Source organism: Staurois parvus, unplaced genomic scaffold (assembly GCF_062004578.1).
Source record: "Staurois parvus isolate SC_StPar_1 unplaced genomic scaffold, SC_StPar_1.0 ptg000053l, whole genome shotgun sequence".
Taxonomy (NCBI): domain Eukaryota; kingdom Metazoa; phylum Chordata; class Amphibia; order Anura; family Ranidae; genus Staurois; species Staurois parvus.
The window spans coordinates 6,555,294-6,627,382 of record NW_028317849.1 but is presented as its reverse complement, the minus strand read 5'-3'; the positions used below and the strand labels follow the sequence as shown (position 1 = coordinate 6,627,382).

Below are 72,089 nucleotides of genomic sequence, written 5' to 3'. Positions count from 1 at the left end.
CCAGTGTCGCAATTGAAGGTATCGAAGGAATTCCGCCGGGGGGATATTCCGGGATTCCCGAAGAGAGATCCAGGTGGGAAAGGACCAAAAAATCAAAAAGTGTCGCACCTGCGAAAAACCATTAGTCACCCACCAAGAAAACGCCCTTGGGTGATCTAAACCCGGTGGGAAAAGAGGGTTGTTAATAATTGGGAGCAAAGGCAGAAAAGGTGACATCAAGCCACCACAGTAACGTACCGAGTCCCAGACTTGTAAGCCATGAAGTAACATCGGACTCAGTGCCTGTCAGGGATCCCCTCGATCCCCGCCGCGTTGGTCCCGGCGCAGGCGCAGTATGCCGCCCGGCGCAGGGACTCGAGCACTGGGTCCGGGCCGGCCGCGGCGTTCGAGTTCGCGCATGCGCAGTAGAAGCCGCGGCCGCCCGCTGGGCACCAATGGCAGCGCAGGGCGGGATATTTAAACGACCCTGAGCTGTCATTCAGTGCCTTCTGGTCTTTCCTGCATCCTGTGAACCTGTGAACCTGTACCCTGTAAGTTATTGACCCGGATTATACCTGACCTTGCTGTTTTCTCCTATTCTGACCCTTGCTTTGCCTGACCTCTCTCCTGAATGCCCCCTATTGGATTTGACCTGCTGTTGCTGACCTGGCGTGTGACCCGACCATTCTATGCCCGCTGCCTTGTACCTTGCCGCCCTCTCTGTTACCGACCCGGCCCGTCTGACCTTGCTCATCCATCCATCCATCCCGTGCAGTGGGGTCTTCTGACCTCCTCACATCAGACTCTTCCCCGTGGGAGCCCCTTGCGCATACTACTACCACTGACGGGCGCACCCAGTAGCCACGACCTGGTCTCAGGGAGCTCCAAGTCCATCCCCACCATCAGGGGCCCTGGTGAACAAGCACCCTGGGACTTAGACTCCGTGCGCTGGGGACGCCTATTCAGTGGAGTGCTAGTAGTACCGCCGGGCGGTCCCTTACAGTGCCATAGGGCGCAGGGCAGGGGGAAGCCATAGAAGCGTCGACGTTGCGATAGGGGCACAATTAGGTAGTTCCAACAGGACCCAGAGGGGAACGTCGGAAGAGGCGTGCAACATAGACAGCGGGGCAATCTGGCTCGCCTGATAATACTTAGTTACATTAGGCACCGCAAGACCACCCTGGAGTCTATGAGCAAAAAGCATATTTCTGGATACTCTGGGGTGCTTATTGGCCCAGATAAAACGCATAAACTTTGCCTGAAGCAACCGAAGAAAATGAGGGGGAACCCGAACTGGGAGTATGCGAAAATAATACAATTTCGGCAAGATGGTAATTTTCACCGAATTAACCTGTCCTATCCAAGACAGGTGCGGAAACTGCCAAGAATGCATAAGAGAAGATAGAGAGCTAAGCAATGGATAATAATTCGCAGCAAACAAGGAGTCATAAGTGAGGGTCAAGCAAATGCCTAAGTATTCAAGAGAAGAGGAAGCCCATTTGTAAGGGAAGTGGGATTGTAGGCACGAAACAAAATCTGAAGCCAAAGTAATATTGAGGGTGACAGTCTTATCCAAGTTGATACGGAGACCTGAAATCAAGAAGTGCTCAAGAACCTGTTGCAAATTAGGAAGCGTCGTCAGGGGCAAAAAGGTCCATCCCCACCATCAGGGGCCCTGGTGAACAAGCACCCTGGGACTTAGACTCCGTGCGCTGGGGACGCCTATTCAGTGGAGTGCTAGTAGTACCGCCGGGCGGTCCCTTACAGTACCAGAAGGCCATGACTGAGTCTAGAGGAGGTCCCTCGCCGCTGGAGGAGATCTGCAGGCACCTGTCCAATTTGACACAGACCGTATCGGCCCTGCAGGATAGATGTCAGCGGATTGAAACTCAATTCCAGGCCTGCACTATATCCGCTCCCGCCCCACAGGCCGCGGTCCCCACATCTCCAGCTGTAGCAGCCCCTGTGCTGGTGTCTGGGGCATCCGCACCACTCCCGGTGGCCGACCCCCGAGTACCCTTACCGGAACGTTTCCACGGGGACCGCACACGTTTTAGATCATTCCGCGAGTCCTGCCTCCTCTATTTTGAGCTACAACCCGAACCTTCGTGACTGAATCCGTGAAAGTGGGGTTCGTCATCTCCCTCCTGCAGGGTGAACCCCAAGACTGGGCCCATCGATTACGGGGAAAAAACGACCCTCACCTCAGTTCGGTTGACAGTTTTTTTGATGCTATGGCCATCCTTTATGATGACCCACAGCGGGCAGCATCTGCTGAAGCTACTCTGTACACGCTCCGGCAAGGCCGCCGAGCGGCGAAGGAGTACGCAGCTGAATTTAGGCGATGGATGGGGGATACTCGCTGGAACGAGTTCGCACTCCTGCATCAGTTCCGTATTGGCCTATCAGATGGCCTGAAAGACGAGCTCGCCCGGGTGGAGGTACCTGAGACTTTAGAGGACTTAATAGCACTGACCATTAAAATTGACCGTAGACTGCGGGAACGCAGGTTTGAGAGGTCCGGCCAGGGTCATGGAAATCCCTGGGGATCATTTCAGGGTCCCAGTCAAACACCTAGGCCAGTCGTCCAAAACCGGCCACCTGGAGATAACCCCGAACCCATGCAGCTCGGCCTGGCACGGCCTAAACTATCCCCAGAGGAACATCTGCGCAGACGATCCCAGAACCTGTGCCTCTATTGTGGCGAAGCTGGTCATATGGCGCGTTCCTGCCCGCAGAAACTGAGTAAGTGCACCTCTTCTTCCTTATCCATTGGCAATGTTGGTCCATCCCAATACTTAGTGGTACCCCTTTCCTTTCAGCTTCCAGAAAGGACCGTGGAAGTATCGGCCATAATTGACTCTGGGGCATGCAGCTGCTTCGTGGATATTAATTTTGCTCACCATCAGGGTATTCCCCTTCAATTGAAACAGAAGGGGTTCAATATTTATTTGGCCGACGGTTCCCGAATAAAATCGGGGGTAGTGAACCAGGAAACCCCCTCCATCACCACTGTCATTGCCGGCCAGCACCAGGAATTCCTCCGCCTGGATGCTATAGCTTCACCCCTCTTCCCAGTCATTCTGGGGCTCCCATGGTTACGGGCCCATAACCCCCAGATTGACTGGGAGACCGGAGTAATCACGTTCCCTTCCCCATACTGTCGGATATACTGCCGCACTTCGGGCCCGGGGGCCCCCCAAATCCTCCTGTGCTCTGAGGGGGAAGCTGAATTAAAACAAGTAATCCCTGCGGTCTACCATGGGTTTTTAGATGTGTTCAGCAAACGGGGAGCTGATACTCTACCCCCCCACCGCCCTTATGACTGCCCCATTGACCTGTTACCCGGCTCAGAAATTCCTTTTGGGCGAATCTTCCCCCTTTCAGAGCCCGAATTGGGGGCCCTAAAGGAATATATCGAGGACAGCCTCCAGAAGGGGTTCATCCGCCACTCCACCTCACCGGCGGGGGCGGGAATCTTCTTTGTTGAAAAGAAGGACAAAACCTTAAGGCCATGTATCGATTACAGGGAATTGAACAGGGTCACGATAAAAAACCGTTACCCACTACCATTAGTACCTGAGCTGTTCCAAAGTTTAAAGTCAGCAGTGGTTTTTACCAAGCTGGATCTGAGGGGGGCGTACAACTTAATTCGCATAAGGGAGGGGGACGAGTGGAAGACGGCCTTCCGCACCCGCTTCGGTCATTTTGAATATCTGGTCATGCCGTTCGGGTTGTGCAATGCTCCGGACACTTTTCAACACTTTGTGAATGATATTTTTAGGGACTTTCTGGATGTCTTCGTGATCGTTTATTTAGACGACATTCTGATTTTCTCCCCGTCTTTGGGGGAACACAGAATACATGTAGCAAAAGTATTGGGGCGGTTGCGGCAGCATGGGTTGTACGCCAAGGCAGAAAAATGTTGTTTTGAACAATCCAGCATTGTCTTCTTGGGCCTGATTATCTCCACCGCGGGGGTCGCGATGGATCCCCAGAAGGTCGCTGCAATACTGGATTGGCCTGAACCCACAGATAGGAAAGGCGTCCAACGATTCATCGGCTTTGCAAATTTTTACCGGAAGTTCATCAAGAACTTCTCGGGTCTGGTCTCCCCCATTACTCAGCTAACCAAGCTGGGAACCCGATTCAGATGGACACCAGAAGCGCAGGGAGCTTTCGAAGTCTTAAAGAAGCTGTTCACTTCGGCACCCATTTTGGGTCACCCAGACGCCGCTCTGCCCTATATCTTGGAGGTAGATGCATCGGAGAATGCGGTAGGCTCCATCCTCTCCCAACGAAAAGGCACCAAGGAACTGCTCCACCCTGTAGCGTTCTTCTCACGGAAGCTGACCCCAGCGGAGAGGAACTATGATATCGGTGATCGAGAGCTACTAGCGATCAAAACGGCGTTAGAGGAATGGAGGTACCTGCTGGAAGGTGCGGTGCACCCCATCTTAATATTTACTGACCACAAGAACCTAGAGTATCTGAGAACCGCCAAGCGTCTACGCCCGCGACAGGCGAGATGGGCACTATTCTTTTCGAGATTCAACTTCCACATTACGTACCGGCCGGGATCAAAGAACACTAAGCCGGATGCGTTATCACGGATGTACGAAGACGCCAAGGAGACCCCAGTACCTGACACCATCCTGTCCTCGGGTAACTTCTTGGCCCTTCAGTCGGATCTTCGTTCCAGGCTAATGGAGGCATCCACAAACTTCTCTACCCCAGGCGGAGGGCCACTCCGGAACAAGGGGGGACTCCTATGGAGGGAAGACCGAATTGTGGTGCCGGAAGAAACCCGAACCTTGGTCTTGGGGCATTGCCACGACCACCCAATGGCGGGCACTTTGGCCCAGAAAAGACCCTGGAACTTCTCCGACGCTCATTCTGGTGGCCAGACATGGCTAAAGATTGTAAGGGCTATGTCAGGTCCTGTGTCACCTGCCAGAAGAACAAGCCAGCAAGAAACAAGGTTTGGGGTCTGCTGCGACCCTTACCTATTCCTGAACGGCCTTGGCAAAAGATCTCACTAGACTTTATAGTCAAGCTTCCGCCATCCCGAGACCACACGGCAATCCTGGTAGTCGTGGACCGCTTGTCCAAGATGGCCCACTTCATCCCGTTGAAGAAAACCCCCTCGGCGGCCGAGACCACGCAAGTCTTCATTCGTGAGGTAGTCAGGTTGCATGGGGTCCCTGAAGACATCGTCTCGGACCGAGGGGTCCAGTTCACGTCCAGATTCTGGAGGGCACTGTGCAAAGCCCTGGACATCAAATTATCTCTCTCCTCTGCGTTCCACCCTCAAACTAACGGTCAAACCGAAAGGACCAATCAGACCTTGGAGCAATACTTAAGATGCTATACCTCGTTTACTCAAGATGACTGGCTGCCACTTCTTCCTTTAGCGGAATTTGCGTATAACAACGCCCGCCACTCAGCAACAGGGCAGTCCCCGTTCTTTGCCAACTATGGCTTTCACCCAGTCTTCCTCCCGGATTTGGTGTCGGAATGCCCAGTACCAGCAACACAAGATGTGGCATCGTTCTTCGCTGCGAACAATAAGAAGCTTCAAGTGGCCATCAGTCGGGCCCAGGAAGACTACAGGAAAGCATTCAACAGGAAACGGAGAGGAGATCTGGTATTGCGGCCTGGGGAGAAGGTTTGGCTGGCGACGTCCAATCTAAAGATGCTTTGCCCGTCAAAGAAATTGGGACCCAAATTTATAGGCCCCTTCTGCATTAAACGGATGGTTAACGAAGTAGCCTACGAACTCGCCCTCCCTGACACGCTCAAGATCCACCCGGTCTTTCATGTGTCCCTGCTGAAGCCAGTGGTCCCAGATGCCTTCCCTGACCGGGAATCTAGACCCCCGGAAGCGGTAACGGTCGAAGGAGAAGAGTTTGAGGTTGAAACAATCCTGAAGTGTCGAAGGAGGGGAGGCCAGACCCAATTCCTTATCAAATGGAAGGGCTATGGTCCTGAGGACAATTCTTGGGAACCAGCCCATAATGTCCATGCACCCAGACTTGTCCGGAGGTTCTTTCGCGATCACCCGTGGTGGAGAGATCGGGTGGGCATCCGGAGGTTGCCCGTAGGGGGGGGGGCAATGTCAGGGATCCCCTCGATCCCCGCCGCGTTGGTCCCGGCGCAGGCGCAGTATGCCGCCCGGCGCAGGGACTCGAGCACTGGGTCCGGGCCGGCCGCGGCGTTCGAGTTCGCGCATGCGCAGTAGAAGCCGCGGCCGCCCGCTGGGCACCAATGGCAGCGCAGGGCGGGATATTTAAACGACCCTGAGCTGTCATTCAGTGCCTTCTGGTCTTTCCTGCATCCTGTGAACCTGTGAACCTGTACCCTGTAAGTTATTGACCCGGATTATACCTGACCTTGCTGTTTTCTCCTATTCTGACCCTTGCTTTGCCTGACCTCTCTCCTGAATGCCCCCTATTGGATTTGACCTGCTGTTGCTGACCTGGCGTGTGACCCGACCATTCTATGCCCGCTGCCTTGTACCTTGCCGCCCTCTCTGTTACCGACCCGGCCCGTCTGACCTTGCTCATCCATCCATCCATCCCGTGCAGTGGGGTCTTCTGACCTCCTCACATCAGACTCTTCCCCGTGGGAGCCCCTTGCGCATACTACTACCACTGACGGGCGCACCCAGTAGCCACGACCTGGTCTCAGGGAGCTCCAAGTCCATCCCCACCATCAGGGGCCCTGGTGAACAAGCACCCTGGGACTTAGACTCCGTGCGCTGGGGACGCCTATTCAGTGGAGTGCTAGTAGTACCGCCGGGCGGTCCCTTACAGTGCCATAGGGCGCAGGGCAGGGGGAAGCCATAGAAGCGTCGACGTTGCGATAGGGGCACAATTAGGTAGTTCCAACAGGACCCAGAGGGGAACGTCGGAAGAGGCGTGCAACATAGACAGCGGGGCAATCTGGCTCGTCTGATAATACTTAGTTACATTAGGCACCGCAAGACCACCCTGGAGTCTATGAGCAAAAAGCATATTTCTGGATACTCTGGGGTGCTTATTGGCCCAGATAAAACGCATAAACTTTGCCTGAAGCAACCGAAGAAAATGAGGGGGAACCCGAACTGGGAGTATGCGAAAATAATACAATTTCGGCAAGATGGTAATTTTCACCGAATTAACCTGTCCTATCCAAGACAGGTGCGGAAACTGCCAAGAATGCATAAGAGAAGATAGAGAGCTAAGCAATGGATAATAATTCGCAGCAAACAAGGAGTCATAAGTGAGGGTCAAGCAAATGCCTAAGTATTCAAGAGAAGAGGAAGCCCATTTGTAAGGGAAGTGGGATTGTAGGCACGAAACAAAATCTGAAGCCAAAGTAATATTGAGGGTGACAGTCTTATCCAAGTTGATACGGAGACCTGAAATCAAGAAGTGCTCAAGAACCTGTTGCAAATTAGGAAGCGTCGTCAGGGGCAAAAAGGTTCAGCTTAAACTCCTGTCCCGCTTAAGGAACCCCCGATACATTGCAATCGGTCCGAAGCCCTAAAGCCAGCGGCTCAAGCGCCAGGACAAAGAGCGCTGGGGACAGGGGGCAACCCTGTCTCGTCCCTCGCCCAATAGGAAAGGGATCTGAAAAATACCCAGCGTATTTACCGGAGGCCGAAGGAGAAGAATACAAGGCCTGAATCCAAGAAAGAATAGAATCCCCAAAACCCCAACGAGAGCACAAACCATAGATATTCCCAGGATAGAGAATCAAAGGCTTTATATATGTCTAAGGACAGTAAGAATCCCGGGATTTTCCGCTATTGCAGAAAATGTATAAGATGGACCACCTTACGAACGTCATCACCCGCCTGCCTCCCAGGGACGAACCCTACCTGGTCCCTGTGGACCAGGCTACGCAAAAATTTATTGATGCGAAAACTAAGGATCTTGCCCAATATCTTCAGGTCTTCATTAAGAAGAGAAATGGGCCGGAAGGCTTGCGGTTCCTGTACATCATCGGTCGTCTTAGGAATCATGGCAATATGCGCTCTAAGCGCATCTGGAGAGGTCAAGGAGCCCTGTCGTAACGCATTAAAATAGTCAGCCAAAAAGGGTGCCAACAGGGCTGAGAATTTCTTATAATAAAGACCGGAAAAGCCGTCGGGACCTGGGGCCACGGTGGACCGTAAAGATTTGATAGCTTGGAGCACTTCCGGTACAGTGACACCGGCATTGAGGGCCACCTGTGCTGCCTTGGATAACCCAGGAAGTCGGAGATCTTGAAAGAATGCCTCTGCTTGAGCCACGTTGAAGGGATCTGGTTTAGCGTAGAGGCGCGAAAGGAAGTCTGAGAAACGGGAAACAATCTGCTGGGGATTAGAAGTACAGCCACCTGTAGGAAGTCGCAGTCGAATCGGTTTATGGGGTTTCCCCACAGAATTGAGTTTCCTGGCCAGCATCGGGCACAGGAATAAAATTTGTGTTTGGTCCAACGCAGGGCCCGTTCCACCTCCGAAGAGGCAAGTAGGTCCAACTCTGCCGCCAGAGCGTCCCGAGCGCGTTTATGGGCCGCGGATGGAGATGACTTCCAACGCGCATCTGCAGAGGACAGGAGAGAATGAAGCTCCAAAAGTCGGCGCTCCCACTCCCGCTTCCGGACTGCCGCCAGCTGTATAACATGACCCCGCACTGTGGCCTTATGCGCCTCCCATAGGGGCACAGCAGAAGAGACCGATCCTGAGGTTTCCGTGAAGTATGTTCGTAAGAAAAATCGTATTTGTTGGCAGGTAGTCTGAGTGGTCAATAAAGAGTCATTGATACGCCAATGAAAAGGGAGTCGTTCTGACCCAGAAAGGGCCAGGAGGAGTACCAAGGGATCATGGTCTGACCAGGGTGAGGAGGGAATAGTTATCCGCCGAACCAAGGGAAGCTGCTGAACATGCATGAATATATGGTCAATTCTACAAAAACTGTCATGAGGATTGGAATAGAATGTAAAGTCGTGCTCGGTTGGGTGAAGTTCCCTCCAGACGTCCGCCAGCCCCGCCGTCCGCAAGAGAGAGCGCATACGTTCCTCCAGCACTAAGTCGTGAGAAGGGGCCACCCCCCCGTGCGTTGCGCCTATCCAATGTAGAATCCAAGGTAACATTTGAATCTCCCAAAACAAGAAGAAGACCCTTGGAGTGTCAGGAAACAATGGTGCAAAGATGCGAAAAGAATTTATGCTGAAAATGATTAGGCGCGTAGTAAGAGACAAAAGTAACCTCCTGGTCCCAGAGGGTGCCTTGCAGAAGCAAATACCTGCCCGTGGGGTCTGCTATATTCCTAGCACAGACAAAAGGGAGATTGTGTTTGAAAGCTATCAGTACACCCCGACGCTTCTCAAAAGCCGTGTAAAAGGTGGGATAGTGAGGTGAAAGATAACGCGGAGTGGAGGACTGAGAAAACCTGGTCTCTTGTAAACATACCACGTCAATTTGTTGCGATTTGAAGTGATGAAAAACTTTAGCCCACTTCTGAGGCAAATTGAAGCCTTGAACATTTTGCGAATGTATTTTCAAAAGGGGCAAGGCCATGGCGGCAGCAGCATAGCATGCTCAACAAAAAAAGCATAAAGCAGCATACAATTTCTACTCCCACTGGCAATCAGACCGCGGCGTCCCGGAACCCTGCATAAAACAAAAACAAAAAAACCAGAGAAGAAAAAAAAAAACAAAGAAAGAAAAGGAGAAAAAGACACAAGAAGTATATACAACAGTGCAATCGTGTCACGCCAATGGTGACGTGCATCCTACACTCGAAGGATACCAATTAGGGGTGGCTCTACCACCGGACACATGGCTGCAAATGGAAACATCAAGAACATAAGCCCGTAGGGGTCAAAAAGACAAAAGGGCAATGAACATAATAGCACGGGGTACTAAATAAGGACACTATGAGTCAGAGGAGCGAGAACCTCCGTGATGACCTCCCCATAGAATCCCGAAGAACCATGGGGGTCAACTGCCTCCCACCCAACCGGGCCTACCAGGTCAACCTCCCACCCCGGAGCCCGAGGGAACCAGCACCCCATGCCACCAACGGAGACCCGAATAACATCACCCAGACCCGAAATATCCTGGAACAGCAGAAAGTCATAATCCTCAAGTCCAGGAGGAGACACCCTCCCCACCAACCAGGGATGGAACCCAAGGGAGCAAGCTGGATTAGTCCCAACCCAGAATGCCAACAAACCGGGAAAGCCCAGGGGCCAAACTCACGGTCCCGTCAGAGAAGTCCATCGATGAAACGACACGAGGGAGGTCCAAGATGCATCTTCAGCCCGAAGAAGAACAGGAAGGACTTGATCGTAGAAGGGTCTGAGGAAGGGCCCGATTCCTGTTGGACGACCGTTTCCAGATGTGGCCCGGAGGAAGCGGCCTCACCGGGGATCCAGATGAATGAGCTGGGCTCTGATCAGCAGCTTCCGGCGAAAGAAGGTGTAAAGATTGCAAGAGAGAATGGGCCTCCTCCGGCGTAGCAACCGAGTGACTGCAGCCCTGGTAGTTGAAGGTGAGGCGGAATGGAAAGCCCCATGCGTATTTAATACTGCGTTTCACCAGGATCGAAGTGAAGGGCTTCAACTGGCGGCGCTTCTGAAGAGTGGTCTGGGAGAGGTCCACGAAGAACTGGTAGCGATGCCCCTGGAAGCTGAGATCAGGGTTGTTTCTGGCCACCAAGAGGATAGTTTCCTTAGTGCAGTAATAAGTAAACTTGATGATATTGTCCCTCGGGGGCCCATCCAGCCGCCTGGGGCCCAATGCATGATGTATGCGGTCAAATTCGAGCCGGTCAATGGGGATAGCGGGCGTCAGCTCCTGAAACAGAGCAGTAGCGGTGGAAGTGAGATCTGCGACCGTTTCCGGAATACCCCTTAGCTGCAAATTGCCACGGCGGGAACGGTTTTCGAAATCCTCAAGCCGCAGCATCGCGTCCGTCAATTCTTTCTTGAGGTCGCACAAATCCTGTTCGTGATTTTCAATGACCGTGGCCGCAGCGTCCATTCTATCCTTGAGATCGTTTGTCCGGGTGCCCAACTCCCGAATTTCTCGCTTAAGACGGTCGGCCAGCTTGGAGGTAGCAGAGGACAATTCCGCCTGCAGAATAGATTTAAAGCGGTGCAGGAGCTCAGCATCCCGCAAGGATGGAATGGGAGACTGCTGGGATGTCCCTGCTGCCAGATCTTCCATACCACTAGGATCCACGGGTAGCGGCAGCGGGGGACCCACAATCAAGGTCGGGGCTTCATTTGCTGCCTCCGGCAGGAGCCGCGGACCTGCGGCCAGGGTCCTGGAAGCCTCCGGCGGCTGGCCCAAAATCGAGGCCGCGGTTTCAGCTGCGACCTCTGGCGGGTAAGCCGGCGCAGCCCGCCGGGCGCTGGAGGGGCACACAGAGGACAAGGGGCCAGCTAGCAAGCAGGGGGACCCCCCCTGAGGGTCAGAAATTGGCCGATGTGTTGAGGAAGAAGATCAAAAGGCAGCCAGCCTGGCTGCTGCTCACGAGCGCCCCCATGGAACTTTCTTTCAGTGGTATTTGATTGCCTCTGCGTTTTTTTTTTTTGTGCTATAAACAGAAAAAGACCGACAATTTTGAGAACGAAAAACTATTTTTGACTTTTTGCTATTAGACATGTCCAGTAAAAAAATTAAAAAACTAAAATTTTGTCATAAATTTAGGTAAAAATGTATTCTGCTACATGTCTTTGCTAAAAAAAATCCCAACACATGTAAATTAATTGGTTTACGTGAAAGTTATAGTGTCTACAAATGGCGGTATATATACACAGGAATTTTTTTTTTTATACTAGTAATGGGGGAGATCAGCGACTTATAGTGGGACTGCGGTGGGAATTCTGACACTGGAGGGGAACTGACTAGCTGCCACTGACATCCCCAGTGACACTAATACAGTGATCAGTGTTAATAAAAAACACTGACACTGTACTAATGACACTGGGCAGGGAGGGGTTAACACCTGGAACAATGGAAGGGTTAACTGTGTGCTGTTTTGCTGTGTGCTGTGCTTTACTGTGTGAGCACACTGCTTTGTATGGCTCTGCTATGCACAGTCATACAAAGCAGTGTGCTGGAGCTGACAGGAGAGCTCTGTATTGTTTACATACAGACCTCTCCCCCGCCAGTGATGTTCGGTGATCGCCGAGTGCTGGGAATCACCGGCCGGGACACAGTGATCGACAGCTGAAGCCGCCAATGATGGCGCAGATAGGGCGCACATACCCCCTGCTCGGGAATGCAAAATCACATATATACGTGTTTTTGCGTAGCCCTGCTATAGGGCGGCAGGCAAGCGGTTAAAAAAAGTATAATGCATTGTAAACGTGAATTTTAGTAATGAAGAGATAGGATTACAAGTCCTTTGCCTTTCAACACTTCAACAAGTTGTTTCAGTTCTCTGAATTCAGATAGGTAAACATACAAATAATATAATTAAACAGCAGCACTAAACCCTCATTCACATATTCATACTTTTTAAAATGCTAAATGTAAAAACAGTGTAATGTGCCAAGCACTTTAAATATGCAAAAAGTGTTGTTGCTAGTAAAGCCTAAATGACAACCAGTAAAGTGCTCATTCAAACAAGTGCAAACAAACCCTATGAAACATTCTGCATTGTAACTAATCAGTAAAACATGAAGTTCTGGTAATGTACAGTTGTGCTCAAAAGTTTTGAAAATTGTGAAATTTTGGCATTGATATTGAAAATATGACTGATCATGCCAAAAAATGCTCTTTTATTGAAGGATGATGATCACATGAAGACATTTATTATCACAGAGTTGTTTGGCTCCTTTATAAATCATAATGATAACAGAAATCACCCAAATGGCCATGATCAGAAGTTTACATACCCTGGAATGTTTGGCCTTGGTACAGACACACAAGATGACACACACAGGTTAAAATGCCAATTAGAGGTTAGTGTCCCACATCTGTGGCTTTTTAAATTGCAATTAGTGTTAGTGTATAAATAGTCATTGAGTTTGTTAGCTCTTACATGGAAGCACTGACTAGGCTAGATACTGAGCCATGGGGATCAGAAAAGAACTGTCGAACGTCCTACGTAACAAGGTAATGGAACTTTATAAAGATGGAAAAGGACATAAAAAGATATCCAAAGCCTTGAATATGCCAATCAGCAGCATAAAATCACCTATTAAGAAGTGGAAAGTTCAGGGATCTCTTGATACCAAGCCAAGTATGGGTAGACCAAGAAAGATTGCAGCCACAACTGCCAGAAGAATTGTTCGGGATACAAAGGGAAACCCATAGGTAACCACAAGAAAAATAAAGGCTGCTGCAATCGCAGCGATACCTCACATGTGTGGGACAATCACTGTTTGCGTGCTTTTGCCTTTGCGCGCAAGCACGAGAGGATGGAGGCAGTTTAATTTTTTTAAACACTTTCTGTGATAGTTTTTAAATAGTTTCTTCGGACAAATCTGGTCCAAGCAAACTATTTTCTTCACTGAGGGCTGCATTGGCTGTAAGCACTGCATGTACTACATGTAGTTTCAGATACATACAGTACACAGTGCTGGGTTCTGGCTGTGAGACAGAGACTTACCATCTCACACCCAGGACAATGCAGAGTCAGTCTGAACGTTGTTCAGCCACTCATAGGCAGCTTTGTATTCTGTGAATGAATACAAAGCTTCCTCTGATTGGCTGACATGAGATGATGATGTAACTGTCTTTATCTTTATTCACAGAATACAAAGCTGGCTATGAATGAAAGATCACTGGTCAGACCGACTCTGCATTATCCCAAGTGTGAGATGGGAAATTTCTGTCTCACAGCCAGAACCAAGAACTGTGTACTGTATGTAGCTGAAGCTATATGCAGTTCATACAGTTAGAGCTAATGCAGCACCTAGTGAAGGAAATAGTTTGTTTGGATCAGCTTGGTCCTAACAAACTATTTAAAGTGTAAGTTCACCTGCACAAAAAACTGTAAGCTGACCCTACACTGGTCCCCCTCCCCATCTCCCCCAGTCCTGTTGTACCAGTGTCCCGCAATCCCCTTTTGTCAGGCATCAACATGCCGATTCACTGGTTTGGGGATTTGAAATTCTCCTGGCTTTTTCTCCTCTCCTTGCAGCACTGACAGGACAGACTAGACAGATTCTGATCGGTCAGTGCCATCCATGTGGTGGTGCTAACCAATCAGAATGCCTCTTGTCTGTACACACTGAGACATACGGAGAGGAGATTAAGCTACAAGGATTTCAAAACCCTGGACCAGTGAAGCAGTGTCCCAGTGCATAACAGCAGGGGATGGTAGACACTGATACAGCAGAACAAGGAAGAATGGGGAGGGGGTCCAGTATAAGGTCACCTTACAGATTTTCTGTAATGGTGAACTTACACTTTAAAGTCACAGAAAACCTGGAGATCAGCTTTAACCACTTCCTGTCTGGCTTATAGTAATATGAAGACCGGGCGAACCTCTCATCCCTCTGGGAGGGCGTCATATGACGTCCTTCCTGGATTGCGTTTTGTGCGTGCCCTCAGGGCCATGCTGTGCCAAGATCTGTCACTGGCTGTGTACCTCGGACACGGCTGATGACAGATCTGTGTACCGGCCCCATTGCCAGTACCATGTGACCTGCTGTGACCAATCACAGCAGGTCACATGACAGTTGTATACAATGGATGGCTTCCTTTCAGTGTTTCGTGCTGTGAATGGTCACAGAGATCACATGCACAGGCTAGGCCAATCACAGCCCATCTGTGTCATGTGATTACCCATGGCCAATCACAGCTAATCACAACACAAAAACCTGAATGAATCGATTTCATTCAGTTAAATGCTTGCTTATAGCAAAGAAATTCTTTGCTATAAGCAATCAAATTGTGTAAAAAAAAAAAATACTGATCACTTCTCAAAAGTAGTACAATGTTACAATGGTAACATTATACTACTTTAGTCATAGTGCAATATGAAAAAAACCTTTAAAAAAAAAAAAAAAAGTAATAACAAATAAAAAAAATTGAAAAGAAAATATTTTTTTTTTCGTATTGTCACCAGTCAGTGTCCCTGAACACCGCCACACCAGTCATATGATGACTCTGTACTGCACTGGTGACAGTATGTAAAAAACAAATTGTGAAAATAATTTTTTTAATTTCTTCATTTTCTAAACAATTATGACAAAAAAATTACAACTTCAAAAAACTCGCCATGCCTCTTATGAAATACATCGGACTGTCTACTTAGCAAAAAGGGGTCATTTGGGGGATATCTGTTCTGGTCTGACATTCTTGGACTTCAAGAAATTAGATTGGCTGTCAGTACTTCAGGATTGATCAAATTTCAGCTATATATCCCATAGTTTGTTAGTTTGTGAACTCTATAACTTACAGACTAAATAATAAACACTGATTTGGGTTATTTTCACCAAAGACATGTAGCAGAATACATCTTGGACTAAATTTATGAAGAACAATTATTTATTTGCAAACTTTTATAACAGAAACAAAGAAATGTGTTTTTATTTCAAAATTTTCTGTCTTTTTTGTTACTTTAGCAAAAAATAAAAACCCCAGTGGTGATTAAATACCATCAAAAGAAAGCTCTAGTTGTGTGAACAAAATGATAAAAATTCAGTTTGGATACAGTGTTGCATGACCGCGCAACTGTCATTCAAAGTGTGAGAATGCTGAAACCTGAAAATTGGCCTGGGCAGGAAGGGGGTAAAAGTGCCCGGTATTGAAGTCTAGCCTAACTAGGCATACATATTCACCTAAAATGTTTAGGCAGCAGTATTACCCCCTCACATGATCCAGTACAGTGCCTTTCTGCAGTGGCTTGCTAAAGGGGCACACAAAGAAGAGGAGGAGCAAGGAGCACTGGCAGGGAAACCGAGAAGAGGAGATTCTGGGCCGCTCTGTGGATTAGAATTGCACAGAGCGGCCCAGAATCTCCTCTTCTTGGGTAAGTATAACATGTGTGTTATTTAAAAAAGGAGTGAATTCAGTGAAACAAACACTTTGTATTTTGTGATTCGGATCTAGAAGATGAATTTCTTTGGACACTCTTTGCATGAAACACTTTATTTAGGATTGTTTTTTCATTGTAGACCGCAAAGATTTGCATGTGATTGGAATTGTAATATGGTGCAATTCCTGTCCGAATCCCATGCTGTTTCTTGCACCACTCCTGAGCGAACCCCGGCTTGTCATAGTGACTTCAGCCTGGGTTCACACAGGAGTGGTGCTGGAAACTGCATGGGATTCGGACAGGAATTGCACTGTTCAGATCAAATGTGATTCCTTGCAGTTTATTTTGTATGGGCTCAAATCACACCGCAAAGGTATCCAGTAATTGGTATTGGTGAGTACTTGAGCACAAGAATCGGTACTCATACTCACCGGTAAAAACAGGTATCGCTCCATCCCTACATTCTATGCATCAAAGGATAAGTTCACCATTTGTAACATGTTACATTTTATAACCATATTCAGGGTGTAACAAGTAATATGTTACAATTGTACTTTGTACCGGCCCCCACACCCCCCAGATCCCCAGTTGTGACAACTAGCGGGGAATCTTCTCCCCCCGCTAGCTGTCAGAATTAACAAAAAAAAAAGGTATTGGGGCGAGAAATGCACATACCTGCAAAAAAGTGTGCACTTACACTTTTTTGTTAAAAGGTGAACTTATTCTTTAACAAAAAACCTCTTCTTCATCATTTCCAAAGCCGGATAATGATAACTGATAGTATGTTACATTGGCTCCACCTAGTGGACAGAGTGCATTTGGACATGGCTGTTAAAAGCAGAACTGCAATCCTATCAGGTTTTAAAAAAAATAAAACATGGAACGTGTTCTTTAACCACTTGCCCTCCTGAGGATTTACCCCCCTTCCTGAGCAGGCCATTTTTTGCGTTAAGGCTCTTTGTTACTTTAAGTGACAATTGCACAATCATGCAATGCTGCACCCAAATTAAATTTACGTCCTTTTTTTCCCCATGAATTGAGCTCTCTTTTGGTGGTATTTGATCGCCTGTGCATTATTTATTTTTTGCACTATTAAAACAAAAGTCCAACAATTTTGAGAAAAAAAAGCAATATTGTTGACTTTTTCTATTAAACATGTCCAGTAAAAAAAAATTAAAAATCTAATTTCATCATAAATTTAGACCTAAATGTATTCTGCAACATATCTTTGCTAAAAAGAAAAAAAAAATACATGTAAATTAATTGGTTCACATGAAAGTTATAGCATTTACAAATGGCAGTATTGATACTGGGATTTTTTAATTTATTTATTTTTTTACTAGTAATGGCGGCGATCAACGACTTAAAGCGGGACTGTGGCGGGCATTCTGACATCCCCAGTGACACCAATACAGTGATCAGTGCTAAAAAAAAAGTACTGACACTGTACTAATGGCACTGGGCAGGAATGGGTTAACATGAGGGGCGATCAAAGGGTTAACTTTGCGCTGTGTGCTGTTTTACTAGGGGCTGTGTGTCTTTTTTATATGTTAAAAAAAATCTGAAGAATATATTTTTAAATATATATATTTTTTAAATATATTCTTCAGATTTAAACATATATAAAAGTCATTTCAGCATATATTTTTACATATATTTGTAAATGGATTCCAAAAGTGTAGATTTGTATTTTTAAAGACAAACAGTATATTTGAAATGTATTTTTAAAACTATTTTTTCATATATTTTGTAACAAAAACGCATTTCAACATGCAGTATATATATATATTTATATATATATATATATATATATATATATATATATATGTTGAAATATATTGAATATGGCCTAAATTGTAGCATTTCAAATATATGTTAATATATTTTATATTTGGGAAGAATATTTTAAAAATATATTTCAAATATCTTTCTTCCATATGGGGGGCCCCAGACTCGGAGGGAAGGGGGGGGGGGGGGTTACGGGGAAAATATGTAGAAATGTATTGTTACTTACAGTACCTATCCTTAAATTTGGTGGTTACATTAGTTTTCTTTTTTTCTTTTCCTTTATTTTCACCTTGTGATCTGGCCATTAACACACTTCCTGTCTTTGAGTGTCTCCACTACTGATGGAGGAGCAATGGATACATTTTTGAACAGTAGTATTGCCAATTTGGAGAGAAGGTAACATTAGCTGTACTTACAAATTTTGATGCACTTCACTAACAAATTAAAGCCAAAGTAAACCTACCTATTCTTTACAGACAAGGAAGCAGCCATCGTGTCCTCTGATCTGCAGATGCTGTTCTGCATATCTGTAATTACACCACCCATTTGATGGCATGACAATTCGGAAGACAGCATAAGCAGATGTGACAGTTCTCGGCATGCTTTGAATATAACTATTTTGTGAAAAAGTAAAATAAAAAGGTTTAGTTCCATTCTAAAGCTAAACTCCTGCTTACACTTTTTAAGCTGTTTTTTTCCTTTTGGGATAAAGGTTTTATATAAATGAATAAAAACTGATCATTTTAAGCACCCCTGTCAGTGTTAAATGGTTTGTCTCAACCCCCTATCTAACAGTTTTGCGGGACAGTTTGGTCTGTTACAGGGAGTTGAAAAATAACAAACTACAGATTACCAGGTGAAAATAAATGGAAAACACTAAAAAAAATAATGCAGCCAGTATATCTACGTTGTAAGAATTGATAAGCTGAAATATATTACATTTTTTGTGTTTGTTTAATACCCATCCAATACTGTAGTGTTGCTCCCAATCTCTATTGTAATAGTTGGCAATAAGCTGGTCAATGTCATTTCAGGCTGATGGATACTCCAGTGTACTGTAATATCAACCTGGTTACTAGCCCCTGCTACAGTAAAGCTGATTGGCAGCACAGAAGTCCTGGTTATGACAGTTGTGACGTTATTCATCATTTCACAGAGTACAGGAGTCATTTGGAAACTCGGGTACTGCCCGAGGGCCCGGGGTCAGTAGGGGGCCCCATGAGATGCCCCTGATACCTTTTTCATAGGCTTTTTTGAGTTTGGGCAAGGACACAGGGGCCCCATGATCCCCTATTGCCCGGGGGCCCCATGAGCTGTCTGTCCGCCCCTGTAGACTGAACCTGTGTGTCAAAGGGCTTTCTGCAACATTCTTAGGTAATTCTGGGACATTGCATAAGTGTTTTAAATTAGAGGATAGAATTGCTAATTCCACAGTTTGAAAATAAATGCTCAGATCTACTGTGTTTGTCTTTACATTGAAAACTATATGTTGGTATGTAAAGAATATAGGGGTCATTTACAGATTCTTTATATATAATTAAAACAAAACTCAAAATACATGAATGGCTAAGCAAAAAAGTAAACTAAATCTCTTCTCATGGCTGTCAATATAGATGCTGAAGCAATTCAAAGTTTAGAGTTTATGTTGTTACCTAAGGCCTCATTTACACAAGATAAAAAAAACTCCACTTATACAGGCATTTTTCATTTTGTTTTATGCCTCTGAATGCAGCTCTATTTTTGCCGTGTTCATGCATATCATGGCGTTTAGATTCATATTTTAGAGCAGCATTGGATGCTCAACCTGTTGCCCTCCAGCTGTTGCGGAACTACAAGTCCCATCATACCTGTGCTTTTTGGAGTCATGCTTGTAACTGTCAGCCTTTGCAAAGCCTTATGGGACTTGTTGTTCCGTAACAGTCACTCTCTATATCCCACTGCTGATCACTGGAGGCATTCTGTGGAGAGACTGAGACCCCCCCCCCCTTCTACAGAGAGAGGTCACCGAAGTATTCATGGGACTGGTGAGAGGACTATTCGTCCATTGTTGATAATGCTAACAGGGACTGAGCCACAGAAAGCAGGACCCCAAGCATACCCAATCCATACCTTTTCCAAATGTAGACTACACCTATACCAACACTATACTGCATTAATCTTTACTGCATCTGAATTACATCTACCTTGTACCTGTGCCAAGACTATGCTGTACCTAAACTGCATGCAGGTTAACTGGAACTGTTGTTAGGTGCACCACCACTCTTAAAGGTCCACAACCTTAGCCGGTGGAAGATCATCTCAAAGGACTGCCCCTCCCATAATAATTATTCTGCAAGCCCTCCTTGTTCCCTGCACCCTCCTCTACCATTCTCTTTTCTTTTGGACAGTGAATACCCAGTTGGCCTAGGACTATCATCGCCATCATAAATTAGCTCTGGCAGTATCGTTCCGGCAAGATAAAACTTTCCTACTGCTGAATGCTGCACATGAGGTGGTCTTGTTGCTGTTCATGTTGACCTGGACACCCAAATGTCTTCTCATGCCTAGTCCTTACTGTTAATTACTTCACTTACACTAAATTATATTTCTACCATTGTTAATTTATTTTATGCTTGCCTAGTTACCAACCATATTGGATAACAATATATTAAGTTTGCCTTTAACCACTGGTTTGGTGCCTGTTTTCTGGCACTTCTACTGGGTACGAAGTATTACTTTCAGTGATTTCCTGTGATATTGTATGTTTGCACACTCAACTTAGTGTGTTAAAGGGGCTGAGGTACTTGAAAAAGTAGAGGCAAAAAACAGATGACCCGTCCTAATCAGCGGCTCCTACGGGGGTAGCACTACATTAATAATTATGAAATAAAATGAATGATTAAAATAGGCAGAAAGGAACTGCAGTCTTCAAAGTGTTTCTACATTTCTGGACAGTAGGAGAAGTGCCTCCTTACATTACTTGTCAGCTGGAGAACAAATGCCACATTATATTAGTGTGAGGAATGACCAATTACAGTGGAGGTCAGTGGCAAGAATTCCTCTTTACTGGTCCATGGGATGAAGACTCCACTTACATTGATGGACTCTAGGAAAAGAAGGTCCCCTTACATGGTGTTCACATTGCTGGTCAGTAGGAGAAAGAATGTGCCTACATTAGAAGGCAGTATGCCTTGTTACATTGGAGATCAGTGGGAAGAATGCCCCCCCTGTATTGGTAGTCAGTAGGATAAAACCTAGTTGCATTTGGTATTATTATTACAGGTATTCATATAGCAACTCCACACACACATACATACACACACACATACATACACACACACATACATACATACAGACACACACACACACACGTATATATATATATATATATATATATATTATATTAGATCAGGGATCACGCCTTGAAATTTCTACTCGCCTGCTCGCATTTTGCGAGTGGAAATAACATGGGGTCGACGGCCATATCGATCAAACAGCCGATGGATATGGAGCAGGTTGCCGGCACCAGAGGCGATATAAGCTTTCAGGCATTTAGGCACTCACACACTACCCAAGGGCCCAGAGTCCTTAGGAGGTCCATTGACAGGCTCCTGAAACGATGGGGAGGGCCTCAGGGTGGATTGGCAAGCGAGCTACGAGTCCGGTCTGGTAAGACAAGAGAGTGACTGACAAAGCCCAAGGAAGAGGAGAATCCACAGACTGGTGAGAACTCAGCATGTAACAGTGGGAGGAAGGGGGAGAAATGTCTGACAGGAGTGCTGAGAAACGGAGTGTGACAGGCTGAGAGAGTCAGAGGGGAGACGTGTCTGTATACTGTATATGTGTGTCTGTGTGCTTGTCTGTGTGTGTATGTGTTTATGTGTGTCTGTATGTATGTGTGTGTGTCTGTGTGTATGTATGTATGTGTATGTATGTGTCTGTATGTATGTGTGTGTCTGTAAGTATATGTGTGTGTGCATGTATGTGTGTGTGTGTATATGTGATGGTGGTAGGGGCTCTCTATTCACTTTATGTAGTAGGGGCCCTGTGTGTGTTCTGGGGGGGGCACATTGTACCATAATGGAGACCATGTGTTCTAAGAGGGGTGTTGTGTGCTCATTATAAACTCAAATTATGGGGGGGTGGTACCATAATTGTGAGTAGCAGAAATACCAATTACCCCCCTTTTTTGCCCCCCTACCCCCTCTTTTTCTCTCACCCCCTTCTCTCTTTCACCCTCCTCTCTTTTTTTTGAAAAGGGGGTAGAGGACATGGCTATGAGGGGGGGGGGGGTGAAGGAGGGTATATATTTATTTCTGTAACTGTATTCTGCACAAAACATTTAACAGTGTAATTTAATGAGAGAATTTACAAGGGCGTGTTTATAGGAGGAATTAGGGACGTGGCAGGGTAGCAGATAGGTGGATCAACTGGTGGTGAGTAACTGCCTGGTTAGTAGCTCAGGACTTTTTAAGCCTTGTATTAGATTCACATCTGGCCCTGAGCTTACAAGAGCTTAAAATCTAAGGTGCCTAACTCCCTTTTATACATACTAGGGACAATTTAGACAGGAGCCAAGTAACCTACCAGCATGACCAGTGTGAGAGGAAACCCACACAAGCACAGGGAGAACATGCAAACACTGTGCAGGTACTGCTTTGGTTGGGATTCAAACTGACGACCCTAGTGCAGCTAGGCAGAAGTGCTGCCCATTGGAAATACTGTAAAAGGAAAGAATGCCTCCTTACATCATTGGTCTGTGGGATAAAGCCCAGTTACATTGGAGGTCATTGGAAAGAATACCCCCCTTTAAATTGCTAGTCAATTGGAAGAATTTCTTCTTACATGGGTGGTCAGTGGGAAGAATGTCTTCTTGTATTGGTGGTCAGTGGGAGGAAAAAAACCCTACACTGGTGGTCATAAGGTGATGGTGATAAGAATGCAACCTTACAAAGCATACCCTCTTATATTGAAAGTCAGTGGGATAAAGTCCAACATAGATTTGTGTCCAGTGGAAAGAATGCTCTGTCCCATTGGTGGTCTCTGGGAAGGATACAGCCTTACAGATAGCTAAAGAGATCATTGGTGTCAGTGGTTACTTGACATATAAGAGGAGTCATTCTATGGTACCCCCACTGTGTGATGTCAGTGCTGAAACTATGCAAGCTCTGTTGGGTGGGATATTAATTTTCCAAAATGGCTTGCATGCAGACAATGCAGTACCTTACTAACTACAACTAGGACAGACCACTGCCAATGCCATGCACTTGCTGTACCACTGACTATGGGTTAGAAAACCTTAGTCACATATGCAAAAGTGGATAAGAACACTAAAGGGTGCTAATATTTTGCGGTCTGGTATTGATTGCAAGCTCTCACAAGCAGGCTTTCCTAACCCCCTTGTCTTGAATTCGATTGTATCTGTACCAGGGGCGGACTGACAACTCATGGGGCCCTCGGGCAATAGGGGATCATGGGGCCCCTGTGTCCTTGCCCAAACTCAAAAAAGCCTATGAAAAAGGTACCAGGGGCATCTCATGGGGCCCCCTACTGACCCCGGGCGCTCGGGCAGTGCCCAAGTTTCCAAATGGTCAGTCTGCCCCTGATCTGTACTCTCTCCCTTGAATTTGTAAAGCACCGCCCAAACTTTCAGCATTATATAAATCCAGTAAAATAATAAATAAAATAAAATAATTTATTATTTTAAAAATAATTTAAATTGAGAAAGAAGGTAGATTTTATATAGTCCGTCACCTATGTCAAAATATTTTTCCTAGTCATGCAAGAGGTAATAAAGGTGCATATAAAATTTGCAGTTCCTGTTTTATTTCCATTTCCCACAGACGTGTAAGATTTGTATTACATAACGCCGCAGACTGTCATGTGCACCATTTCTGTGTCTCTCTGATGCTGTCCTCTGCAGAACACTTAAGCTTCTTCTGTTCCTATAACTGTTGCCTGAGCGTATTTTGATCCACGCAGCTGTTTTTGTCAATAAGAATGAAAAAAAAAAGGCAGTCTATTCCGAAGTGCAATAGTAGAGGTCACTCCACTACTTGAAGTTGCAGTTCCTGCACCTGTCGACAGCCAAACGTGGTATACTACTGAAAATGTAATAAACATGAAAAATGCATGTACTACTTTGTGAAGGTTTCAGTGTCTTGTGAGTAGTTTGTGAAAGTGCCTGTCTATACTCTTCAAGAGGACAGTTGTAACAACATTACTAAATTAGACAAAAGTATACTGGCAACTAAAAACAAAAATCTGTTACTTTATTGAGGGTGAACTCCAGCCAGATATAAAACCAATAAATAGATTGTGTGTTCCTTAAAGTGATATTTAAAGGCCTAATTTTTTTTTTTTAAATAACAAATATGTCTATACTTACCTGCTGTGTGTAGTGGTTTTGCACAGAGCAGCCCGGATCCTCCTCTTCCAGGGTTCCCCGCTGGTGCTCCTGGCCCCTCCCTCCTGTCAGGTGCCCCCACTGCAAGCAGCTTGCTATGGGGGCACCCTCTTCTCTGTATGTTCATTCACACATGGAGCCGTGGCTTGGCCCCACCCCTCTCTCTTCTCATTGGCTCACTGGCTTTGATTGACAGCAGCAGGAGCCCCTGTCTCAGCCAATGAGGAGAGGGAGTCCCGGGAAGACTCCAGTTCACATTGCTGGATTGAGAGGGGGCTTAGGTGAGTATTAGGGGGGCCTGGGGGAGCTGCATGAAGGTAAAAAACCTTGAGCTTTTACAACCACATTAAAATCATTATAGCCTAAGTTTGTTTTTTTTTTTTCGTTTTAAGTCTGCATAAGGCACTGTGCTTACATTCAATGGGAAGTGTCCCTTGTGCTTGTGACTGCTGCCTTAGTTGGAATCCAAAGTCCTCTGCTACCTCCCCATACCCCATGCTGAATTAATCTTCTGGTGCTACAAGGGTTCATACAGTTGCTGGACCTGTCATAGGTTTTCTTTGTGTGTTGACTATTCCTGCCCTTTCTACCCCTTCTCCATTCATAGAAGCTGTACTGTAGCTTCCATCAATGAAAAGCGATCAATTAATGGAGGAGGGCCCTTCATTTATCCATACATTCTCCATTCATAGAGCACTTGTTATTGATGGAAGATATAGTACAGCTTCTGTGAGTGGAGAAGAGAGGTGGAAAGCATAGTCTGCACTCTATGAGTGCCTTTGACAGATCCATTGGCTATATTAAATCCCACAGCACCAGAAGATCACCACTGCAAGGGTATTGGTGGTGGTGGAGGGGATTTTTGATTTCAACTAAGACAGTAGCCACCAGCACGAGGGATACTTCACATTTAATGCAAGTATCATCCCTTGTGTAATCAGGTGCTTGGCTAAGATTTGAGAGTGAATGAAACCCTGGCTGCAGCTGCTCCCTGAAGTTGCTGCCCTGCAGTGCTGAACTGGTTAATGGCTGTTTCCAGTGAGAGGAGGGAGTTGTTGATGAGGAAGAGTTCAATAGATTGAGTCAGGCAGCACTGCACTGTGGGAACTGTAGTCCAGAGGAGAGACTCTACTGTGGTAATCACTAACTTTTAAACTACATTATTCAAAGAGAGATTTCCGGGAGATTAGAAAGAGCTACATTTTCCCAGACTGTAGAGGGAATAACTTGCTGCATAGGAGACTGTAGAGTGCAGATTGCTGTCCAGTGGGTGCCATTACTTGCTGCATATTGACAGATACTGAGTCCTGATGTGCTGACAATTAGAGTTACCTGGGTGCAGAGCAGAAGGACGACTAATCGCTGTGTGTGTGACTAAATTGTGAGCTGCAATATTGCTGGAACTGGTGAGCTGCCGCTGCAGTGATTTAGCATCTGCTGCTAGAGAAACCGAGCCCTTTAGGATCTGACTCTACACCTACCTAGTAGCCTTACTCGCTGCCTGCAGGTTTCACTTACCTGATAGAAGTCTGAATTGATGAGGTCAGCCTCTCTTGTATCTCCAACCCAGGCCCTACTGAAGGTGGAACAGATGGTGCCAAGGGACAGGAGAAACACGAGTGCCTGCGGATGTTGATTGCAGAGCTTGCGGCTGGAGGTGTAACCTTGGTAAATCAAGCAGGGCATCCAGTCATGAACAGAGTAGATGCAGGAACGGCCAGCTGAGGTTATGGAAGCACTCCACTGGAACTGCAAGATCTGGGTACGTAGCTTGCCGGAACTTCTGATAAGCGTGAAGCCGGAACACACCATGGCAGCCGGAGCTAATATAATAAATAGCCAGGATAAGCACTCGGCAGAACTGTAGAGCCAAACTGGAGCCAGAAGAGTAGTCAGAGTAATAGCCAGGGTTAGCAATGAGCAGGCGATGAGGTACCGAAACATCAGACAGCAACGAGGTCAGGAGGAAGCCAGGATAAGAAACCAATGAGCAGAAGCATAAACAGAATCCAAGAGCAGGTCAATGGCAAGCCGGGTCAGTAACGGATACATACAGGATACAGCAGGACACAGGGAATTAGCTGAAGACCAGTCAGCACTGACAGAGAGTAAGAGCCTCCTTTAAATAGTCCATCTGGCGCCAGAAACTGTGGGTACGCTACCGCATGCATGCACTCGTGTGCTAGCATTCTTGCGTACATGCGCGAGCCTATGCTCATTTTTATTAGGAATGAGTCCAAGCTCATTTCTATGCGCGATGTTGTGCGTATGCTCATTTCTATGCAACAGTCGCCGTACAGAAATTTCCTTACAGGTTTCACTGGAACTGTACTTAGGTGTACCACTGGGAGAACTGGGCCCAAATTCTAGCCAGCTAAAGAGACAGGACTGAGGACTGCCTCCCCCTTAGCTACTCCACAGAGACCATTGCCTATTGCTTAGTTCAAGAGGTACCTCTCAGGTGACATTACACCACATCGTAGTCATTCTCATAGAGTGCACTCTAAACCAGTTATAGTATTCTTATCTACACTGCAGTAATTGCTTATACATACTGTTTATTGGTGACTTTGCTGAGTTATGAGTTGATTTCAGTCTAGTGGTGCAGAACACTATTCTAAGTTACTATGGCATAGTAATTATACTGTCTAGCAGACTGTGCCCGAATCTACTATCTTTTTGCAGCAAGGAACCCAATCAACCAAGCAGCTCCTGGGGTGGAGCAGCACTACTGTACAAGTGTGTTGATTAAAAAAAACAAACAAAAAGCACTAAACTTAAGCTTTAATTGTGTGAGTACCAGAATTGGTCTTGATATCTGCCTCTCAAAATTCACTGTTCAGCATGACAAAGAGAAGGTCTACCACTGCAAAGGGTTGTTCACAGCAGCAGTATTTACTACTGCAAGGCCTGGTGTGCAATGTGTAGGCAGCGATGCACATCAAACTGTAACCTTTTTTTTTGTTAGAACGTTATTGATTAGTGATATTACATTTAGTTCTATTGTCTGCAGTAATGTGCTAAGCTAAAAAAAAAAAAAATGATTGCATGCCGTACTTTTTATCAGCACACACCACCGCAGCATGATTGTATGAATTGCCATGCTAGAAAAAAAAACGCTTTTTGCCTTGTCTGTTTAGTTGAACTGCATTTAGCAAGGCTGCCCAGTGCAGCCCAATGCATTGGATGTAAATGGGTCCTAAGCTTTGTTAAAAGGCAGCATGCTGAGATAAGGAGAGAGCAGAGAGATTGACTTGTCAGTGTGGAGCTGTTCCTTCATTGTCCAATCAGGAACCCAGACACTGACATAAGTTATGCTGCCACAGTCCATATACAATACATATACATATAGTGTATATATATATGTATATAATATGTATAGTATATTTTCTCACCTGTTTGTGTAGCTGCTTGCTGGGTGTCCAGCTTTAAGTGTTCCATCACAGACTAGACCAGGAATAAAAAAAGAAGCATTGACATCCAAACTGTGGTAGCCCTATTTCATAAATTCTGTATAATCATAATTTTATAACCTTTCAGGCTTTGTTCACATCCACATGTTGCAGTCATGCTCATTGAAATGTGTGCTTGACCATACATTGGTGTGTTGTGGAGCAATTCATTTTGGGAGTTCTGGTAGATCACAAGCTTAATAATGGCATGCAATGCCAAGCTGCAGGTTCTAAAGTGAGCAAAATCCTCTCTTGTAATAAAAGAGGTATAGACTCCAGAGAGAGAGATATCATATTACCCCTGTACAAATCATTAGTAAGACCTCATCTGGAATATGCAGTTCAGTTTTGGGCACCAATTCACAAAAAAGAACATTGGGGAACTGGAGAAAGTACAGAGAAGGGCAACCAAACTGATAAGAGGCATGGAGGAGCTCAGCTGAGGAAAGATTAGAGGAACTGAATTTATTCTCTCTTGAGAAGAGGAGATATAGGGGGGATATGATCAACATGTATAAATACATCAGTGGTTCGTATAGTGAACTCGGTGTAGAGCTATTCACCCTGAGGTCATCACAGAGGACAAGGGGACACTCTTTATGTCTGGAGGAAAAGAAACTTAATCTCCAAACACGAAAAGGTTTCTTCACAGTAAGAGCTGTGAAAATGTGGAATAGACTCCCTCAAGAGTTGGTTCTGGCCAGCTCGGTGGATTGCTTTAAAAAGGCCTGGATTCTTTCTTAGATACACAGAATATAACTGGATACTAACATTTACAGGTAAAGTTGATTCAGGGAATATCCAATTGCCTCTCGGGGGATCAGGAAATAATTTTTTTCCCTGCAGGAGCAAATTTGCTCATGCTTTCCTGTTTTTTTTTTTTGCCTTCCTCTGGATCAACTGTGGGTTTAGGATTATAACTTTTTTTCTTTTTAATGGTTGAACTTGATAGACTTTTGTCTTTTTTCAGCCAGACTAACTATGTAACTATGTAATATGTAAATGGCATCCCAAGGCACCTCCACAATGGGCTGACAGGATGGAAATGGACTGAGACAGTTATCTGTTTAATTATTGTCAAACTTACTACTTTGGTTTACTATTTCAGTAAAATACATATTTTAAATATTACTTTGGGAACAATTTCACTTGAAAATATTACAATTCTGATCAGACGCTCTCATGAATTACACTGCATAGCCAGAGGGGGACACCACTTCTCAGAACCTGCAGCTTTGCTGCTACACTACCTGTCTTACATGCTGCTAGCATTTGAAATGCATTAGATGAGAATCATCCCAGTAGTGTGGCCTGTCCTTTGTAACCCGCCTTATGTAAGTGGCCAGATCAACTCACACTCCGGCATCTATTGCCTGATATTGTAGAAAAGCCTGCATGGCTTACAGTACTGTCAAGCTCACTTGCTGTCTGATGTTTGGAGTACAGCAGGTTATAGGGATTTAATATAAAGAGTATCATACAGAACTGAAGACATCTGAGTGTAGTTTGACCACAGGTATTTTTTAAAATGTGCCTCATGATTGGTGTTCTCCACTTGTTCACCATAATCTGATTTGTATTATACAATTCAGACATAGAATCATTGACTGACAAATGATCACAGTTTTGTTGTGTGGAAGGAACAACAAACAGGTGCACCCAGTCACGTTTGACAGCTCAGCACATATACAGTACATTGTGTAGATGCAAATACTCCTCCAAGTTGTACAACCTGCAAATACACTGTTGGAATGAAATAGCACGTAGGTGTAGAACTGGAGGTATACTGCTTTATATTATTGCCACCATAGAGGAAAGGGAGCCTTCATGTCAATTAACTAAAGTATATGTAATTGTTAAATTCACATGTATGCTTAAAGTGTTACTAAACCCAGGATCCTGCATTCACTATATCTGGTCTCCCACAGTACACACAACATGGAAATTGTCATCAGCAGTTAGAGCAGTCTTGTGACTTATATTAGTCTCCGGCTAAGCACTGGTTAAAACTTTTCCCCTGATTGTCCTATGAGGCTGCATAACCCCTGACCTCTGTCTGGACAGTGTTGATTGGGTTCGTGCTGATCACATGCATCCTTCCAATAAAAAAAAACAACTCTCTAGCAATACACACCAAACTGAGCATGTGCAGCTTGCCCTCCAGGCTCTGTTTTATCAGCAGATGTATTGGGGACAGTAGAAGAAGGGGAGGATCAGAGCAGACAGGATCAAACAGCCTTTTTACACAGTGCAGAGGATTAACCCCTTAGGTTCCACAGTGAGTATAACAAGCATATACATACTGATTTTACTGTTGTAGGTTTAGTAACACTTTAACATGTTGTTTTTATTATTTTTCGCAATACATTTTATTGTGTTCTAATAAAATAATTTTAGGTAATATAAAAAGTACAGTTGGGAAATGTCCATCAGAAGCAGTAGGGATTGGTTGAGCAAAATCACATAACACAGTGTTTATTAGTGCAGAACAAAGAGTAACAAGGCATAACATGAATGGGTTAATTATAATTTTCACTCATCAAAGCAAAGAAAATGGAATTATTCCATCTGTCTGAAACTGAGGGAGTAGAAGAAAAAAAAAACAAATGGGGAAGGGGAGGGGGTTAAGAAGGTAAATATGAAAAGAGTAGAAAAGGAAAAGATGGGTAATGAAAAGAAAGCGAGAGAAGAAAAAAAGAGAAAAAAGGGGAGGGGGGACATAGAGCTTGGAGTCAGTGAGATGTGATAACCCATATGGAAGAAAAATATATTTGAAATATATTTGAAATATATTCTTCCCAAATATACTGACAAATATTTGAAATACTACAATTTTGGCCATATTCTATATATATATATATATATATATATAATATATATATATTATATATGTTGAAATGCGTTTTTATTACAAAATATATGAAAAATATTTTTAAAAATACATTTCAAATATACTGTATGTCTTTAAAAATACAAATCTCCATTTTTGGAATGCTTTTACAAATATATGTAAAAATATATGTTAAAATGACTTTTTTTATATGTTAAAAAAATCTGAAGAATATATTTAAAAAATATATATATTTTTAAAAATAACAGCATCCTGGAAACTGCCATACCAGTATCCTGATCACCTCCATACCTCATGCTAATGTCCTTATCAGGGGTGGACTGACAACTCATGGGGCCCCTAGGCAATAGGGGATCATGGGGCCCCTGTGTCCTTGCCCAAACTAAAAAAGCCTATGAAAAAGGTACCAGGGGCATCTCATGGGGCCCCCTACTGACTCGGGGCCCTCGGGCAGTGCTCGAGTTTCCAAATGGTCAGTCCGCCCCTGCTCCTGATCACTGCCATACAACATACAAGTGTCCTGATCACTGCCATACAACATACAAGTGTCCTGATCACTGCCATACCCCATACAAGCGTCCTGAACAATGCCATATTCCATACCAGCGTCCGGCATTTTAGGATCTCAACTGATCAATTTTCAAATATATATCCCATAGTTTGTAGACTATAGCTTTCACGCAGACTAAATAATATAAACTGTTTTGGGATATTTTTACACCAAAAATGTAGCAGAATACATTTTGGCCTAAATTTTACTTTTTTTTATTTGCAAAATTTTATAACAAAAACTAAGAAAAAAAACGTTTTTTTCAAAAGTTTCAGTATTTTTTTCATTTATATAGTAAAAAATGAAAAAACCCAGTGGTGATCAAATACCACCAAAAGAAAGCTCTATCTGTCTCAAAAAAAGGATAAAAACTTCATATGGGTACAGTGTTGCATGACTGAGTAATTGTCACTCAAAGTGTGACAGCGCTGAAAGCTGAAAATTGGCCTGGGCAGGCAGGGGGTGAAAGTGTCCGGACTTGAAGTGGTTAAGCCAAGATAAATGTATGAGATAAAAGTTTATTGTACAATGTAATATCTGACAAAATATGTGATGCCAAAATATGGGGTTGCTGATGCTGACACGGTGAGAATCATATGGTTCTGTAACACCACATAGAGAGGATTAACCACTTGACCTCCAGAGGATTTACCCCCCTTCCTGACCAGGCCATTTTTTGCATTACGGCACTGCGTAATTTAACTGACAATTGTGCGGTCATGCACTGCTGCACCCAAATGAAATTTTTGTCCTTTTTTTTCTCACAAATAGAGCTTTCTTTCGGTGGTATTTGATCACCTGTCCGTTTTCTATTTTTGTGCTTTAAAAAAAAAAAGCCTGACAATTTTTAGAAAAAAAAAATATTTTTGACTTTTTGCTATTAAACATGTCCAGTAAAAAAAATTTAAAAATCAAATTTTGTCATAAATTCAGACCAAAATGTATTCTGCTACATGTGTTTGCTAAAAAAAAAAAAACCCAATACGTGTAAATTAATTGGTTTATGTGAAAGTTATAGTGTTTACAAATGGCGGTATATATACTCGGATTTTTTTTTTTACTAGTAATGTAGATCAGCGACTTATAGTGGGGCTGCGGGACTGCGGCTGGCATTCTGACACTGGGGGGAACTGACTTGGTGTCACTGAAGAGAGAATAAATTTAGTTCCTCTAATCTTTCCTCATAGCTGAGATCCTCCATGCCTCTTATCAGTTTGGTTGTCCTTCTCTGTACTTTCTCCAGTTCCCCAATGTTCTTTTTGTAAAATGGTGTCCAAGACTGAACTGCATATTCCAGATGAGGTGTTACTAATGATTTGTACAGGGGTGATATGATATCTCTCTCTCTGGAGTCTATACCTCTTTTAATACAAGAGAGGATTTTGCTCGCTTTAGAAACCGCAGCTTGTTATTGCATGTCATTATTAAGCTTGTGATCTACCAGAACCCCCAGATCCTTCTCCACCATTGATTCCCCCAGTTGTACTCCCCCCTAGTATGTATGATGCATGCATATTCTTAGCCCCCAAGTGCATAACCTAACATTTATCAACATTAAACCTCATTTGCCACATAGTTGCCCAATTAAACAGTGCATTGAGGTCAGCTTGTTGGTTGGAGACATCCTGTAAGGACGTTATTCCACTGCACAGCTTGGTGTCATCTGCAAAGACTGAAATGGGATTTTTAATCTCAGACCCTATATCGTTTACAAATATATTAAAAAAATAATATTGTTACGTAGTTTTGGTAGATCTAAGGTTGATTGTATGGTCAGATTGTAACGTGTATTGGTGAGCCAAAGTGTGGATACTAATCCAATGTTACCATTTGAGAAAAAGAGTAGAGAGGACAGGTCTTGAGGTCACTTAAAGGAGGGTTTTACTTGGATGACGAGGAAGTCCAGCTCGTAGTTATAATTGTATTCTATTTTCCTGTCCTCCCAAGCAGCAGAAGAGGAGGGGCCTGCTCCACTCAGTCAGCTAAATATAGTGATCACAGCAGAGGTTTTATTTTTGCAGTAGTAGAGGTGGGCGTGGGGAAGGGGACACCCATACGGTCTGCTTGTCATCCAGCTCAGATCCCTGTGCAGCGTGCTGTCACTTCATCAGCAGGGCCAGCTTGGGACGTACTGGAGCACCATGGAGCTGCTGTCATCTCTCAGCCTGGAGGATCTGGCTGTATCCTTCTCCAAACTGCCCGTCTTCCCTCTCTTTGATGTGGCTTATTATATCATCTCCATCCTGTACCTCAAGTATGAGCCAGGTGGGTGTTTGCTTCCACAGAGCTCTTGCAATTGTTTTAGTTTCATGTGCTGCATAGCCTCCCCGTGTTCTCGGTAAGATTTCATAGAATAGTACATTGAAGGGACTAAGGTTGGAATGTGCTTCAGGTGAATACATCTCTACAGTTTACCTTTTAAGGATGAAGAAGAGGGGAGATTTACTAAAATTGGAGCAGATTCTGAAGCAGCTGTGCATGGCAAGCGATCGCCTTTAGCTTCAGTTTGTTCAATTGAAGGGGGGTATTAAACCCAAAAACCACATTGTATTATTAGATGTGGTGGCTATATTCTTTTTCTCTCCTTTATTTTCTCCTTGTGATTCAACCAGTAAGTCTGTTAATTTTCAACTTCCTTTAACAGACCAAGCTGTCCAACAACAGTGGCAGTTAGAAGGTTGAGACAAACCATTTAACACTTACAATGGTCAGCTTTCATGTATGTAAAACCTTTGTCTCAAAAGGAAAGAAAAAATGGTTTCTGTAACTGATTATAAAGTGTTACTTGGAGCTCAGCTTTGATTTATTAGTCAAGTCCATCTACTGTAAATCTGCTAATTTAATAATACCCTCTCCCCACATTGACAATGCTGCTGTCCAAAGGTGTCTCCATTGCTCCTACATGGTGTGTAGACACTCTGGGGTTTATTTACTAAAGTTATTGAGTGCAATATCTGTCTCGTTTCTGCATAGAAACCAATCAGCTTCTAACTTCAGCTTGTTCAGAGCAGTGCAGTGGCTAAATGGTTAGCACTTCTGCCTGGCAGTACTAGGGTCATTGGTTCAAATCCCAGCCATGGCTCCACCTGCCTGGAGTTTGCATGTTCTCCCTGTGCCTGCGTGGGTTTCCTCTGGGTACTCCTGTTTCCTCCCACACTCCAAAGACATGCTGGTAGGTTAATTGGCTCCTGTCTAAATTGTGCCTAGTATGTGTATGTATGAATGTGAGTTAGGGACCTTAGATTGTATGCCCTTGAGGGTTAGGGACTGATGTAAATGTACAATATATATGTAAAGCACTGCGTAAATTGATAGCACTATATAAGTACCTGAAATAAATAATTAAACTTTGGCAATAAAACCTTGAAGCTGGTTGGTTTCTGTGCAGAAGTGAACCTGATTTTGCCCTCTCCAGCTTTAGTAAATAAACCCCTCTAAGACAGGAAGTGTGTTACTGGCCAGATCACCAGATGGGAGAAAAATGAAAAACTAATGTCTAAAAAAAGAAAACTAAGGCAGCCATTGCATCCCAATAATTGGTAGTTTGAAATATATAAAATGTTTGTTTCTGGATTTAATACTGATTTAAGCTTTGAACATGAAAACTAAAAGCTGTTAGGAGGGACCCTGGCCCAATGATACTCAATAAGGGGGAAGATTTCACACACACAGTCCTTGAGTTTTAGTTGATCCTATACAGTATATTGTATATAGGTTAGCAGTAAGAACTAGAGACAGTTTCTGTAGGCACTGGTTTCAGATAATATAGCAGACGACATTTGTACAGTGGCTTGGGCCTGTATTACCGGAGGACACCACACCTTCTGCTGGAGGGGAGAAGGTTTTTCGGTTACTGAAACGGCACTCTGATGCTGCTGGCACAGTGCCACCTACTGGACGGAGGAAAACCTGCACCTGCCTACAAGCTAACTGGTTGCCAGACACTGTTGCTACAGATTCTGCCTGCTCCAGTTTTAGTAAATTCCCATCAATATTATAGAACTAAAGCAAACAGGCAAAGAAATTGTTATGCCGGTCAGCAGGCACCATAGAGTACAGCATATACTACTGCTTTGACCAGGGCCGTGGATAAAGGGTTACCATTAGTCCTCCTGTACGAGGCCAAGGCTGGCAGGGGGCCCAGGCAGCTGGGTGCGTGATCGGCACAGTGGGGGAAGGGGGGCAATTACTGAAACTGTTCCTCTGTATGGCTCCTTCTGCAACAGCTGAAAACTGGCTTCTCCTCCTCTCCCTTCCACTGGTTTTCAGCTGCTGCAGAGAGAGCCGTACAGGGGATCGGTTTCAGTAATTTCCTCCCCTCACCGCACCCATCACCCTCCCTTTGCAGCATACATTTCCCCCTGCTGCCCAGGCCCCCATTGTGTCCCCACCCCCATAGCGCCGCAGTGCTGTCAGCTTCCCTCCTCTCCCTACCACCGGCAGCTGCAAGCACACAACAGGATCCTTCAGGATGGAGAGTGGGGGAAACGTACAGTAAATATGTCACATTTACCAACCCCTTCCTTTTGTAAATGAACACAATGAGCAATCAGTAGCAATCACTCACTGTGTTAATTCATAACCGAAGCATAGTGAACTGTGTTTTTTTGGGGGGGTAGGGGGACCTGTCAGGTTGGATGTATGGGGACCTGTGGTTTCTAACAACAGCCCTAACTTTGACAGCACCCCTGGTCACCTTGATCCACTGCTGGATACATAAAACATCTGGACGTCTGGATTTGGGGCACACATGGACCCCCTTTAATTCCCTCAATGCAGTGCATGACATTTAAGTGACTGATATTTTGGGCTAATTGATGGATTACTTACAGTAGAACAATGAGAAAAAAAATATATATATGATGCATTCTGTCATTAGCAGTAGGGGTTTGTTCACACGTCCAGGGGCGGACTGACCATTTGGAAACTCGGGGACTGCGCGAGGGCCCAGGGTCAGTAGGGGGCCCCATGAGATGCCCCTGGTACCTTTTTTGTAGGCTTTTTTGAGTTTGGGTAAGGACACAGGGACCCCATGATCCCCTATTGCCTGGGGGCCCCATGAGTTGTCAGTCTGCCCCTGCACACTAAAACACAAGTGCGCCTGTGTGCGATGTGTAGGGGTGGTTATTTGTTGTTACAAAGCAATGCGCTTTACTATTTTCTTTTAACCTCTTGCCGCCACCTCCCAGTGGCCCCATAAGTGGGTGTTAGGGCCAAGAGGCAAAGGTGACTTCCTGATTACATGATCCGCGTGATTGGCTGTAAAAGCGGTTAACTGATCGGAAGCCTGTCCCTCTGGCTTTCAATCCAAACTGTGGCTGGAAGCTGTCAGTGAGTAGTCAGTGTGCTAGGAGCGCGCAGGGAGCACACTGTCAGCACAGAATCTCAGAGCCTTATGGATGCATAAATGTGGCAGCTGGGAGCTAAAGTGGGTCTAAAGCCTAAACATTTTTTACTTTAATGCATTCCTTTCCTTTTCACACTTAATATAAGTGCATAGAACATCAGTGCATAGCCACATAGTGCATAGCCACATAATATCAGTGCATAGCCACATAAAAAGAAAAAGGTTCTGACTTGGAATGCATTTTAATTCTGCAAAATGCATTTTTTTGCTGCATGAAAATGTAAAAGTATGAATAGGCCCTCAAACCTTTTTAAGCAGGTACAGCAACATTTTTCTTTGTTTTAGAAAAAGGCCCTGTTCACACCCTGTGCCCTGTGCATTTTACATGCCGTGCAATAAAATAATTCCTGCTTGCTGATTCTTGCATTTTCTTTCATCAAAATACACATTATATAGAATACAATGGTAATGCATGTAACATTCACCTAAAATGCACTGCACAGGGGTGAATCAGGACACAGGGCAGTGAAATGAGCGACATTCTCTTACTGCACACTGGATTTTTAAATCCTTTTATTGGGTAGAGGAGGGCAGAGAGGCCCACTGTTTCTTTGTAGTTAGTTGGAGCATAAAACTGCAGGCTGGGTCTGTAAAAAACTGATTAGTGGACCAAGGGAAGTATCCGCTTCAAACACAGTCACCCCCATTCTTCCCCTTTAACTCAGCTCACTAATAAATGAATTAAAAAATATAATTTTATCTAAATCCATCATAAGGGCTTGTTTAAACTTGTGGCCAGGGGTCAATAAAAATAGGGGCTTGAGCCACGTTTTTACTGCTCCTTCCCAACCACCCTTTAACCCAAATACAGCAGCTGGAAGAGGTTGTACAAATGCTGCAGCTGCAGAAAAAATTATCCCCTAAGGGCTCATGTACACTGCAGCTGATAAACTGAGGTTTAGGAGATGTTCAGCGTTTTTTTTCAGCAGCCCCTGAACTCTCCTTAATGATTTCCTAATGATTTCCTACAGTCATTTACAGGCAGTTGAGTTTACAGTCGTTTTTTTGAACACACCAAACTTGCTTTCAGGAGTAGATTTTACCGGTGTTTCAAACGCCAAACACTTGTAAACGTGTGTAAATGCTTGTAAACGCAGTTAACTGCGTTTATAAGCAATTGCGTTTAGAAGCGTTTTTTAACTGTTCCATATCCAGATGCTGTCCAGAGCCTTTTTTCTTCATCAAAAATGCATGCAACGCGTTTTCTATGTATTCAAATGGACCCAGTACACCAGTGCAGTCAGTTCCAGGTTTCGCGTGAAGGAAAAAATGGTAGAATGTGCTGCATTATGCTCATGATGGGATCCATAGTGAATACAACCAGAAAAGACAGGTCATCTCAACACATACTGCTCTCTCTGCTTATACTCTCTATTCCTCTCAAAATGTCTGAAATAGTTAATTATTTACTATATTTCAGTGCATTCTGGGCATTTGGGAAGGTCTCCTGAGGTTATCTTTTAAAAACGCTTCTAAACGCAAACGCGCATAAAACGCGGCTAAACTGACATTTTTTAACCTACGTTTTCCAGCAGTCAGTTTCCATCTTTCAGAAGAGTTTTCCAAACGCCCCGTGTACATGAGCCCTAAGAGAAACAAAAACCTACAGCCCAGTGTTTATTACTGAAGACCTCTGAGCAGAGGTGGACTGACAACTCATGGGGCCCCCGGGCAATAGGGGAGCATAGGGCCCCTGTGCCCTCGCCCACACTCAAACCACACCCAAAAAAGCCTATGAAAAGTACCAGGGGCATTTTTTCTTCATCAAAAATGCATGCAACGCGTTTTCTATGTATTCAAATGGACCCAGTACACCAGTGCAGTCAGTTCCAGGTTTCGCGTGAAGGAAAAAATGGTAGAATGTGCTGCATTATGCTCATGATGGGATCCATAGTGAATACAACCAGAAAAGACAGGTCATCTCAACACATACTGCTCTCTCTGCTTATACTCTCTATTCCTCTCAAAATGTCTGAAATAGTTAATTATTTACTATATTTCAGTGCATTCTGGGCATTTGGGAAGGTCTCCTGAGGTTATCTTTTAAAAACGCTTCTAAACGCAAACGCGCATAAAACGCGGCTAAACTGACATTTTTTAACCTACGTTTTCCAGCAGTCAGTTTCCATCTTTCAGAAGAGTTTTCCAAACGCCCCGTGTACATGAGCCCTAAGAGAAACAAAAACCTACAGCCCAGTGTTTATTACTGAAGACCTCTGAGCAGAGGTGGACTGACAACTCATGGGGCCCCCGGGCAATAGGGGAGCATAGGGCCCCTGTGCCCTCGCCCACACTCAAACCACACCCAAAAAAGCCTATGAAAAGTACCAGGGGTATCGTATGGGGCCCCCTACTGACCCCGGACCCTCGGGCAGTGCCCAAGTTCCCAAATGGTCAGTCTGCCCCTGCCTCTGAGTATGTATCAGGAACAACTTTGGTGTAAATGGCCCAAGACAAACAGGTGTCAAGCAAGTCATTGTAAACACTCCGCAATTTCCATATATTTGTGTGCTTTCAACCGATCAGTGCCCAATGACGCTAAGCCACAGTGCAGCATAAGAACATTGTTATTATTTATTATATATATAGAGAGGATACATTGAATGTAGGACTGGAAAAACAAGGCAATCCACTTCCAGCCTCCTATAGCATTAGCTGATTTTTTATATACTGGAGATTCCCATCACTTTTATTCAGTGCCATAACCTTCTATTCTCTGCTCTTTGATGCAGTTAGTGGATATCGGGATATCGGATCTGACATGGCTGAAAGTACACAAAAAACATGCCTTGTTTGTGAAGCCCAGGCCAATCACTTTGTTCCATAACATTCAGATATCATGTGTACAAGATCTTAAAGTAGAACTCCAGTCCTCCATATTTTAGGAAATAGCCTTCTTGTTGTTGTGTTCCCTTTGTGCATATACAGAGAGTAAAGATATCTTGTCAGTGGGGACACAAACAACATCCTGATGGTGGTCCTGACCCTTCTTCGCTCAACTAGTAAAAGTGCTTTTACTGCCATCTACTTTCCTGTTGGAGATCTCCTTACTTACTGTCCCAGGGACACAATTAGAAATGAGGGAAATCTCCCAAGCTGAGAATTAGACAGCAATAATGATAAATAATAATAATTCTAACCACTTCCAAAGCTAAATAGTTTGCCTAGCTTTCTACTATAAGGGCTCATTCATCAATGGGATTGATTTACTAAAACTGGCGAGTACAACATCTGGTGCAACTGTGCATGGTAGCCAATCAGCTTCTAACTTCAGCTTGTTCAGTTTAACCAAAGAATAAATGGTGAGCACAAGACATAAAAGGAAAAAGTAAAGCAGCTAGCACAACGCGGCATCCCTCTGTCTCCACCAAAACAAAACACTATAATATCAATGTACAGCGCTAATAAAAATGTGTGTTATAATCAATGATGACCAATGTGATAGTTAAAGAGAAAGGAACCATTATAAAAAAAAAGAGAATAGTAAATACTCCAATGAAGAAACAAAATGGACAATATAACAAATGAAAATATATAAGTCCTCTAAATATCATAATAGTCCCAAAAATAGTGATGTGATCAAATCAACAAAATGTAGTGACTTCTGTGACTTCCGCACTGCACCTCCACCATAATGCACTCACCAGAAGTAAGTAGCAAGCAAGCCCACAGCGAAATGACACTAAGGGGTGTTCCTGCTTTTTCCTCCTGCCGGTGACCCGGTTGAAGGTGGGATCTCTCCAGAAGCCTGTGATACACCAAATAAACAATGATTCCCTGTCGGCACCCAGCAATCGCTGAGGAACACTGACAGGGGAGAGGTCTGTATGTAAACAATACAGATCTCTCCCCTGTCAGCACCAGCATGTTGCTTTGTATTGCTCTGGAAATAAGAACAAAAAGAAAGCGCACCAACCTTGTGCATTACCTCAATAAAAAGATGTGATTTTATTAAAATAAGATGTCTACTCACAAATGTGGCAGTATATAAGGCATATACAATCCAAGATAGGAACACTGAAGTACCAGACACGTGCGAATCCCACCAAGAGGGGAGACTCTCAGAGTGAAGTTGACGCGTTTCGAAGGGAGATCCCTTCTTCCTCAGAGCTAACAGAACCAAGAATGCCCTCTTCTATATATATCACAAATAGCACACCCGTAAGAGATTGAAAGAGCGGCTGCATAATGCGTGACAGCCGCGACTTCCGGCTCACAAAGGACGTCAGTACTGGTGTACGGAGGAGAATGCAGGAGAATGCTGAACTTCCGATCTCTCATGGGCGTGCGTTCCATGGGTGGCCTAGATGGTGGCTGGAACGCACTGCACAGGCGTGGCCACCCATCAGATCTCTCACGAGCGTATGCTCCGTGGGTGGTCTAGATGGTGGCTGGAACGCACTGCGCAGGCGTGGCCACCCAGCAGATCTCTCATGGGCGTGCGCTCCATGGGTGGTCTAGATGGTGGCCGGAACGCACTGCGCAGGCGTGGCCACCCATCAGATCTCTCACGGGCGTTTGCTCCATGGGCAGTTTTGATGGCGGTTTGAACACACTGTGCAGGCGCCCCTTGAGACAACCCACATTGGCATGCGTTCCACTAGCATCTGGAGCCACCTCTGTGTTCCTGGTCTTCACACCTACTGCTCATTCTGTAAAATTATCGCCCATCTTACGTAAGAGGTGGTACGGAGATTGCTCCTATCCCCGCCCAACCAACTTCTGTGAGTAGTGAGTAGTTCCTAGTTGCTCCCGAAAAGATTTACTTTTTTTTAAAGTTAAAGTTTGTGCAAGATTTGTAGTGATCCCATAATTATTATCAGTATTAAACAGTTACATTAACCTACAATATCATGTATTTATGTATTGATGGCAATTGTACACACATTTAATGTTTTTATGTTGTTCTATATTGTTCTTTTAGCATGTTTTTGTTTGACACCTATGCCCCACCTCCCTTGTTGTGACTGTCCAGACCATATGGGAGTGCTTACACATAGATTTGTGATATATATACTGTAGAAGAGGGCATTCTTGGTTCTGTTAGCTCTGAGGAAGAAGGGATCTCCCTTAGAAATGCATCAGTTCACTCTAAGAGTCTCCCCTCTTGGTGGGATTCGCACGTGTCTCGTACTTCAGTGTTCCTATCCTGGATTTTATATGCCTTTTATACTGCCACGTTTGTGAGTATACGTCTTGTTTTAATAAAATCACATCTTTTTATTGAGGTAATGCGCAAGGTTGGTGCTCTTTTTGTTCTTATTTGCAGTATTGGTCGGGCTTCCCCAGCTTTGTGTAAGAGCTGCACGACCTTTGATCCGTTGGTGGAGGAACTTCCTTAGTGGTTGATCCATCCACCCACTTCTGATCTGGGTCCCTGGGCGCAGGAGGTGTTTCTGTTTTCACAAACAGGCTAGATCCTGGCCACTGGCAACCAGCATGCATGCAATAGTAAAAAACTCTGATTTATTTATTACAGGTACCTATATAGTGCCGTCAATTTACGCAGCGCTTTTTACATATATATTGTACATTCACATCAGTCCCTAACCCTCAAGGGTCGTACAATCTAAGGTCCCTAACTCACATTCATACATACACATACTAGGGCCAATTTAGACTGGATCCAATTAACCTACCACCATATCTTTGGAGTGTCGGAGGAAACCAGAGTACCCGGAGGAATCCCACGCAGGCACAGGGAGAACATGCAAACTCCAGGCAGGTGGTGCCATGGTTGTGATTCAAACCAATGACCCTAGTACTGCCTGGCAGAAGTGCTTACCATTTAGCCACTGTGCTGTACCCATGCACACTCCACGGCAATGCCCCTGTAGTGGTGATGTCACCTCCTGTCTATACCGACATGTTTTTTGATTGGATACCGCCAATCTTAGGCTAGGTTCACACCTATGCAGTTTGCGTTTGATTAGTTTCTGCAGTGCATTTTACAGTTCATTTTGCGTTTTTGCCCATGCGTTTTTTACGTTTTTGATGCATTTTGCGTTTTGTTTAGACATTTTTTTTACCTGTTGCTGGGCAGATTAAAACGCAAAATGCATTAAAAATGTGTCCAAAACACATCAAAAACATCACTACATAATTTTCTGCAGTATCTCCATTGAAGTCTATAGATCCAAAAACCCAATGTTTTACATTTAAAAAAGTCCCTGACCCCTTCCAAAAAACGCACTGGGTGAAAACGCGGAGATGTGAACCTGTCCCATATGAAATCATGTTAAATGGACTGCTGTGCATATCCGTAAAACGCAGCGGAAAACGCATAGGTGTGAAGCTGGACTGAGAAAGATTGGCGGTCTCCCTTCGAAGCATGTCTGTATAGGCAGGAGGTGACGTCACCACTACAGGGGTACGGCATTAGCAACATTGAAGCAACACAGCTCAGAAGCAACATGCAGCTGGCAATATGGAGTGAGTGCTTTATTGTTATACATGTTATTTAATACTTTATGTTCATTTGTTTGCACAAAGGATTTGTGTGTGAGCGCTGCAGGAATTGTTTCTAGTATTTGATTTGTGCTGCTTTTGGAGGATTTAGGCTGTCCCCTAGCTGGCTGCCCTACAGATCCTTTTGACCACTTGTTTCTCGCCTATTTGCACTTGAGTTATCTATTGTCTAATACCTTCTGTCCTAGGGTGACAACCATGCTGAGCCCCTGTAATGGTGACATCACCTCCTGTCTATACCGACATGTTTTTTGATTGGATACCACCAATCTTAGGCTAGGTTCATACCTATGTAGTTTGCATTTGATCCGTTTCTGCAGTGCGTTTTACAGTGCATCTTGTGTTTTTGCCCATGCATTTTTGATACGTTTTTTTAGAAATGTTTTTCTACTTCTTCCTGTTACCCTAGGGCAGGAAGTGTGTAGGACTATATAACACTTTCTTCTTTGCTCCATAACAGGGGAGGTGTTTTGTAGTCCAGGAGAAAGCAGGGAACAATGTTAGTTGATAACAGCCCAGATGCAGAGAGCACAGAATGATATCAGCTCACACGATTTCTGGCTGGATGAACAGCTATTTATTGCATTTGTTGGACAGATATAAAAAGGCACTTTTCAATGGTTTATTTTATAGACCAAAAGAGAGCAAGTAAGAGAAATGTAGTTTGAATTTGCACACTCTTTAAAGCTGAAGGTTAGTTGTAGATATTTTGCACAGTCACATTGGGGTTGTTTTACTAAAACTGGAGAATGCAAAATCTGGTGCAGCTCTACATGGTAGCCAATCAGCTTCCAACTTCATCAGCTTGTTCAGTTAAGCTTTGACAATAAAACCTGGAAGCTGATTGGTTTCTATGCAGAGCTGCACCAGATTGTGCACTCACCAGTTTTGGTAAATGAACCCCATTGATCTAACTTGGAGCGATGTAAGTATGCCTATACCATACCTGCAGGATCCCTATGGAAGCTGAACATCCTTACTACAGTGATTGCTGCGGCTCCCGGGGCCTGTGCTGAACGGCTGCCCTGCGCAATACATTCAGAGAACACTTTGGGGGGGATTTACTAAAAGTGGTGCACACAGAATCAGCTGCAGCTGTGTATGGTAACCAATCAGCTTTCAGTTTTTATTGTCCAAGCTGAATTGAACAAGCTGAAGTTAGAAGCTGATTGGTTACTGTGCACAGCTGCACCAGATTCTGTGCAGGGCACCCACTGCATTTTCTCAATAAATGCAAATTGTTCTGAGCTTTGGCTGTACTTCTCCTTTAAAGATAGGTTTTTACACTGCTCTTTTTTATAAACAGTATGCAACATAGGTAGGTGGAGGGGCAAAGCAATGTTTTCAACAAGACTTTTATTTATTCTGTACTTCCACTAATCAGAGGGGACGTTGGGAGGGGAGGACAGGAGAGTCCATGACCAACTAATAATAAAGTTGACGTTTGCATGGAAACTCATTACTGAGTGGTGGGATGGTATTAGAAGGAAAAGGGATATTTTTTCTTGGGAGGCACCATGTGTGTTGCTTACTTTTGACCCCTGAACTCTGTGTGTTACTTACTCATGTACATTACGCACTCCTGACCCCTGAACTCTGTGTGTTACTTACTCATGTACATTACGCACTCCTGACCCCTGCACTCTGTGTGTTACTTACTCATGTACATTACGCACTCCTGACCCCTGAACTCTGTGTGTTACTTACTCATGTACATTACGCACTCCTGACCCCTGCACTCTGTGTGTTACTTACTCATGTACATTACGCACTCCTGACCCCTGCACTCTGTGTGTTACTTACTCATGTACATTAGGCACTCATGACCCCTGCACTTTGTGTGTTACTTACTCATGTACGTTACGCACTCCTGACCCCTGCACTCTGTGTGTTACTTACTCATGTAAAGAAAAAACTGGCAAAGAAAAACCTGGTCACCTACCCAGGTCTATAACTGGCTTTTTAAACAGTGAACATGGAAGGCGTCACAAAGTAAAAAATAGGATTATCCAGTTCAACTTGCCAGGCCTACCCCAGTCTAATAATGGCTATTGTCGGCAAGGAACATGGATAAGTATACCTTATCAAAAGAAGGGAATAAGAAAGCCAGTTCAAACTGCCAGCCAGTTAGCCAACTATCAAACACCAAATTAACCTGTCTAAGAACATCCGTTTAAAAATAGGGGTTTAGTTAGCACACATTTGCAAATACATACGTAAGCCACAGAGCCACATCACGGCACCCTGAGTATCTGTGGTCCTAACTCTATAAATCTCGAGAGTCCTCACAATGGAGGCACATGCATTTAAATGTTTTTAAACGCATGTTCTTAGACAGGTTAATTTGGTTTTTGATAGTTGGCTAACTGGCTGGCAGTTTGAACTGGCTTTCTTATCCCCCTCTTTTGATAAGTTATACTTATCCATGTTCCTTGCCGACAATAGCCATTATTATACTGGGGTAGGCTGGCAAGTTGAACGGGATAGTCCTATTTTTTACTTTGTGACGCCTTCCATGTTCACTGTTTAAAAAGTCAGTTATAGACCTGGGTAGGTGACCAGTTTTTTCTTTGCATGTTAATTTTGGAGGTTCAGTGGGTGCATTGGACACCCTGGCTGCCGTTGTGCTACATGCTGGGTGTCAGGTGCGCTCCCATGACCTTAATGAGGGGTGGGCTCCCTCAGGTTCACCTGCCCTTGTTTCTATCCATTTAAATGCATGTGCCTCCATTGTGAGGACTCTCAAGATTTATAGAGTTAGGACCACAGATACTCAGGGTGCCGTGATGTGGCTCTGTGGCTTACGTATGTATTTGCAAATGTGTGCTAACTAAACCCCTGTTTTTAAACGCATGTTCTTAGACAGGTTAATTTGGTTTTTGATAGTTGGTTAACTGGCTGGCAGTTTGAACTGGCTTTCTTATCCCCCTCTTTTGATAAGTTCTACTTATCCATGTTCCTTGCCAACAATAGCCATTATTATACTGGGGTAGGCTGGCAAGTTAAACTGGATAGTCTTATTTTTTTACTTACTTACTCATGTACATTACACACTCCTGACCTCTACACTCTGTGTGTTACTTACTCATGTACATTACACACTCCTGACCCCTATACTTTGTGTGTTACTTACTCATGTACATTACGCACTCCTGACCTCTACACTCTGTGTGTTACTTACTCATGTACATTACACACTCCTGACCCCTATACTTTGTGTGTTACTTACTCATGTACATTACGCACTCCTGACCTCTACACTCTGTGTATTACTTACTCATGTACATTACACACTCCTGACTCCTATACTTTGTGTGTTACTTACTCATGTACATTACGCACTCCTGACCTCTACACTCTGTGTATTACTTACTCATGTACATTACACACTCCTGACTCCTATACTTTGTGTGTTACTTACTCATGTACATTACGCACTCCTGACCCCTGCACTCTGTGTATTACTTACTCATGTACATTACACACTCCTGGGCCCAGCACTCTTTGTGTTATGTACTCTTTACCCTCGCACTTTTTGTGTTACACACTCCTGACCCCTGCACACTGTGTGTTACTTACTGCTGACCATTGAACTTTATGCATTACACATTCCTGACCCTTCCACTCTGTGTTACTTATTCCTGACCTCTGCTGCACCTGGTACATTATGCATCGCTGCACTTGTGCATTATGCACTCTTGACTCCTGCACTCTTTGTGCTTTGTACTCCTCAGTTGTGCATTATACACTCCTAAGCCCTGAACTGCTGACCCCTGAACTGCTGATCCCTGCGCTCTGTGCCTTACACATTCATAAAATCTGTATTCTAAATGCTCTTTGCTCCTGACCCCTGCACAGTGTATATTACATACTTTTGAACCCAACACCCTGCACGTTGTGTACACCTGACCCCTGCACTCTGCATGTTACATATTCCTAACCCCTGCACTCTGTGCATTACACACATCTCTAAACAGATATCTAGGAAGGAAGATGTGCCTGTTATAATCACAAGATCATTCCTGGTGCTGTAAAATGTGAGAGCCCCAATTTGGTAACCCTGTAGGTATGTTGAACCCTTAACCAGTATATCAATATAAAAGGAAAACTGCAGCAAAACTAAGGACAGTGTTGGGGATATCAGACATTTTACCTCAAGCTCTGTGCATACGTCTGGGAAAGGCAGTGAGCCAGACACATGGGAAAGGAAAGAGATTTGTACTGTATAGGACAACTGCATATAGGAGTGTAGCCATAGCTGCCATGATTACAAGGAAATTACATTGGAATTTGTTCTGAAACATTGAAGGATGACAGATATGCTCATTACTGGAGTTGATAAGTGGCATACTATGTGATAAGCTCTGTCATTTATAACCAGCAGAGAACATATGAAGCTATAACAATAAAAACAACACATCAATGTGATAAAGTGCTGACATTTTTGAAAAATGAAGAAGCTAGTAGGGCAATAAAGTTGTATGAGCTGAACAACATGTACAAGTAGAGGGCAACAACAGGGTAGAGGGGGTTATAGCTTCTAAAGCAGTGGTTCTCAACCTGTGGGTCGCGACCCCTTTTGGGGTCGAACAACCCTTTCACAGGGGTCACCTAAGACCATCGGAAAACATCATATTTCCGATGGTCTTAGGAACCGAGACGCTGCTACAAATACAGGTCTATGTGACAGGGTTGGAGCCATAATGTACCTATGTGGACCAGTCACACGTGTAAAGAGCAGCTACTGTGTTGAAAGCAGCTACTGTGCTGAAAGCAGCTACTGTGTTGAAAGCAGCTACTGTGCTGAAAGCAGCTACTGTGTTGAAAGCAGCTACTGTGTTGAAAGCAGCAGTATTGGAGGTAAAACGACACTTCATGAATTATAATTACTGGGTAAATGTAAAATTATGAAGTAGCAACGAATATAATTTTATGGTTGGGGGTCACCACAACATGAGGAACTGTATTAAAGGGTCACGGCCTTAGGAAGGCTGAGAACCACTGTTCTAAAGAGATCAGCTTCATGGACCTGTAGTGTGTTGGTCTTATTTAAAAAGTTTCCTCTTGATATCATCAGGCCCAACACCTAGCAGGACAAGGCAGATGTTGAAGAAAAATCATATAACTGATCAGAGACATGAGTTTCCTTAAGATTCACCCACCTAAACTTATGATTGCATTTGCTGTTAGCTCATAAACTCAGCATACCTTTCAAACAATTTAAAGTGCTATGAAACCCACAACAGTCAATTCAGTCTGTATATGCAGTAAAGCATGCTTGTTATACTCACTGTGGAACCTAAGGGGTTAATTCTCTGTTTTTAGTAAAAAAGGCTGGTTGATCCTGTTTTCTCTGATCCTCCCTTTTTTTACTGTCCCCAATCCATCTGCTAATAGTAAAGGACTATAGGAGACACTTTGCACATGCTCAGTTTGGTGTGTATTGCTAAAGAGTTGTTTTGGGGTTTTTTTGCTAGAGGGTTTGTTTTTTTTCTTGGGAGGGTGCATGTGATTGTCACAGGGCCAATCAGTGCTGTCCAGACAGAGGGTCAGAGGACATGCAACCTCATAAGACAGTCAGAGGAGAATGAAAGCTCCTCCTATAAGCTTTAACCAGTGCACGGCTGGACACTGATATATGTCACAAGACTGCTGATTAGAAAAGGTATTTAGCAGTTTATATTTACTAAAATACTTGCATTTCTATGTTCTGTGTACTGTGGGAGACCGGATATAGTGAAAGCAGGGTCTTGGGTTTAGTAACACTTTAAAGTGTAAATCCAGATCATCCATTTTTTTTTTACAGTGGATGATCAGATCCTCTGACTGGTGTTTACTGCTATCCTGTGCTCCATTAGAGAGATTAAAACTAAGAAACATCTTGACTGACATACACTTTCAGATGTTTGCATTTCTGTCCTGCTGGGAAAGAACATTTCATTTTACTACTAAATTTAGTTATTTGCTGTAGTGTGAATTTTATGAACTACTCAAGGTAAAAGGTAAAAGTGCCCCATAACCCAGTGTATATGGCATGAATGTGTATATTGGCAATAACGTTCTTTTCTCTGTTGACACAACTTCTGCAATCATTGTCAAAGTGTACTGGGTGGTGTTGCTAATAGTACAGAAAAGCAGATAAGATTACAGGATCCACCCTATTGAGAACACTACCATCAAGTTTAGGCAGATAAGCCCCTAGTTCCTCAAGTGGTGCCAAAATTGCAGTTTTTTTTTAAACTGAAAGCTCTGATGCTTCCCATACACAGGCAAACTGTTACATGGTTTGTCAGAATAAGTTACATAAAATAATAAACACAAATGTTTTAAAGCCAAACCATATTAAATGCAGTGGTACATTCACATCTGAGTGAAAGAACTAAAATGCATTGGCTTCAAAGAAATATAAGACATCATTAAAACAGTAATAAACCCAAAACCAAAGAAGTAATATAATCACAGCTTACCAATCATTAGATGTGGTTGGGTTACTATGGTAATATTGTACTACTTTGGTCATAGTGAAATATGAAAAAAAAATCTTAAAAAAAAAGAAAAAAAGTAATAAAAAATTAAAACAAATAAAAAAAAATTATAATTTTTTTCATACTGTCACCAGTCAGTGTCCCTGATCACCGCCATGCCAGTTATATGACGACATTGTACTGCACATGTGACAGTATGTAAAAAAAAAATAGTGAAAATAATTTTTAATTAATTTTTTCATTTTCCGAAAAATTATGACAAAAAAATTACAACTTCACAAAACTCGCCATGTCTCTTATGAAATACGTCGGACTGTCTACTCTGCAAAAAGAGGTCATTTGGGGGATATCTGTACTGTTCTGACATTCTTGGACCTCAAGAAATGAGATTGGCCGTCAGTACTTCAGGATTGATCAATATTCAGATATATCCCATAGTTTGTGAATTCTATAACTTTCCTACAAACTAAAAAATACATCCTAATTTGGGTTATTTTCACCAAATACATATAGCAGAATACATCTCGGCCTAAATTTATGAAGAACAATTGTTTATTTGCAAACTTTTATAACAGAAACAAAGAAAACGTGTTTTTTTTTTCAAAATTTTCGATCTTTTTTTGTTAATTTAGCAAAAAATAAAAACCCCAGCGGTGATTAAATATCACCAAAAGAAAGCTCTAGTTGTGTGAAGAAAATGATAAAATTTTAGTTTGGGTACAGTGTTGTATGACCGTGCAATTGTCATTCAAAGTGTGAGAGCGCTGAAACCTGAAAATTGGCCTGGGGAGGAAAGGGGTAAAAGTGCCCGGTATGGAAGTGGTTAACATTCAAATTTGTGTCTATTTTTGCTATTGGTCCCTTTCTTTTGCTTTTCCCTTACCTGATATATTAGTGAGCTGTCATGTTAATCTAATGTGTCCAATGTCATACTGTTGCAGTACTTGTATATTGAAGAATAGTTCCATATTTGTTTTCCTCTAAAGCTTGTATGGATTTTATTGCATAGCTTGGACCAATGTTTGTATGCATATGCCATACCTGTAGGGCTGCTAAGGAAGCAGAGAATCATTAGAGTAGTAGCCACTATTACAGTGATCCCTATTGTCTTCTGGTTCCTGTGCACAGTGGATGCCCTGCTGTGCAGTAACCATAGGAGGCTGCTCGCTCGGAATTGGAGCCATTTACAGAATGCTTAGCATTTTTCTCAATGAATGCAAGGTGTTCTTTGATTGGGTGAGGTGATAGTGACATCTCTGCCCTGCCTCTCCATTTCGTCCATTCAAAGAATACCTTGCATTTATTGAGAAAATTACAAGGCATTCTGTGAATAGCAACCGTTCTGAGCGAGCACCCCTTCCATGGATACTATGCAGCAGGGCAGCCCCTAGCACAGAACCTGGAAGGCAGTGAGGATCACTGTAGCAATGGCAACTACCAAAGTGATTTTCTGCCTCCACAAAAGTACCACGGATATGAAGTATATAGGACTCATGCACACTGCTGCTTCTAAACTGACGTTTTTGGGGCTTTTGCTGTTTTTTACCTAAGGGGTCAATTCACTAAGAGATAAATACCACATGGATTTTTGAGTTAAAATAACTCATGCAGTATTTATTTCAAAAGTAGTCAACTCACTAAAAAACATGCGTTATTTGCCGAATGCGTTAAGTATTTATGTTTTTGCGATATTTAACACTTACATTTTGCGTTATTCTTGGTGTTTTTTTCACTATTTTTTTTTCAGGCTAACATTGCACCAGAATGCATACATCAATACTGTGAAACTATGAAAACATTCTAGTGTGCTTTCATTCACAAAATGATCCTTCATTCCTGAGCTCAGAGGAGAACATTTTTACATTGATACATTGTATACTTTTCTCCTTCTGGCCAATGCAAAGTTCATTATTGTTATTTTGTACGTTTCTAAAATACCGCCTGGTGATAAATAATGAATGTGTGTGATTTTTAATGAATTGACTTTAATGATTTATATCATGTTTTTTTTGCGGTATTTATCTCACATTCAATGTTTTACTTTGATGAATTGATGCTTTTATTATCTCATGCGATAATTTATGAAAATAAGTCACGTGACTGTGTTGTCGCATGCGGTAACCATTAGTGAATTGACCGCAATGTCCCTGAACACACCTCAATAAAAGTCTATGTGTCCATGATTACATTGGGGTTGATTTACTAAAGACAAATATACTGTGTACTGCAAGTGCAGTTGTTCCAGAGCTTAGTAAGAGAAGTAAAGCTTCACTTTAGCTTTTATTGAGGTGTGTTCAGGGGCTTAGGCCAAAAAAAACCCCAAACGTCCCAAAAAGATCAGTTTAGGAGCAGCAGTAGCTTTTACAAGAGATTAGGAGCAGAAAAACACTCCTCTCCTGAGTGCAGAAAAATCACACTCAAGAGAGGACTTTTTTTTTATAATAAATCTTTATTAACATTTTCAGATTATACAAAAGTATCACCAAATACTTTCACAGTGAACAGGCAAACAAACAAAAAGAAGGAACCAGAGGACAAACCGCAGCATATATAAACCATAACTGTTGATTGTAAGCCGTACATAAGCTGGGTACCAACAGGGGCAGACTGACCACTCATGGGGCCCCCGGGCAATAGGGGATCATGGGGCCCCTGTGTCCTCACCCACACCCAAAATAGCCTATGAAAAAGCCAATGAAAGGTACCAGGGGCATCTCATGGGGCCCCCTACTGACCCGGGCCCTCGGGCAGTGCCCGAGTGCTCGAATGGTCAGTCCGCCCCTGGGTACCAATATTACCCAGGAAAACAATTACTCTACAAAACACACCATGGAAAGCACATAGGCTGCTTGTATAAATCTGAAAATGAAAAAGAAAAGAAGGGGAAAGGTTACACACAAAAAAAAGGGGGGGGGGGGATAGGGGAAATAAAGCAAAGTAAAAAAAAAACCCTGCCCAATAAACAACGAACAACACCTTGGTGGGTAAAAACAACAACATAGGGGTATACTACAATGTATCAAATCTGTTTGTGAGGAGGTAGTTAGACTATGAGAGCCCATACAGAAAGACAATCAATCATCTGATATCTCTGCCATCCCTGCCATCCGGCTTTAAATTTCTCCCATTGATTCCTAACCATGTGCACCCATTGCTCAGCTTCCGGAAAGTGTTGGGCAAACAGATTGTTTCCAAAATCTAGGAATCAAGAATTTAGCTGCGTTCAGTAGATGGGGAGTGACGCTCTTTTTATACAACTTCATAGAAGATGGGGTCATGTGAAAGAGGAGGCAAAGGGGAGATCTCTATATGTGGCTTAAGGTCAGTTTCTGGATCCAAGGAGTGATTGCATCCCAAAAGGCTTTCATTTTGGGGCAGGTCCACCAAAGGTGAAGAAATGTACCATGTTGATTGCAGCCTCTTCAACAGCGAGCATTGGCAGTCAAACCGGATGGGGTTTTATACCATCGAGTACAAGAAGACTCCTGGATACTGGAACTGAGGAGAGGACTTTTTTGGCAGAATAATGCTTGACGTGGCAAAAAATGTAAACGCGTCTAAATGCGTGTTAAGCACTTCAGCATTCATTCCTTTCAATGGCCAAAGTGTTTGATGCGGCTAAATGTGGCTAAATGCTGCCAGGAGAAAGGCATCTGGAAAGTTGGTTAAGAGCGTCCAGTGTGCATCAGGCCAGGGGCGGACTGACCATTTGGGAACTCGGGCAGTGCCTGAGGGCCCGGGGTCAGTAGGGGGCCCCATGAGATGCCCCTGGTACCTTTTTCATAGGCTTTTTTGGGTGTGGTTTGAGTTTGAGCTAGGATACAGGGGCCCCATGATCCCCTATTTCCCGGTGGCCCCATGAGTTGTCAGTCCGCCCCTGCATCAGGCCATATACTTACATTGGTTAAAGGTTGAACAATGTAACTGTGCAATAGAATCCTTACCTAGAGTTCAGCTTTAGGTATTCTTAGTTTGGTTTTTAAATAATATAAAGAAATCATGCTAGAGAGAGTTTTACATGAATTAGACTTTGCATCTATGAGTTTGGGTTCTATATAAATCGCAGCTACAGGTATCATTTATGTAGGAAGTGATTGGCCTAGTACAGTACAATTTGACACTTGGCATATGCACATTATGTACACTGTTTATTCCTGGTAACTGTATATATTTACTTAAATAGATTCTTAGACACCCTAATGTTAAACAGCCATGAGAGGCTTTGACCACAACAAGGTTACATGAGTTGTTACAGAGTATACTGTAGTAGTAGAGTAGCAGTGGGTGTAATAATGACAATTTACAACACAAAAAGTGGTACACAGTATAAAATACAATGTAATCCTTTGTGCTTACATTGATAATAAAGGCTCTTTGCACTAAAATAAATGGTTATTGCTCCCTGTATTTTGGATGCTTTGCGTAGAATTTATAAAAGATGCCATTTGAATTGACTTAAATGGCAAAATCCAGGTAAATACATTCAAAATACAGACACACATTTTCACATACATACATACATGCACACATTTTCCTCAAGTCACGGCAAAGTAACATACTGTGTGAACATGTTTTGTGGAAAGCCATGGATTTTCTTAAAGGAGAAGTACAGCCAAAGCTCTTTTGGCTGTACTTCTGTGGATCACAAGAGTGCAGTTCGTTCTGCACTCCTGGGACCTGTTTTCAGCTAACAGTTGGGCTGAAGGTCCAGGCTGGGGAAAGATCCCGGCTTTAACCACTTGCCTACAGGGCACTTCTACCCCCTTCCTGCCCAGGCCAATTTCCAGCTTTCAGCGCTGTCACACTTTGAATGACAATTACGCAGTCATGCTGCACTGTACCCATATGACATTTTTGTCATTTTTTTGAGACAGATAGAGCTTTCTTTTGGTGGTATTTAATCACCTCTGGGTTTTTTATTTTTTCTTAAACAAACCAAAAACCACTGAAAATTTTGGGAAAAAAAAGTTTTTTCTTAGTTTTTGTTATAAAATTTTGTAAATAAGTGATTTTTCTCCTTCACTGATGTGCACTAATGAGGCTGCAGTGATGGACACTGATAGGCTGCACTGATGGACACTGATAGGTGGCACTGATGGGCACTGATGAGGAGGCACTGGTAGGTGGCACTGATGGGCATTGACAGGCCGCACTGATACATGGCACTGTTAGGCGGCACTGTTAGGTGGCACTGTTAGGCGGCACTGACTGGCACTGTTAGGCGGCACTGACTGGCACTGATGGGCGGCACTGATGCGCACTGATAGGTGGCACTAACTGGCACTGATAGGTGGAACTGACTGGCACTGATAGGTGGCACTGATTGGCATTGATAGATGGCACTGATGGGTGACACTGAAAGGCAGCTCAGATGGGCACTGATATGTGGCATTGATGTGCACTGGTAGGCACTGATATGTGGCATTAATGTGGCACTGATGGGCACTGGCTCGAGGCACTGATGAGCACTGACACAAGGCACTGATGGACACTGACAGGTGGCACTGCTGGGGCTACACTGATCATCAGGGCACACTGATCATCAGTGCCCTGATCATCAGTGTACATGTCCCCTCCGCAGAATGCTGATTACCGGCTCTCCTCTCCTCACGAGCTGTCAGCGTGACAGCTCGAGAGGAGAGAAATGCCGATAACCAGCATTTCCCTGTTTACACAGCTGATCACATGACTGAGCCAACATCTTTGGCTCTTTCCGTGATCGGTGATCCACTGTGTCCGAGGGACACAGCGCACCACCAATCGCCACGCTGCGTGCTCCCTGAACCGCGCATGCGCGGTGAGAATGGGAGGACATCATATGACGTCCTCCCAGAATGAGAGAACCACCTTGCGTCCATCATATTACTATATGGCGGGTGGTAGGTGGTTAAAGTTGGAATCCACCAAAGATTCTGGAGCGGCACCTGGCTCAGCCTCTCAGCAAGTCACTGAGAGCCTGAGCCAGTTGCTCCCTCCCCCTCCACAGCCCATTGCTCCGGTGAGCGTGGGTGGGGGGTTTCAGAGCAGACAGTGGTGACTGACAGTCACCCCATTCCATAATGTAAAAATTAAACCAATAGTTTTACATAATGCAGCAATATTCACACACAAAGGACACCCATCACTGGGGGGTGCAAAGCAAAGATGCCTTTGCACACTGGTACTGACTAGTATTCCAATGTTTCTCTTCTCCCTCAGTTTCTCTCCCTCACTCAGCTAATGTGACCCCAGTGCTAAAGAAGAGGGACAGGGGAGAGGCAAACAAGGATTCTGTGCCCAACATTCTCCTTATTAACTGATAACATAATGGATTTTTAGGACACCAGTGACTAGAGGGTCGTAATGGTGCACAATGAAAACCTGTGGCTTTGTGTAACTAAAAAGCAGGCTTGGTCCTCCTGCTAGCTAATATACAATTTTTGGGCAATTTTTAGAAATTTTGCCAAGGCATGGAGAAATCTGAAGGTAACCCAGGTTGCCTGGGCACCCTGGCTGAAAAAGTCTGCCGTAAAAAAGGTTTGGTCCATTAGAGGCCTATTTGGGACAGAACTCAAGTTATACATTTTCTTTTTATCCATTTTTAGTGGTCCATAGTTAAAGTTTAAACTAACCTTAACAAAATATAATTTGGGGTAGCTTGACTGGCCAGATGAAAGCAGTATGAACACTTTCCAAGACATCCAAGACAACCTTTCTTGAGAGATCAACACTCCAAAAGACCACCTTTGGTTAGCTCAGTGTCAGTGCCAAACTAAAACCATCATGGACCTAGGGCAGTATTTAAGATTCGTCTATAAGTTAATTGTATCTTCTGACCTTCAAAAATGTCACAATTTTCTTTAAATATGAAAATTATTACTATGATAATGCAAAAAAAATATTGTTTCTCCCTGGATCATAATTACATCAAGTATATCAAGCAAGCTATCCTACTTCTAAAAGCCATAAATCAGTCACTGGTTTTGAATGGAGCCCTGTAGAGACCCTGGAACTTGAGTTAGTACGAGCATGGCCCCTATTATAATTCAGGAGGCCCTGAATACATTCCATTCCCATAAATACAAGGTACAATATAAAAGGAAATAAGGGCTTTATTTCTAACTAATATCAAGAGGGTCTTTTTGTCCAGTATAATGTTTTCTAAAAGTGTACAAAACAATTCCTTTAGCTCAGATTTTCATGTTTTTTATCATTGATCTGTTTGGTCCAGCGCACTTCTCACCTAACAACTATGAAGGACTTTGACAGGTGTCCCTCAGCCTTTGCCCCTCTTCTGACCTATTGCCTATAATTAGACCCTATACTGAAGGATCAGCTGTCCGCCCTCCCATTCCATCTTCCCATAGCAACATCTAACTCACACAGTTATTTATTAACACTTCTGCTGCCAAGCCAAGTTAAGCTACAGTATATGAGGGATCCTTAAGGCAGTTAATGTATTGGACAATGTAAATATTCAGGCCTGCAAATTTGGACAACCCTTTACCTATGCTGAAAAAACTTTACTGGGCTGCAAACTGCCTTTGTTTTATTATTCACATCCTTCATTTCTAAATATAAAACCAAAAGGAATTAATCACTCACAATAATTAGAGTGTATTTAATTATTTTATATGTGGTGCAGATAGCACTGCAGAAGAAAAAGTCTCCAATCACTTGGGTGGCACACTTAGGGCCTGTGTAGACAGGCTTTGAGCTTGTGTCAATGGCATCAGTTTGACATCAGATTGAGACACTTAAGCTCATTTAAACGTAAAGTGGTTGTAAACCTCAGACATGAAATATGAACAAAGCATATCCCTCTACAGTGTGTACTTGTCTCAATCCAGAGCACTAAGTGTAATTTTTGTCCACTGCCTCGTTCCTCTGCTATAAGCATGAGTCACTTCTGGCACGTTTTCTGGACACCAAGAGAAAAATGGTGACAGGGGAGGGAGCTCCAACAGATTGACAGCCTCAATTCTGTCCCTGTGTGCTGTGTGAAGGGGGGTATGTCCCTTCCCTCTAATAGCTCTCCGAACTCTCCTCATTGACATAACTTCAGCTCTCCGCCCCCTGTTTTTCAGAGCTGAGAAATCCTGTGTAAATTCTGCACTTTGAATGGATGTAGGGAAAAAGACATCTTTAAATAAACAGGTACTCTGTGTATCACCTGAGGCAATAACTTCACTGGGTATATGTAAGGGTTTACAACCACTTTAATTGACAAATACATCTGACCTCCTTCTAACCTGCATTTGACCTGCTTCAAGCGGGTTTTGCATTCCCATAGATTGTATGGGAATAAAAAACCCTACTGAAGCTTATAAGAGCCCATTGACAAAGGCCCAATAGGTGACCATCATCCTAAAATAATATTATATTAACATAGCACTTGTACAAAATGGTCCTTTTGCTACAAATGTAATTGAAAATGTTGCATACTGACAATGGCTATGTAGTCTCATATAGATAATCAGTGATTTGTAGATCAAGTTTTACATTTCCTCCATTGTCTTTTCTCTTGTGAAGGTGCTGTGGCTCTTTCAAGACGTAGTCCAGTAGCCTCCTGGCTATGTGCGATGCTCTACTGCTTTGGCAGCTACATTCTTGCAGATGTCTTACTTGGTGATTCACCCATCCACTACTTCAGTAATAATTCCAATATACTTCTGGCTTCAGCTGTTTGGTAAGCTCATTGCATTGTAAATTATAATGCTGATTCTTTTTCTGTTGTGTATATAAAAATAGCATGAACGGTTAGAATATTGAAAGCTTCAAGATATTAACCACTGACCTTTTGAACAATATCTGTTTTGGTAGCATGATGACAGCATGACAGTACTATGCTATGCCTTTAATAACATCATATCTCTACCTGGAACATACCATGTAAATGTATGCTTCTGTTCATGCACATATATGGGATTATCAAGATTTAAAGGAAGTATGCAAAGCAGTTAGGCTTGGTGAAACCAACCGACACTCCAGCTTGGAGATGGCAGTATACAGATTGTGGTCCTGCTTTCCTTGGAGCATTCACTTAGTCTAAAAGATAAATGGAAAGAAAAAAATTGTCATATACCCACAGTTAAAGAACTACATATAAAGGAAGATGGTAAATCTGTTTGAGCAAGGTGACATAGTAGAGGGTATACTACTATGTATTGTCTCTCACATTAACTCATCCCATGTAATTTTGTGAAAAAGAAATATAGCCAAGGAATGAGCACAGTTTAAAAATTGTCAGTATGGCGCGATGGGTGCAACCTGGGCTGAGACAAACTACATTGATGGAAAGCACAGTGCGGTGCAAATCCTATGGCTTTTGGAACGCTGAAGAATCCAATCCAGCACACTTAAAGTGGTTGTAAACCCTTACATATACTCATTGAAGTGACTGGCCTCAGGTTATACACAGAGATTAAACAAATCCTCCTACATAAATTGCACCTGTTTATCTGCAGTCTTCCCTTCTCTACAGCCATTCAAAATGCTGAATTTGTCCGGTTTTCTGAGAGTTCAGAAAAAAGGGGGCGGACAGCTGAAGTTACACTCTGCAGCGCTCATTGAAGAGCGCTCTGAGAGCTGATTGGAGGGAAGAGACACACCCTTCTACTGGAGCTCCCTTCCCTGTCACTATTTTTCTCTCGGTGTCAGGAACAGTTGTCAGAAGTGATTCATGCAGATAGCAGAGGAAGGAAGCAACAGACAGAAATGACACTTAGGGCCCTTAATTGAGAAAGTATACACTATAGTGGGATATGGTTTGTTCATATTTCATGTCTGAGGTTTACAACCACTTTAGCGCATCACTTGTGAGAGACTGAAGAAATCTCTAGGTGGCAAACAGAGAAAAAGAACAAAGTGTGCAGACTAAGTGTAGTGGGTGTGTAAACATTTATTAATGGAAGACAGTTAGCAACTCACATAAAGTAAGACAAATTATGCTTTTTATGGTTCTCAAAAGGATTCCCTGCCAGGAAGGACACCAAGTAAACTGTCACAATGGATACACTGGATATGGTCTTGATGGCACCTGCAATAGCTCGGACAGACAGGAAGGGGACGCCAAGCTAAGTGCAGCAAAGTGTAGCAAGGTGCAGAGGTGAAAACAGCAAACAATAAGTGGCAACTCACAGTGTGTAGATGATCTCTTGCATTACAGTCACTGTTGCATCTACAGCTAGGAGGAGGAAGCATCCAGGATCCCTAAATGGAGCTACCACTGCAAAGAGTGGAGTGTGGTAGCCAGGCTGACCAGGCAGCCTCTGGACAGGATACAGGATGCAGCATGCATGGATCGAACCACATGTGCTGCTTTCCATCTCCTCTCCTGAGGCTGAGTGAATGAAGTGATGTGAATGAAACATGTAACAAATAAAAGAGTAAGTGGTACCACAATAAGGCTGCAAAAGCAGAAATAAGCTCAGGCTCATCAATAAGGTTGTCAGTCTGATCAATCAGGGTTGTATTAAAACAGAATATTAACCCCTAGACGCTGAGCGCACGCAAATATGTGGCCTCTCCGTGGCTAGGCCGTGTCGCCGAGCGGCTGCATATTTGCGTGCCATTAGAAAATACATATGTGCTGAGAGCATGCACAATGCGCGCTCCCAGTACATATGTCCGTGACTCACAGAAAGGTCCCAATCTCCCCTTGTGATCGGGAACTTTTCCGATCATGTGACCGCCGTGATGGCGAATCACGGCGGTCACATGATCCTAAAACCCCACCCGCCTCCTGGCTTCTGAAACTCTTAAAGGGCCAGGAGGCACCAGCGCAAAGGGGTTAAGGTCCTAAAAGTTTCACTTTCTGTGCGTTACGCACTCCTGATACCTGAACTCTGTACATTGCATACTCTTGACCCCTGCTCTCTGTGCATTACGCAACCCCAAACCCTGCACTGCATTGTTTAATCTTGATCCAGGAGCAGAGTAGGCTCATGTTTTATTTAACCATACCACTTTAAACCCCTCCCACAGTTTGCACAATTTGACCACACCCACCATTTGCATAATTGCTCTTCTTTGGGTGCCCATGGCTTTTCACAATCCTATACATGGCCCCTCTCAGGTCCCCTCCTCTCATAGATGGAGTTGTGCTATGGGCCAGAACTGTGTAAATTTCAGGACTGAATGTACTCATATGTACAGGTATATTGTATGTGTCTTCTCCTAGAATTATGCTTTAAGGGGTTTTCCACTTTCAGAAAAAAAGCAGAGCTTTCCACATAGAGTGAACCAGAAGGGGGTTTACAAAGACTATAAAGTAAATTCAAGATGGCTAAAGCATTAAAGTGGTTCCAAAGGCAGAAGGGCTTTTATTTTAATGCATTCTCCGCATTAAGGTAAAAAAACCTTCTGCATGCAGCCCCCCCCCCTTATACTTACCTGAGCCCAATCATGCTCCAGCTCTCTGCACAAGAGCACAGGCTCTTTTGGCTCTCTGCCTCTCCACTGGCTGAGTGCCATTGGTGACCACTGCTGTCAATCACTGCCAGTGAGGAGATATCAGGGGGAGTGGTACAATGGACACACAGAGCGGGGCTTCGGATTGAGTCCACACAAGTGCCCCCATAGGAAGCGGCTTGCTATGGGAACACTCAGCGGGAGGGGGGGGGAGAGCCAGAAGCACCGGCAAAGGACCCCAGAAGAGGATCGGGGCTTTTCTGTGCAAAACCATTATAAAATGTTTGTTACTTTAATTAAAAAAAAATAGCATTTATAGTTACTTTACGAAAAGCTCTGCCTTATCCAACATATTCCATATACATATGAGAATTTACTGTACAGTATTAGTTTTTCAGTATTGCCCAGCAAAACAATAGCACTCTATTTCCAGATAGGTTCAGTTCTTTCTATTTATGTTCCCATGGCAAGACAAGTATAGTGGCTCTTCCATTTTAGTTTCTTTAGAATCTTATTATCCCACCTGTTCACTTCCCATTTGTTACCAAAGACAGCTGCAGTCATTTATATTGACATTTGGGCCAACAGATGGCTTATGGAGCATTTTTTGGGATGCCCTGTCGATGCCTAATTCCGGTCTTATGAAACTGCAGTTTTATTTATTTTTGGTCATAGTTTCTGGTCTTATGTCTTTGGCCTGTTCTCAAGGTACCCCTGTACATGTTGTGTTACTGACTTATTAACTAACTTGCCATTTTTCTTTACTGTAGGTACTTGATGTTTTTCTGTCCACTGAGCCTGTTCTACAAGATAGTTAGCTTCCTGCCTATTAAACTAGTCCTTGTTGGGATGAAAGAGGTAGTCCGAGTACGCAAAATCGCCATTGGAATCCACCATGCCCACCACCATTACCACCATGGATGGGTTATCATGGTACTCATTGGATGGGTGAAAGGTGAGCTAATAAGTAACTAAAAGAGTCTTGGTGAAAGCTAATTCTGATTCTTGTATCAAGGCCAGACTAACAAATGTACATGTATAGTTGTATATTTGAAGGAATGCAAGATGTTATTCAGGTGCTATAATGTGAGAAGACTAGTCATTCTCTAAGTGACAAAAATGTCAAAGTCACATCCCAGCAAACCAGGGGTGTAAAACACAACACGGGGACTCCTACACAGTTGTTAAATTGTGGTGCACTAGTCTTTAAAGCTTCTTTTTAAAGTCCAACTCTAGCAAAAATTTTTTTTAGTTGTAGAAATCCACTTCTTAGATTTTATGGAACAAAATATGTGCTGGGCATAACAGTACATCTTGACTGAAAAGTCAAAAGCTTTTTTTTTAATACAGGTGTACCTCAGTTTACGAATGTAATGCGTTCTCCAGGACGTTTCGTATTGCGAAAAATTTGTAAACCGAAATGCCATTTCCCATAGGAATGCATTGAAAACCAATTAATCTGTTCCAGAGGTAAAAAAAAAAGTTGCTGTCACTATAGGTCAGTGTCGGTTTTTAAATGTAATTACTTCCTTTTTTTTTTCTTCACTATAGCTCAGAGAATCATCTGTCGCTTTCCCCCCAGCTAAAAGAAAGAACGTTTCCTTTTAGTTTATTTCCCGAGTTAAAAGAAACAATGTTTCCTTTTAGTTTGTTTCCCAAGATAAAAGAAACAAAGTATCCTTTAGCTCTGGGGAAAGTAACAGCTAATTCTGTGAGCTATAGTGAAGAAAAAAAAAAAGCCGGAAATTGCATTTAAAAATCGGCACCGACATACACTTCGTATTGTGAAAAATATTTGTAAATAATTCATAAACCGAGGCATTACTTTCAATGGATTTTCATTCGTAAACCGAAATTTACGTTAACTGAGGCGTTCGTAAACCACGGTACACCTATATATATATACTTTGATGCAGGGGAGTGGATAAGGAGGCACCATCAGTCCTCCTGTATGGGGCCCAGGCCAGCAGGGGGGCCCAGGCAGCTGGGTGAATCAAATTTTTAGGTAGGGAGGGTGATCGGCACAGCTGGGGGAGGGGGGCAATTACTGAACCAATCCTCTGTATGCTTCTCTGCTGCAGTTGAAAGCTGGCATCTTCTCACCCTCCTGCTGGCTTTCAGCTGCTGCAGAGAGAGCCATACAGGGGATCAGTTTCAGTAATCCCCCCCACCTCACCCATCACCCTCCCTGTGTACCATTTGTTTCCCTCTGCGGCCTGGGCCCCCCTGTATGCCCCCTCCCCTGCAGTGCTGCTGGATTCCCTCCTCTTCCCTCCGGCAACTGCAGTCATGCAATAGGATCCTTCAGGATGGAGACTGAGGGAAGGGTCTGGTAAATATGTCACATTTACCAGCCCCTTCCTTTACTGAATGAACGCAATGATCGGTACCGATCACTCATTATGTTCATTCATAACTGAAGCATAGTAAACTCTGTGTTTTCTTTTTTTTTTAGGGGGCCCAGTCACATTGGCTGTATGGGGCCTCATGGTTTCTAACAGCAGCCCTGCTTTGATGTGTCAAAACTTATGAAACTGTTATTTTTCCTTGCACCACTAGAGGCCCTCTTAACTAGATAATTAATTTTGGCTCCATAACCAATTTTCATGCATATCTTCAAAAACTGTTAACGGTATTTCATGAGACACAGGCTATTTATTTCTATAGGGTGCAGTATCACACTAGCAGAGTTAAAAGAAAAAAATGCAGTTTAGGTCTACGCAAGAGGCTGATACATGAATCCGTATCTAATATTTTGCTATACTAGAACTGCAGCTGTCAGATAGTATGTATTGTATATGTAATAATGAAAATCAATCTGATAGTAAAAATGGCATGTAGCTTGTTTTTTTCCTTTTAGATCTTCATGCTCAGCTCTTACAGTGACACTAAATAATATCCTTTTCCCCAAAAATAATCCATACACATCTACAGTATATAGGACAGCACAGTGGCTAAGTGGTTAGCACTTCCACCTAACAGCACTAGGGTTGTTGGCTTGAATCCCAACCATGATGCTACCTGTCTGGAGTTTGCATGTTCTCCCTGTGCCTGCATGGGTTTCCTCTGGGTACTCCGGTTTCCTCCCACACTCCAAAAACATGCCAGTAGGTTAATTGGCTCCTGTCTAAATTGGCCCTTGTATGTGTATGTATGAATGTGAGTTAGGGACCTTAGATTGTAAACATCCTTGAGGGCAGGGACTGATATGAATGTATAATATACAGTATATGTGTAAAGCGCTGCGTAAATGGTGCTATTTAAGTATCTCTAATAAATAAAATAAGTAAAAAAAAATAAGATCAGATACAAGCTATTTATTTTATAGACCATGTAAAAGAGTGCTTGTATTAGAGTTTTGTTTTTTTGTAGAAATCATACTTACCTAGGTGGACGCAGCATTGATCTGATACTGTATTTGTCCCCGCGGGTTCTAAGAATGAGAACTGGGTGATCAAAAACTGATGATCGCTCAGTTCTCAGTGCTCAGTGTGCAGAGAGCAGTGACTGCCAGTCACCATTGTCTGCTGTCTGCTGAAAAGGGATTGCAGACGTGCAGAACGAACTGCACTCCTGTGAACCACAGAAGTACAACCAAACGAACTTTGGCTGTACTTTTCCTTTAAAATTGGTAACACTTCATAATCTACAAACCATAGTTATAAAACAGAACGGTGGGCGTCTAGTAAGAACATAGCTATGTTCTCATTTGATTACCTGTACAGATTATTGATTAGCCTTTCCTATTTTCCTGTAGGTTCTGGAGTTGCACTGATGTCTAATCTGGAACAGCTTTTACGGGGCGTTTGGAAGCCTGAGACCAATGAAATTCTTCACATGTCCTTGTGAGTGTACTACTAACTGTACGCCAATTTCATCTCTGCAGAGACAAAGTTTTAGGAAAGGCTTAAAGGAGAATTATCGGAATGCAAAAAAAAATCATACTGTACATACTCACATCAATGCTGCAGTATTAGTCTGATGTTGCAACTGTTCCCCGTTGGCTCTAAGGCCGAGAACTGAGCGATCATATGACCACTAATTGCTCAGTTCTCAGTTTGCTCTCAGCAGAGAGAGGTGACTGTCAGTCATCGTTTTTTGCTCTGCCCCTCCAGTTTTTACTGCAGCGCTGGGCAGGAAAGGGGGCGGGAGCAGCTGGCTCACGCTCTCAACAGCATGCACACTACTGTACCGGCTTCCTTCTTATGCAGAGGGAGTTGTTCTCAGTCCTCTAGTGGCGCACTGTTCCCCGCTGGCCCCTCCTCCCCTCCTGTCCATCCCAGATGATGTCACATACAAGCACCTGGCATGGACAGGAGGGGTGGCGGGGCCATCAGGGAACAGCGCCACAGACAATTCTATCCCAGCTGCTTCCCTGCCTTTCTCTGCATTTGTCAGCTGAGGGGATGGGATCTACCTTTCAGCAGCCTGCGACTGACAGGTTGAGTTTCAGGGAGTAGAGGGCAGTTTGGGCATTTATGTAAGACGAGGTTGGGTGTCATTAGCATAAAGGTAATGGAAACCATGGGAAGTCATCAGCTGCACATGAGAAGAGGAGTGGATATAAAATAGAAGGGGTCCAAAGACAGAGCCTCTGGGGATCCCTATGGAAAGAGGAGGAGATAGCACTTTGGTGACAATAAAGGAGTGTTTTGATACAGTATACACTTAATCATTATTTCATTCTTTGGCATGCTTGTATTTGTGTGAAGCACTACCCCCTTCTACCCCTGAAGACTGGGTCCTGCTATGGTCTTGCACAGCCAGGCAACACGCATTTTTCACCAGCTTGCATTCTGGAGACAGTAAACTGTCCTATAGATAGTTTTTTTAAGTTTTATTAGGGGTATTTAACTTGGATGAGGCTAAGGGGTGTGTGGGATGCCCAAGGGAACTGCAACTGAGGACAACTTCTTAGCAACTATGTGCAAGTCCCTTTTATAGCAAAAAGGATTTCTTCCTGAAGAGTTCTCCAGCCTCTCCTGGTGTACCACCCCAAACCCCAGATAGTCCTTCTCTATCCAGCAATCTGAGGGCTTTCTCTGGACAAAGGGATCCCGTATCTGCTGCCCTAAGGGCACAGTCCAGCAGGGGCTAGTCAGGTTTCCCACCCAAATTCCCTCTAACTTCTCTCCGGTCCAGGGGATGTAGAAGTATTCACTGTTCCTCTTTTGCAAGCTGTAAGTTGGTAGCTGCCTTCAGGCCTTCTGCTGTGCTTGCTCCTTCCTTAGCTCCACAGATGGTCCTCTCACAGGGGGCCAGTGAGGTTCAGCTTTTCACTTGTCCAGATCCCACCTAGAGGCAGGCCCCTTCACACTGGGCCCCCAGGTTCCACACTCGCCTCCTGCTCTTACATCTTCCACCCGAACTCTCCTGCTTCTGAGCAGGCTCAGTCACTCTTAAGGGCTGTTCTGACCCCATGCCAAGCCTACTGTCTGGGGATTGGCCAGGAGCCCTCAAAAGTGCAGACCAGCTCCTCCACAATTGTGCCCACTGAGTTCTAGAGACTTCTCCAAGTCTCTAGATAAAGGGGAGGTATCAGTAAGCTGATCTGCAGAGCCTCTCAGCCCTGACTCAAATTTGACCCTGCTGACTATTTTTCCAGGCGTCTAGTCAATGTTTCTAACTAAAAATTAGCATCTTGCTCTCCCTGGCTATCTAGAGGGGCACTACACATGTTTTCTTTTTGATTGGTAGTATACAAATCTGCTGTAACTAGTAATTTACACATTGGATATATAATAAATAATAACAAATATAATATATAAAAACTATTGCAAATACATGGGATTTTGGGTATTCTTTATAAATCAAATCCTGGACTTTGGATTACTGTTTCTTATGAAATGTCTTTTGTCTTTTTTTCCTGAAGCCCAACCAAGGCCAGTTTGTATGGCGCTATCCTGTTTACTCTGCAGCAGGCCCACTGGTTACCTGTTTCCAAAGCCAACCTCATCTTCTTCTTTACATTGTTCATGGCAGCTTGCAAGGTATGAACCATGGCAGATTCAATATACTGTAGTTTAGAAATGTTAATTTTGAGCATTAGGGAGAAACTAATAAGCCTATGTGGAAGATTTACTAGAGTACTTCAAAAAAGGAGGGCATCCCACTAACAAGGGGCTGTAAATAATTAATTGTCAGTGGAATTAATCCCACTCACAATTGGACAACCGAATGGATGAACAGGGTCTTTATGAACTTTTGGCAAATAAAGTAGCACTGGAATCCTAGGAGCAATTGGAATCAAATATTCTTTTTCTTTATTGTTCAGAATTCCTTGTTTAAAGCCCCTATCAACCAACTTATGCAGTTCTCTCGTATATAGGTTAATAGGATCATTTTTAAAAGGACATATGTATTTCTATCGTTTAGAATGAAAATGAATGTATAGCCCCTATTCATCAAAATCCAGCTCACCATTTAATGCCATTGTCACGTGCACTGCAATAGAAAAGTGTACATTTTCATCATAAAATATCTAGAAAAGTTTCAAATAACTGCTATGATTTGCTTTTCTAGATATTCATGACTGCCACCCACTCCCATGGATCACCCTTTGCTCCAGTAGAAAATGGCCTCTGCCTTGTTCTTTTTGGCTCTCCTGATGGTGTGCATGAGGAACATGATGACCACCACCATCACCACCATGATGATCATGAGGTGTCCCATTCAGCAGGAAAATCCAAAGAAGAACTGAATGAAGGAACTCGCAAAAGAAAAGTGAAGAAAGCAGAATAAGGACAATAAGTAGTCTTCAATGGGTCATTATGGCTCAGGATAAAACAGTCCTCATGTCAAAACTCAGCCTTTTATATTGGGACTTAATGACAGAAATATGAGTTTTTCATACCTGTCTATGAACTCTAAAATTTTAAATGCCAGAGAAGACTTATGAATGTTTTCAGTATTTAAACATTTTATCTCCTGTACCAATAGAAGTTATTTTTGTGTTTGAGCATTTTGAAAAAATGTCACCCACTTGTAGAGACAGATGAAACCTCCACTTGGATAAGGTTCTTAATTACATATGCAGTACACTCCATAATAATGTGTTTATGGGGGAAACAAATTAAAGGAAAGAGTTCACAAATTTTTATAATAAGGTGCAGTTTCACAAAACTTTAACATAAAATATATGCAGATGTTCTAAGAACTATTTATTTTTTAATTGTTTAAATATTCTTTTTTAATGCTACATAAGGCCTTTATATTTAATTAATTTAATAATGTTATTTTTTAAATTAGAAACTAGAAGTAATCACAGTTTCCATCAGTGGAGTTGATGGAAACTGAACAGTTACTTCACTTGCTCTTACCCACTTTACTCTCAAATGCAAGGCAAAGTCTGGAAACATACAGTGAATCACTATCCCTAGTGACCACCCCTTAGTTAAAGATCAATGTGACAATAGAGGAGAAACCTTCCAATACCAAGCAAGTCCTGCTTTAGGTATATGTTATATAGGTCTGAGAAACAAAACAGCATAAAACAGGCCCGTCACATATATGTGGTGTAAAGAAATATTTTTCAAAAGAATCAACATCCAATATTAATGTCAATCTAAATGTATCTCTGTTTTTGGAAGTAGACATACATGGCCAAATTTCAAAATTCACCCAGGAATAAAATACATCAAGTTGTATCAAATGCACCAAAGGAGTGCATTAGCTATTAGTTATTTGCTTTCCATTGCTCAACAAGAAGGGAAATTTGCACATTACATTGACATTACCAACAAGGTATAACATCTCTGTATGCATTAATTAATGCTTTCAAAGGTTGCCCTTGTTTGCTATCACACCCTTGAATATCCCTAACCCTTTCCAAGATGTTATATCAGACCATTGAGTTAGGTAAAGCCTGAGCTGTTTATGGCAACCCAAAAGTTGGCTATGTACATGACAGCTTTCCCCCCCAATTTTAACCACTATCAGTTGAATCAAGGTTCCAATTGATCAAACACAGAAGTTAGTGGTTTTGACATACCATGTGGAAATTGGATCAAAATGCCTTGATCAGACCCTTTGTAAAAATGAAATTGCCCTTGACAAAATCAACATAGTTTTTTTTCTGGATTTTTACATAACCGGTATTTGAGTTGTACATTTATAGACCAGTTTGATCAAATGCAGGTGATTTGTTGGACTTGTGAATGGTAGATTGCTTGATTTCAGGCAACCTCTTTTGATCACATATTCGATTCCCAATGGATCTTAAGTGGTTGTGGTTGACTCAAAATTGCCAGGGGTATGGCCAGCTTTAGGCATGTAGCAAAACTGACAGAGTTAGGTGGCATTTTCACTTTACAATAAAAGGATTCATTATGTGTTCTAAAATGCATAAATTATTTACCGGTTAGCATTTTAAAAGATGATTTAATGAGAAGCCACTCATTTTGTGTGACAAGAAAAAATATTAAATCATGGTGTTTTATATGTTGCTACACAAAGCTTTTGAATCACATCTGTTTATTTGTATGATGAATACAATATATGAATATTTTTGGGGAAGAATGCTTTAAACAAATTGTGTTTGTCTCCATTCTTTTCTAGTCATTTGTACTGAAACAGCATCCAACCAACTTTTTACAAAGTTATTAAAACTTGGTGCAATACATAATGCCTGGTATGCCTTGTCGGTCACACGTGTAATGAGCAACATAGTGCCTTAGTAAATTGTGTTATGCCTGATCTCCCATGCTGAAATTTCCCCCAGATGTGCTCTCCGGACCATTCTGCACATATGATACTCGCAGACCTGCCTCCCCTGAGGCAATAATGTGTTCATCTCTTTGTCTCTGCTTGTTTACATTCTGTAAGTAGCAAATGGCAATTTAAGCTAACCTAGGCCCTTGGGAGACAAAACAACAAGGTGATATGCCAAGTGGCCCACATATACTCATTATAATGCTGTTTGCAAATTGTATGCATTTTTATGAGCCAATATTGAGATGCAGTAGTAGGCTTTAAAATGTGTATATTTTCACTCCAAACCTCTACATAAACTTGAGTTCAGTGCATATGTGAATAAAAAAGAAAAAAAAAGTGGCTATGGTCAGTTAGTCGAAGCTTATAGATATTTTCCAACATTTTGAAATATACACTGCTCAAAAAAATTTTTTAATCAGAGTATAGCATCAAGTCAATTAAACTCCTAGGATATTGATCTGGTCAGTTAAGTAGCAGAGGGGGTTGTTAATCAGTTTCAGCTGCTTTGGGGTTAATGAAATTAACAACAGGTGAACTAGATGGGCAACAATGAGACAACCCCCAAAACAGGAATGGTTTTACAGGTGGAGGCCAATGAAATTTGTTCACTACTATTCTTTTCTGTTTTTCAATGGTTTTGCATTTGGCTAGGGTCAGTGTCACTAATGGTAGCATGAGGTGATACCTGGACCCTACAGAGGTTGCACAGGCAGTCCAGCTACTCCAGGATGGCACATCAATACGTGCCATTGCCAGAAGGTTTTCTGTGTCTCCCAGCACAGTCTCAAGAGCATGGAGGAGATTCCAGGAGATAGGCAGTTACTCTAGGAGAGCTGGGCAGGGCCGTAGAAGGTCCTTAACCCATCAGTAGGGCTGGTATCTGCTCCTTTATGAAAGGAGGAACAGGACAAGCACTACCAGAGCCCTACAAAATGACCTCCAGCAGGCCACTGGTGAGAATGTTTCTGACCAAACAATTAGAAACAGACTTCATGAGGGTGGCATGAGGGTCACTAGTCCTCTATTGGGCCCTGTGCTCACTGCCCAGCACCATAGAGCTGGATTGGCATTTGCCATTGAACACCAGAACTGGCAGGTCCGCCACTGGCACCCTGTGCTTTTCACAGATGAGAGCAAGTTAACCCTAAGCACATGTGATAGACGTGAAAGGGTCTGGAGAAGCTGTGGAGAACGTTATGCTGCCTGTAACATCGTTCAGCATGTCCGTTTCGGTGGTTGGTCAGGAATAATCCGGGGAGGCATAGCCATGGAGGGACGCACAGACCTCTACAGACTAGACAATGGCACCATCAGTGGTGTATTTAGTTCATGTGCTGCCCTAGGCAGCAGTCAAATCAGGCACCCCCCACCCCACTTTTTTTTTTTTGCCAAATGGCAATTGTACGTTGCAAGACCATGCTGACCGGTCTGCCACATGTGAAAGGGGCCTAAGGGAAAATCAATGAACCATGCAATAAACTAACAGAGTGGGTAGCCCTTAACCCCCCTGGCGGTATTCCCGAGTGTAGCTCGGGGTAAAGTTTCAGTACCACAAGTGGTAACCCCGAGCTACACTTGGGCTTATCATGCGGTGCTGCTCCGGGATCCCTCGATCACTTACTTTGTCCTGCGCTCCCGCGATGTCCTTCCTGCAGTGTCCCCAGCACTGTCCTTCGGCGGACGCCGGCATCTGTCATCTGGGTTCCATCCCCTGCGAGTGTCGGGAGATACGGGGGACGGAACGGCGGGAAATTTGAAAATGACAAAAAGTGACATTCACTAAATACACTAAAATCGCATAGTAAACATTACTGTATCAAACCATTTCACATAGATTTTGTCCCTAGTGCTTTGTCCTGTGCCCTGCCTGCATTTTTACTGTTCTTACTGCCTGGAAACTGAGAAACGTCCATGGCGTCCAAAAAGCGTCCCTTTAGGTCAAAAGCAGTTTTAGATCAGCTAGAGAACAGCGATAGTAAATCAGAACTACTTGCAGAATTGAGTGATAATGATTCGTGGGGAAATTCGTCATCAGACACTGAAAACAATTTTGCGACTTTGCTCAGTGATGTGCGAACTTGGCGCTATATTTAAAATTTCAGTGTTTTTGGTCTGATTATATTACTGAATTAAATGTATTTTTATTATATTATTATTTTTATGATTATTTATTAAATTATAATTTATGAAATTACAGGAATACAATAAAAAAAATACATATTTCCATGCAAAAAAATTTACCGCTTTGAGCACAGAAATATGGACATAATCAGACCGCTAGGGAGGTTAAACTAAGTATAAGCCAAATCAGGAGGAGGAAACCCATATGTATCTAAACAAAAACCATGAGGGAGGAGAGACAGTGCAAGACCATTGTGCAGTGTACCCAGAAGGGCTTTATTAAAACCTACAATAATTTTACTTGCCCACACAGGGGAGAGGATCACTGGACAGCGTCCGGACTGCTGTCATGCACCCTGCTGGGTGGAAGCTTAATACAGCTGCCGGGATCCTCTGCTCCAACCGGACCAGCACACAAGATGACATCAGAGGGGGAGTTTCAGGACCCAGCAAAAGCAGAAACTCTGCCGCCCACTGTCTCCGCTGCTCCAAAGTCTGCACAGTTTGCAATTATGTAGATCCGATCCCC

At 43.4% G+C, this 72,089-nt stretch overlaps 1 protein-coding gene and 1 long non-coding RNA gene across 2 annotated transcripts; one reads left to right on the top strand and one right to left on the bottom strand.

Annotated features, from left to right (window-relative positions):
• The first annotated feature begins 33,010 nt into the window (after nt 1–33,010).
• On the top strand, nt 33,011–69,257 carry TMEM38A (transmembrane protein 38A). Its single transcript, XM_089667627.1, has 6 exons — nt 33,011–33,241; nt 57,848–58,004; nt 61,498–61,682; nt 64,485–64,572; nt 66,600–66,717; nt 67,250–69,257. Exons 1-6 carry the CDS (start codon nt 33,118–33,120, stop codon nt 67,466–67,468), a joined length of 891 nt encoding a protein of 296 aa, XP_089523753.1. The 5' UTR covers nt 33,011–33,117; the 3' UTR covers nt 67,469–69,257.
• Nucleotides 56,410–58,684, bottom strand: LOC149470105 (uncharacterized). The gene is made up of 2 exons (XR_016310852.1): nt 58,205–58,684; nt 56,410–58,045 (listed from the first exon to the last, which is right to left on the bottom strand). It is a non-coding gene; the product is annotated as an uncharacterized LOC149470105 (long non-coding RNA).
• Nucleotides 69,258–72,089: the final 2,832 nt, after the last annotated feature.

Excerpts from the sequence above, each read along its gene's own strand:
- TMEM38A (XM_089667627.1), top strand. The coding sequence starts at position 33,118 with ATGGAGCTGCTGTCATCTCTCAGCCTGGAGGATCTGGCTGTATCCTTC. Across the intron at positions 58,005-61,497 it reads CTTCTGGCTTCAGCTGTTTG|GTACTTGATGTTTTTCTGTC; the intron begins GTAAGCTCATTG and ends TCTTTACTGTAG. Across the intron at positions 64,573-66,599 it reads GAAATTCTTCACATGTCCTT|CCCAACCAAGGCCAGTTTGT; the intron begins GTGAGTGTACTA and ends TTTTTCCTGAAG.